Here is a 72,089-nt window from a genome sequence, read left to right as displayed (position 1 = left end):
TCACTGTTACTTCCAACCCCATCTTATCTAGTGGATCATATGGATCCAGTGGCAGAGCAGTTTCGACCTCAGGCTCTCCCTGATGCAGAGCACTCATGCTCTGGGATGCACACAGAACTGTCCACCTTACAAGGTATCAGATATTTGGTAGGGAAGCCATTTCCCTTAAGGCTCTGTAGCCTGCCTCTAAATTTCATGCAGCACAACTGAACATATTAACTTTTTATTAGTGGAGGAAGTCCGAGATTCAACAATGTGCCCTTTACCTAATAGTGGTATGCTTATAATAAATGCTGCTGATAACTGGACCTTTAAAATCGTCACTAACATAAGAGGACTCTGAGTGTTCATGGGGTTTATCTTACACCCTCCAGTATGCATTTGCTTTATTAAGACATTTAGATCACTTGCCGTACACTGACTATTAGGTCTTACCTGCTTGTGTCAGTATGCTATCTTGTCCTGTTGACTCCTTCATGGCAGAGCTCAGAAGAGTTAACAGAGTAATCAGGCAAAATAGAAAATGTATATAACTGTAACTCTTTCCCATGGAAAGAAGATATGCTTTTGGTCTTCCTTATTAATGCAGATTGAGAAGAAAATATTCATATTATCACTGGCACATACCAATTACCAGAGGCCAGGTTAATCTAATCCTGCAAAGATACCATATTTAGAAGAGTGGCTGTAATTGGGACAAAGATATGGTTAAATATATACCAGCGCACTGTCGTCTGCCCTGTCATGGATCTTCTGGTTTCTGCAGAGGACTGACAAGGTGAGTTGAAGGCAGACATAGTAAGACCACCCCCACGGCATTCTTCAAATGTGTGATGGTGGCGCAATTCCTCATGGAGGCAGTAATGATTCTGCTTCTGATTTGCTTCCTTGACCAGAAGTGAGGGAGCAGTTTCAGGCGTTCCCACTTAACCCTTTCTATCACAAAAGTCACTCCAGCTTTCAGGGAACCAATATGAGGCTTTTGTCAGATGCTAAATACGTGTAATCCATCCAAAATTGCTATGGAGACATGATTTTGTTAGGAAAAAACCAAGTACCTCTGTTCATGGCTTTCTATGGCTCCACTGAGTATTACAGTCTGTTACAGACACTTTGAAAATCATTAGAAGCACTCACATATGATGACCAAGTTATTAATTGTACTCATGCCTGAATGCGTTAGAAAAAACTTTGCTCTGAGGCTTCCTCAAAACTTAGAGCCTGATACAGGGGTCAGACTAGCGCAACCAAATTTGTTATGCACTTCCCCAATATCTAAAAAAGCTTGCAGAGCATTTCCCATTTTTCTTAATAGTAGTGTGTGCAAGGCACAAGAGTGTGGCCTTTATTTTGCAGGGGGTATATTGATATACTTTCAATCAAATGTACCACCAGAAACTTCACTAAGACTAGAGATCTTACATTTTTGTAGACTTTATCTCTCATTCCACGGTACGAACACCTCTCACCAGACCCTCTTGGTTGAGTGCTGCTTCCTCATCCCCATACTCGTCAGCTTATTGATATCAACATGCAAGACCAGTATGATGTCCTGGAGGATGGTGAGCAAGTCGAGCTTCTTGCAGACTGATTTGTAACATAGAGATGGAGAAAGAAATTAGCCTCATGCAAGACTCCTTTCCACTTGTGGTATATAATTCTTATAAAGACAAAGAAGAGAAATATCTGGCAAATCAACAACTACTCAAGAGAATGGGAGATTCTGGTTTGTTCTTGGAAAGAGACCATATGTGGGTCAATGGCATCAATTGAAGTCCCTAACTGACTGTAATTCTCTAAGATTAATTTATCTTTACAAGCAGGTGAGTTGAATGTGGATACTATAGGATTCACCATAATATATTTTCAAATCATTGAGGATGGCATTAATCTCTGTGATTCTCCTTGAAGATGTGATTTCCTTTTATATTTTTAGAAGGCTCTGCAGCTCCAGGGTGTTTGCCTTGCCTTCCTATTATAATGGTTTATTTAAAAAAATTTTTTTGTCGCGATCCAATGCTAGGATTTCTTCTGCGCTGTGAATATCTCTTCAAACCATACATTGGGTCTAAATTAAGTAGCCTCAAAGCAACAATCGCACTGATCATCCAAAAGCTATAACATGCCCTTTGACCAGAGGGCCATGGTGAAATTCCTCCTCAGGAATTAACTTCAGTTCAGGGTCAGTGTACACTAATCCCCCAAATGTGTAGGATATTTGTCCTTTCTACTGTTCAGTTTCTGCACTAAACACCAGGAAATTGGCATTCTGCTTACTCAAAGTACTCCATATCTTCTAGATCAACTGCAGTCATATAGTGCTAAGTACGAGACTATTACTTCCTGTTACCCAGCTCAATCTGGCCTCCAGTTAATTTTCACGTTTCGTATTGCTGTTATACGTAAGAGGAAGAGATTTAATTTTATTCTAGAGTCCTACATGACTAACCAGCCGGCCTTCAATCCCAATGCGTGGATACTGCTATGGCTGCACTACCTATGTGGAAACCGTACCCAGAGAGCCACTAAGAGTTTATGCTGCTATTGGCCTCTGCTCCCCAGCAGTCTGACAGATCCATTCTACAGTAAAAACAGATTTACCCTTGGGCTGGAGGCTTGGAATTGGGTAGCTATCCAAAAGGAATTTACCTTGTTTTTTTCAGGCAGAATGCATCGATATTCCTTTTGCTATTTAAAAAACTAGTAAATAGATAATAGTGTGATATAGGTGCTAAGTTTTACATGTGAAATTAAAGAGTTGATAAATATATAGGCCGTGTTTGTTGAATCTTCGTTATGATTGTTGTTTAGTACAGTTGAGTTATTGTGTATTGTTTAGGAATGTGGGGTAATACTTCCAATTCTCAAATTTGCCTTTCCTTTCAGGCACTTGAGAGTCCACATCTAGCCCCTTTGAGTTGAGAGGGACCGCTGGTTCTGGCCAGTGGGCTCTGAGTGATACCTGACATTTCCTGAAGCACTTCACTGTAGGAACTGCTTGGCCTGCTGGGGACAGCCCTTGAAGCCTCATGTTGAAGTGGTGGCATTTTAAGAAAGTAGAGGCTCCACCAGCCTAGGGGCCTGTGTCATGAGCAGTAGCCCTGCACTGCCTAGGACATGTGCACACGAGCCAGCAATGAAAGTTTCTGACATTCTGTAGTTTGTTTTAGCACAGTGTAGCCTAGACCACCCTAGTTAGTTGAGGTTAACTGGTAGCTATTCATAGAAAATCATGCTAGATAAATTAAGTAAAATCAAATCTACAGGAAGGATGTCAGGGATTAAATGGAATGATGGGAGGTTGGGAAACAGGCTTAAGAAGGAGATGCAGGAACTTCCAGGGGATCAGGCATATAGAAGAAATAATTCTCCAATAATAGTAGCAATCTGGATACGTATTGCATTATAATAGACAACTGTTTCTTTATGTCTTGAATTCTTTCTTCACAATCCTTTTCCAGGATCTGGGGATGAAATATCACGTTACTTTGTCTTCCTCTGCTTATTAAAGGGATTGGGATTTATGCTCCCAACAAGATTATAAAAATTGAGAAGAAGCAGGTGATTCTACAAAGGGAAATAGGATGTTGTAAAGAAGAAAGAGCTGACAGATGTTCTTGGGGTGAAATCTAACAGAAGCCCATGCTATACAGTCTGCATTTGGCAGCTGGGCATGGATGACTCTGACGCCATCAGAACAGAGCCGTGCACATATGGCATTAGACATGAACTCGCTAAACTCAATGTAAAGAGACTTTTACAATATAGTTAAAAGTTTTTTTCTTTAGTAGAAAACATTGTCAAAATATTTATGTAATTTGTTAAAAGTTATTAATTAGATTAGCAGAACAATAAGCATGCTTCTTTTGAGGAAGATTAGCCCTGAGCTAACATCTGCTGCCAATCCTCCTCTTTTGGCGGAGGAAGACTGGCCCTGAGCTAACAACCATGACCATCTTCCTCCACTCTCTATGTGGGACACCTACAAGCCAAGTGGTGCCATGTCTGCACCCTGGATCCGAACCGGTGAACCCCGGGCCACAGAAGCGGAATCTGCAAACTTAACCGCTGCACCACCAGGCCGGGCCCAACAGTAAGTATTTTAAGATGATTTCTTTTAAAAAAGATTCAGATTTTGTATGTTTATTTTCTCCCCAAGATTTCTTATAATTCCAAGCATTTATATTCTTTATTGGTGAATTGAATAAAACTTAAACATTCCTCTCAGAATTTATTGGCACAAAATATCACAGTGGCATATTTTGGTAAAGTCTAAATATTGAATGCCAAAATCATTGAAATATTTTCTTAGTTATTTCCTCCATATTATATTTTTGTATGACTGGGGATCTTGTTTAATCATTAACTAAAGAGGTAATGAAGTTGACGACCATATTTTTGCGTATTTCTTTTATTTTTATATGCCTGATGTTTTCAAAGACTTCCATAGGAAAAGCTGAAACACTGAAAATGAATAATGAATTTCTAAAAGCTCTTCTTTATATTATATTGACTATATTTGATATCAAAAATATAATACAAACTACTTCATAAATCTTTAAGTATATTACATGAGAAATAAAGTAACTTAGCTGAGTAGATTAAAAGTGATTTAAAAGTTATCTGAATGGACAGGTTACTGTTTTTCACAATGTATGTAGAATTTTATTTTGTACCATGGAGCAAGTGAATCTGTCACTACCCTCATTCTGATGCAATTTCTAAAATCATTGATCCTTACCGAAATGTTGCCGAAATTGAAGAATTTGCAGATAAGTAATAATATTTCTTATTTTCTTTATATGGTCTAATTTTAAAAATATTATTCATTTGAAGTGGAAAATGATTAATTTATAAACCATTATGCAAATAAGATGACAAATCCTTAGAAAAATTGCATTCTAGCTCAAGTTTCTGGAGGTAGCCAATAAATAAAAAGTAAAAACTTGAGGTTGCATTAATGAATGTTTGGACTCCTGGAGAAAAATGTATTGAACATGTCTTCAGAATTGTCCTGCTGCATGTTGATCTGGCATCTAGAAAACTACAGACAAAGTTTACAGTATTAATAAGAATTTAGTGACAACCAGTGATAATTTTAGGGAGATTAAAACACAAGTTCCTTGGGAGTCTATGAAACTTCGGAAAAATTTATCTTGTCTTTGACTTACAATACTCATTAGGTAACCTGTGTGCCTGACTCTCTTATGGAAAGACATTCAGCATCATCTTCCTTTGTTTATGATAGACAAATATACAATGGGCTGATTTTGATAGAGGTATATATATTTTTAAAACTATCATTTAGCTTTATTTTGCATTCTATTAAATATATTTCTTGAAAATATAGAATATTGCACTATTGTTATTTTCTACTTATTAATTTTGTTCCAAGAAGTGTTGGTCTTATCCATAATATTGCATTGGGGTTATGATTTGTAGCTCAAAATTTATTGCCCATATAGTAAGTTACCAAGCCCAAAGGGTTATTTTCACTTTCGAATTATTAGAAATCTCCTGAAATATGTTTTTTAAAAGTATGCAACATGTTGTTTTCCCACCCATTATCTAGTTTTAACAGCCCCACTCCCTTCAAATTTCACTTTTACTTGTTTTTGGTCAGGTTAAAATTATATCTTCAGTATATTCTTGGATGTTTTATATAAACTCAATCTTGTAACATTTTCTCATTTTTTATTTTCCAAATCTGTCATTTGCCATTCTTTGTGTAGTTCTTTTATTTGTGTAGTTATACTCAAACACATATATGCACGTGATAACACATACTCACTAGATACACAAACATGATATAAACTGCTATGGTTTCTACCTAAATATTCATTCTCTAAGATTGAATATTTGGTTCCTTCTAACTGTATTGTCTTTTTTTCCAGATATAATATGCAACGCTGGGCAATAGCCAGTGATTAGCTGAAACTGCTTTCTAAACTGGGCCTAGTTAATTTTCAAAAAACATGTAACATCTTCCAAGCAGAAATGCTCAAATTATATTGCATTTTATACTCTGTGAAAGATTGTCACTAACCATCTTCAATGTGGTATTTTTAGCTGGATGTAGTAATAAGGTAATATGATGTTTTTAAACTTCTGTTATATTTTTAGTATTCCTCCATTGAATAACGTGTTCCTATTCCTCAGGTAAATCTATATTTACTCTCACCATTATGACCACTTAGCTTCACGTCCTTTCTGTTGAAACGATTCAGCAAATATCGATTGAGTGAATACTCTGAAAAACGTGTTCTTCTAGATGCTAGTAAGATGGACAATACTTATACACATAAGCTTATGTAGAAAGGAGATAAGTGCTGTGGAAATAAATAGAGAAGATTAAGGGGTATTAGAAAGCCAGTATGTGGCATGCAATTTTAATTGAGGTGGTCAGGGTTGGACTCATGGAAAAGTAAAATGTGAGCAAGGACGCGAAGTGAGGGAGTTAAGTCTTGAAGCTGCATGGAGGAGAGCTTTTTACTCAGAGGCAATAGAAACTGTGAAGATCCTGAGAGAGAAAGTGCTGAGTGGGTTTGAGGAATATCAAAGAAACCAGCCGGGCTGGAAAAGGATAAGTGATGGGCAGCATGGTAATGATGAGATAAGAAATGCCATTAAAGATAATGCCTTTGACTTTCACTACAAGCAAAGGGGGTAAAGAGCATTGAAGGTTTTGAATAGTTGAGTGTCTTGATCTGATTAATGTTTTAAAAGCATACACTTAGCTTCCCTATAAAAAGTAAATTATAGTGGGAAATACCCTAATTATTTCATGACATTTCTCCCTTCTTTCCATTCTCATCAGCATTTGTTTGTTAGGTTTCCCATCAACATTCCCAAGGATTAGTTTGATACTTTACTGTCTCCTTCTCCCGCGCTTTAAAATTCTTCCTACAAACCACTAATAAAGTAGTGTTTTTCTGTTACAAATTTGATGATGTCATCTATCTTGATTCCACAAGGCTTTCATGACGAACTTCAAATTTTTGACTGGCACAAAAATCCGTTAGGACTGAACTTGTGTGTTTGTAGCACATTTTTTGCCATTTTCCATACACACTCCTGTTGACTGTTGCCTGGATGTCAGATGCTGTTGTAAACCTCCGTACTTGGCCAGATGCTTTCCCATTTGTCAGGATATGACACTCTCATTTCTCCTCTCTCATTGATTCTACACTGAGAGAACTGATATATATCTGTGAATGCTATGAGGTATTTGTAAAGACTTTCCACACCCAACAGTCTAAGTTTGCTTGAACTACCATATGAGTCTATCCAAGTCTCCATCCTGGCATGAATTACACAGGATTTTAATTACAAATTGTTTTATCATTTCTCTCCCTCACTGAACTGTGAAGAAAGGAACGTTTCATCTTAATAGTCCCAGTATCTTTTCATATTTTTCTCATTTAAGTGTGGAGGACTGGAGTTGGCTACTCCAAGATATGTCTCTTTGGACTGAGGATTATTTGGGGCTGGTTACTTTTAAAAACTGCAGACAGGAAAGAAACTCTGAAAAGTAGAGTTTACTTACCCTTTGTTAAGAGACATTTACACTTACAAAGCAAATCTCCATCTGTAAAGGCATCTCCTTCTCAGCACCAGGAAGAAGGGGGGCTGACCTTATCTCTAGAAACTCTTATCAATGCCAAAGCTAAGGACTTAAATCTGCATAATAACCTTACATTTGTTTACTGTCCTTTTCTGGCAATCTTCCATAACTACTCCCCCTACCCCAACATCCTCCTTTGTCTTTAGCTGAGGTGGTATTGAAGGTGAAAGCCTCTACCATTTTGGTGAGTTGCTCAATTTGCCTGAGCCTTTCCTATGTATGCAAGTTATAAAGCTTTGCTTAATTTTCTCCTGTTATTCTGTCTCATATGAATTTAATTTGTTGTCTGGCCAGAAGGACCCTGAGTCGGTAGAGGAAATGTCTTCCTCCCTTACATAACCCTAATTAAAAAATTTGTAGTTTTTCATATCCAAAGTTTGTGATGTTTCCATCATGAGATATTTCATTTCATCTCCTTTACATAGTTTGACAATAACCTTGGGCATGCTACATGATACTACACTTCTGGTCATCAGTTTAGCTCCCTGACTTTTGACCTGTTCTCACCTTCTCTTAAGTTATTTTTATTTTTATTGACTATTATAAAAATGTCATTTTTCATTCTGGTATTTAAAATCATCCCCTTGAACTAATCCACATGGTCAAAATTCTTGATATTTTCTCCTATCCAAGAAAAAGGATATCAAGCATCTAACTCAAACTTTGTTGAATTAATGCAGAAGTCAATTAATAAATTAATATTCCTCTGGGAAAAGATAGATAATTTTCCCTTCTTCCTTCTAGGTTCTTGGCTGAGACTTTCCTGTCATAAAACACAGATTAACAGGAGAACAACAAACAGAAGTTTAATAACATGTATACCTCCTGTATACATGGGAAATACCCAGGAGAACTGAGTCACTCCTGAAACGGCCCAAGCCACCACCTTGAATATCATCTCTAGCTACGGACAAAAGAAGGTGTTGGGGGGTGGGGAGATAGTTATGGGAAAATGTCAGGCAAAGCACAGTAAACAAAAGTATGATTGTTATGCAAATTGAAGTCTCTGCCTTCTCCGCTGGTAAGAGTTTCTAGAGATTTAGTCTTTCTTCTCTTCCTGGTGACACTCATACAAATAGAGATTTACCTTACAAATGGAAACGTCTCATATAAAAGGGTAACTTCTACTCAGTTTTCATAGCTTCTCCTATGTCTGCTCTTTCTTAAAAATAATCAGCCTAAAGTAATTCTTAGGCCAAAGAAGAATATTTTGCGGTGACAAATTCTGCTCCCCTTCACTCTAAATTCTGATTATTATCTTTATTGAATGTCTTACGTACTACATTTCTCCATTAACCTTTCTTTAAATTGTTTGTCTTTTGAATTCTCTTTGTAACCACAGGACCAGGAACAGAATTTGCCACACTAAAATATGCCTGTTTGGCATAAGGGCTATTTTGAGCTGATGATTATTTAAAAAACAGCAGACACAGGGAAAACTCTGAAAACCTAGCAGAAATTACCCTTTTGTAAAGGAAGTTTACATTAATAAGAGAAATCCACATTTCTAAGGGTGCTTCTTGCTTTGTTCCTGGAAGGGGAAGATGACTCTAAATCTGTAGAAACTCTTATCAGTGGAAAAGTCAATGATTTAAATCTGCATAACAATCCTTGCTTACTGTACTTTACCCAGTAACCTCCCGTAACTGACCCCAATTTAACAACAGGATGTTAAAGCTATTTTTCAAGGGCAGTGAGCCAGCCAGGAGCATGCACAGAAGAGAAATTTTTGATCTGCCAATTGAAACTCATTCTGCCAGTGCTTCTGCGTACAAGCTGGCCCTCCCTGATCCCTTAAACTCTGCTGCATACCTTGGATAGGCAAGACAGATTTGAGAGCCTGGTCTCCTGTCTCCTTGCTGATGATTAGTCTCACAATAAAGCCTTTCTTCCCTCAAAGACCAGTGTGCCATAGTGTCGGGTTCTGTGTGCATCAGTGGCCAGACCTTTCTTGGTAACATCTTCACTATATGACAAAAATTTCACTATATTCTTTCAGGAAATCTTTCTTTTCCAGGGCTCTCTTAAAAGATTTTATTCTCCATAAAAATGCTAAAGAGAAAAATAGATATATTTCAAGAAATTTCATCTTCTCCTTGTATAGAGATTTTATATTGAATTTTCAGAACATACAAAACAATTTGTGTCACTAAGTGGGTCATTTAGTGTACAAACTTCCAGAGTCACTTCACCTAAAATCTTATTATTACTGCCCAATGGGGGTTGTCTGCCCCCTGCAAGACATGCCAATAGTCAAGAGGCAAGGTGGCAGGAAAAAAGGACTTTATATTACAGCTTGCTAGCAAGAGGGAAGATGGCCAACTAATGTCAGAAAGAACCATCTGAAGGGGGGCAAAGAATCTGGAAGCAGTTATATAGGCCAGTGGGTTATGGGGGAAAAGATTAGGAAATGTTGAACCCCTGGGTGTTGCAGACTGGGAGTTGCCACATTAGATCTTTCACTTGTCGTGGATATCAGCATAGAATCTCTGTCCAGAGGCCATCACATTCCTAGAGAACTCAAAAGAATAAGTTATCAGGGCCGGCCCAGTGGCACAGTGGTTAAGTTCGCATGTTCCACTTTGGTGACCCGGGGTTCCCTAGTTCAGCTCCTGGGTGCGGACATGGCACCACTTGGTAAACCATGCTGTGGCAGGCGTCCCACATATAAAGTAGAGGAAGACGGGTAGAGATGTTAGCTCAGGGCCAGTCTTCCTCAGCAAAAAGAGGAATATTGGCAGCAGACGTTGGCTCAGGGCTAATCTTCCTCCAAAAAAAAAAAGTTATCTTACTGCAGATGGGAGGGTCCATAAAATCTACAGGGCCTGCAAATCCCCAGGAGATAGACCCTTACTTATTTAGGCAAACTAAAGCAAAGATTCAAAGGGGCTGATGAGTAAGGGTTCGTTATCAGAAGCCATTCAAAGTTTCATTATGGTGTCTTTTCTATAATATGGCTTCCTTTATGTCAACCTTGTGTTGAGCTTGTATCACTATTTGGTTCTCCTGTAATTCCAGTTATAAGCACAGTCCATGTCTTTGTTTTCAATGCTCCTAGAAATTACTACTTTAACAAGTATTTAGTTTTGAGTTTAACTAGTATGCTATCCTGTCTTTCTGCGGTAGTGAATTTAACACACACACACACACACACACACACACAGTATTTAAGAGAATCATTATCTCTCCTTGACGTTCAAATTATTTCTTAAAGCTAAACTAGTGCTTTGATCTCCTTATTTTCCTGCTCCTTTCCTGTCAAAGAATCTGTTTCTACTTTGGTTATATCTATAGTCAAAATTCACATGGACTGTTCCCAGATGCCACTTTACCATGTGAAGTTGGACTAATTATTACCATTTTCATAATTAATATAGCAATGTACATTATGCTGGGCTGCATTTTCATTCTTTTTGTAAAAGCCCATTTTGAAGAGATTTATAGTTTCATACTAGAAGTGAATTTATTTCCACAGATGCAAGAGTTCTGCTGCTGCTTTTGACAGTAAATACAGATGACTCTCATCTAACTCGCTAACCAAATGCAAGCTTGCTTATATGTCATAAATGACATTACTGTTCAAAGATGAAAGCAGAATTGATGGTTGGGTGCTAAGTGATGAGGTGCATAATCCACTTACCAAGAAAGATATTTAAATTTGAAACACATTAAATGGATTTTACTTCAAAAGCCATCAATTGGGTATGTATTAATTCAATTTTTGGAGCATTACTTCTGAAACTAACAGTTATTTTTTTCAAAACAATAAGCTTTAACACTGTGTTATTATTTAAACAGCCAAAAGTGGGTTATTGAAGTTTCATGAAGTGTCCTTGAAAATTAGAAAAAAGGGAAACTAATTATAATTCCAACCTTGGTGTTATAAATAAACTAAGTTTTTAAATATGCAAAACGTATAATCAATATGATAATCAATTACTCTATTGTACTGTAATAAAGAGCTATTTTAAGTACCTTTTAAGGATTGTAGAGTATCTTTGCTCATATTAAATTACCTTACATCTTTGTGGGAAAAAAAAAAAAACATGTCAATGGCAAAAAGCGATACACTCTTTTTTCCCACAGGTCGATGGGTGGTCTGGGTGGTTCTGAACTGGTACAGGCTTGCTGATCTCAGTTGACTTGTGCAGTTAGTTGATGGGCTGGCTGGTCCAAGCTAACCCTTCTGGGGCTAGGTCTTGGCTATGTAATATGTGGACTCTCAAACTCCAGCAAGCTAGGACAGACTGGTCCTTATGGTGAAAAACATAATGGGAAAACAAAAGGTCTCATTATCATAGCATAAAAATCTTTATGAGTCTAGGACAAAACACAATTGGTTAAATTTTTAATTTATTTTAATGTAAAGCAGATAGGATTTTTCATGATGTAGAAGTTAGACGATTGAGAAAAATAAAGATGAATCCCAAGTTTTGGCTTGAACAAGTGGGTGAGTAAGGTTACCATTTAGCAACTTGTGGAGGAGTGGGAGAGGAGCAGGTTGGTGATGAGGTGGTAATGGTGAAAACGAGATTTCTATTTTACACATGTTAAATTGAAAATTCATGGTAGACATATGAGTGGAGATATTAATTGGCTAGTTCATTATATGAGTCAGGAAATCAGACAAGATCAGACTTGGGAGAATTGATTTGAGAATCATTAGTGCATATTCATATTTAGTAAAAACTAAAAGTGAAAATAATCACTATTTTGGCCAATTACTTTAGATTTGTAAAATGAGAAATTTGTAAAAACCCAATAGGTAAAAGTCAGGTGTCATTATACCCTTTTTATCATTAGATTTTTGGAGAACAAACCTATTTACAGCACACTACAGATTAAAAAATGAGTAGCAAAAAACTGTAAAGCTCCATGTTAAATTAACACAAAAATCATTTTGCAATTGAATTAAATTGGATTGGATCTATATAAAGTTAATATACAGAGTTTATGTTTAAAAAAACTTTGAAATATATATGGAATCTTAGTGAAAAGCAAAAAATGGTTTTCTAGTCAGCCTAAGTGGACTTCTAGCTTAGAATTAATAGAGTCATCACAAATAATATAATGCTTAAAATAATCACGCATAAATAGCATTAAATGACATCCTCAGACTAGTAAAAATAAGATTCTGGTTCACATCAACATCTGTCAACAGCCTCTTTCTTAGAGGCATTGTGGTATACTGAGAAAAAGAATTCTGGAGTGGAGACAGGTGAATATATTTTCTAACTATGACTTGACAACTTTGAGCGGGTCACTGAACTTTCTGAGCATCAGTTTATGTATGCACATCTTCTAACATTGGGTAAAACAATAGCTGTTAAACCTGCTAGTTTTTATGGGTTTTTTTTTTTTGTATGATCAGCTTATATTTTGTTCCTCTAAATGTTAACACAAAAACAACCAGGAAACAAAAAAAGAATGTCTAAAAAACAAATTTCTGTCCCATTTGAATTGGAATGCAGCAACATTGGGTCAACCAGATAGACAACAATTTGTTCAGGTGTTGGGGAAGCTCAATGGCACAAGTTCATGTATACTTGGTGCTCCTTGATTTGGGCTGTGTCTTGAAATTAGAGTCTACGGGATAGTTCTTCTGTTTTGTAAGAATGAGGAAGAAACCTAACTACAATAAACACTGAGAAAAATAAAAAAATTTAAAAAATGTTCTGAAACATTACCCAAAAGGATATAGAGACCTGGCTCACTAGATGTATAAAGGTGACCCTCAGCTAATGAGAGCTATAGTCAAGGAATCATTTCTAGGTAACTGCAGCTGGAAAGACACAATGATCTTTTCCACCATGTTTACATAAGTAAATATAATCCCTATCAGTGGGAAGTGAAAAACAGTTTGGGCAAGGAGGTGGACTGAATTAAAGAAACATATGGGCATATTTGTACTGATGTATTGCCTTCATGCAGATGGTCTAGGATGAATCATGACAACACATTTGTAGGGTACCCTTGAAGTCTTAGAGTTTTTTCCCACTTTGATAATTAATTGTTCATCTCTTTCATGGAAAAGAAATGAATATGAATATCCCCACAATGATTCCATTAATAGCTTTGTAAATCCTTATAATATTTCTATATTTATCTGAATTGCCATTGTCTGAAAGTTGATGTCAACAAAAATATTCTTAATAAATGAAATTTAAAGTTGAAATTTTAACTATTGTAGAAATATTATTTTTAAAGCAAATGATAAACATGCACACAATATTAAACATAAATGATAGCAAATACATATACATTATAAATATATATATAATTTTCCATCTAACTTTACATGAACTGACAGCAACATGTTAACTTTTTTTTTGGTATAATAATATAGATACTGTTATTGGTATTTTGGTCTGGGTATTTGGTATTTTCTTTTCAAGAAAAGAAAACCTAGATGCAATGTAAAATCCTGAGAGAAGATAGATGTTTCATTATCTAACTTTTACTAAAGGTTTTCTTCTAAAATCATTTAAGAAGAATGTTATTGTGCTGGTTTTCACCAAAAACATATAGTATATTATTTTGAAGGTAATAGACAGCTTGTATAAGTAAATTAGTATTCATGTATGTATGAATACTACGTATGTATGTACATGTATGAAGAGATTCTCTTGATAGATTGCTTTAGTGCATACCTTTGTATTACTGATTCTTTTGCAAATTGAGACACGAAATTCCGATGACTTTCTCACACTTCTATGAGGGAAAAAAATCACTGGACATTATTTATCTTAAGAGATTTTCCTAAATACTTTCTGTTTAATATTGCTTTGGATGATTCTGTCATATATTGAGGTTCCAAAAAAATTTCTGAGTTAATTTTTGATTGCAATCTAATAATCTCATATAAGCATGCATTTGTAACAGTAATTATATTGGAAAGCTTTTTGCAACACATGGTCTTATAGATTCTGATGGAATAAAAGAACTAATTCTTACTAAATCATTTAAAGAAAGATTAATTATAAAAAAATGTAGAAAACCTAAAATGTGTCAAATAGCTGAGATACCAGTTTCTTTCCAGAAAAGACCATCAAGGCAAGAGAGATTGTGTTAGTTCAGAAATACCTAACTAATCACTCTTGTTTGGCATCCAGCTACACATAGAGAACAGCACAAAGCAGAGAACCAGAAAGGCCAAATAATGTCTAAGCTTAAACTAATGAAGCACACAATTAAGCCTTTCTCCCTAGAAGGGATTAAAATTGTTGGTTGCACAACTAATAACGATGCAAGAGGGAAAAAAAGAATTAGTTTTAAGATAATCAATGATAGCACTTTTGGATATTCTGAAGTGTGATTATAAGAACTATTTGCTATCCATTATTTCCCTTAATTTATATTTTCAAATTAAGTAATGTCATTATATATAACCAACCTATATGCACACTCACACACACACACACATATTTCTGTTGTCTACCTGCATCTCTGTTTTAATTTCCCGTAAGCGATTCAAACATGCCATGTTCAAATGGACCTTTTTATCCATATCGCTTGTCGTTTATATGTATTCTTTATCTTAGAGAAGGGCCTCAACACCTACTCAGCTGTCAGAATCATCATACTTGAAGTCTTCTGACCTTCATACGTGTTATGGGCTGAATTATGTCGCCGAAAATTCATATCTTAAAGCCATAGATCCTCCAGGTCCCAGAGTGTTACTGTATTTGGAGATAGTGCCTTTAAAGAGGTAATTACCTTTAAATGAAGCCCTTCAAGTGGGCCCAAATCCAAACTGACTGGTGTCCCTATAAGAAGAGGAAATTTGAACACACAAAGAGACACCAGGGTCACACATGCGCAGAGGAAAAACCATGTAATAACACCTTGAGAAGACAGCCACCTGCAAGCCAAGGAGAGAGGCCTCAGGAGACACCCAAACTGCCAACATCTTGATCCTGGCCGGCTAGCCTCCAGAACTGTGAGAAAATAAATTTCTGTTATTGAAGTCACCCAGTCTGTGGGATTTTGCTATGGCAGCCCAAGCAAACTAGTAAAATAGAGTACTCTTATACCTAATGTTAAATCAGTACATTGAGTTAAGACTGCTTTTTCATCCCTTTTAAAGCCATCCCTTGTTTTGTAAGTGCCACAGTCACTGTCCTATTATATGCCCACCTCAATGGACATCTGGGTCACAAACGTCATTTATTGGCTTTCTAGCCTCTAGTCTTGACCCCCATATGGGACATTGCTGTCAAAGTTATCTTTCTATGGTACATGTTCACTCATTCATTCATAATCACAATGTTTCAATGATTCCTCATCTATTGTGAAAACTGTCTTCGCACAACAGGAGAACTCTTCCCACTTATTGCCAGTCATGCGGCACATCTCGCCTTGAGCTTAAGTTTCAAATATAACCATCAGATCATACAAATCATTCGAGACACTTATTAAAAACAGAATTCCCATGCCTCTTCTCTGGAGACTCTGCTTCATTAAGTCTGTGTTGTATCTTGGGATTCTGTATTATTAACAAACTTCCCAGGTGGTTCTTATTAGCAGCTGAGTTTATAAGCCATAACGGATAAAATATTCTTGGAGTCCTTTCCCAAGACACGTACTTCACTGAGACTTATGTTACTTTTACATTTTCTAAATTTAATTCATCCTTATTGAGGAGTAAAATATTTCCTCATTTCAAACTAAAGAGAGCTTAATACAGTTACTTAGATCCTACACGGACATCCTTATTAAGGAAGGAGCAAAGTTGAGCATCAAAATTGCTAAACGTTATATTTGATGTATAAATGCCTCTTATAATTTGATTTGGAGGGATGTGGTCAGTAAGGACCAGTTAACAAGGGCATTGCACAGAGATGGAAAAGAGGAGAGGGTATTCTCTGGAAAGAATCTATTACAATAGCCAAATTTCCTCAAAGATCAAATAAGTGTCAAAAACTGTTAAGCATGAGCAGTACTTTCTCCAGTTAAAACTGAAACATGGGGGCTCCCCAGTGGAATAGAGGTTAAGTTCACACACTCTACTTCTGTGGCCTGGAGTTCACCGGTTCAGATCCCAGATATAGACCTGCACACTGCCGATCAAGCCATGCTGTGGTGGCCTCCCACACACAAAATAGAGGAAGACTGGCACAGATGTTAGCTCAGTGACAATCTTCCTCAAGCAAAGAGAGGAAGATTGGTAAAAATTATCCTCACCAATAAAAAAAGAAAAAAGCCCATGAAATATGGCCAAAGGGAAGATGTATGTCTGCGTGTCTGTGTGTGTGTGTGTCACTTGCATAAACTTGGAACTGAGATGTTTCTCTGATTTTGTAAAATCAGATTAGTTACATTCTAAGTAGATATCTCTCATGGTTATTATTTTGTGAAATTTGTTTTAAATCTGTTAGTAAATGATAAACTCTCATTTATGAGAGTGCTTGTTATTTTAGCTTAGCTTAAAAAAATTCACTGTAAAAAGCATAGTGTAGGCAGGGTCTGTCTCCTAAACAGTACCCTCCTCTCACAGGAAAAAAAAAAAATGGTTTCATCTTGCCTCCTCATATCAAATCTTAAAAAGTCATTCTCACAGCCAAATGTTAGCAAAGTATAAAGAAAGATAAAAATTATATTAATTTCTAAGCAATGTCCCAGGAATCAAAATTTGCTATTCAAGAAACTTAAACTGGAAGATATATCCTCACAACTACAGAGAACAATAAGAGAAATATGAACCATGTTTGCAGTGTTACACTTGCTGTAGTCTCTTCCAGTGATGTGCCATAAGAAAGAAGCACCTCAGCCTGGCCCAGAATAGGCATGTGGAGACAATGATGTGGCCCTGTTGCCTGCTACCAATGTCGGTCCAAAAGGAAGACTGGAAATAGTCTGTAGCCTGAAATCTAGAAACTGAAGGTCAGAGATCGGAGGCTGGAGATCAGCCTAACGCAGTTCATTTGAAGCCAACCTGCAGATCATAGAGTGATCAGTATCACTCTACTTGATGTAAGCCACTGAATTTAGGGCTCTCAATTTTGCCACAGCTCTTATTGTAGAAATAACCCACTCATATACACCCTCTCTCTTTCTGTCTCTCTTTCTGTCCCTCTCTAGCTGTTAATGCTTAGTCTCTTTAGACTTGTAATTTTAATCAATAAGGATATAAGTGTGTTGGCTGGAAAGAGTACTTACAAACCATGCTCAGTTGAACTTTAGGAGAATCTTTTGGAAAAAAGAAAATCCAATGAATGTTGCGGAACTGTAAATTACAAATACACACATGTATGTGTTTGTGTTTATATGTGTGGGGTTGTACAGAAAACATATAAATATATTTTAAATAGATATAAACAGAATTTGTTGGAGTACATTTTTGTATATTTTATTTTGGCAAAAGGAAAAGTTTAAATACGCACTGAATTTGTTTCAATTTAGAATGGTTACAAAAATAAATTAGGTGGCCGGCCCATGGTCGAGTGATTAAGTTCGCAAGGTCCACTTCGGCAACCCAGGGTTTTCCCATTTCGGATCCTGGGTCTGGATATGGCATCACTCATTAGGCCATGTCGAGGCAATGTCCCACATACCACAACCAGAAGGACCCACAACTAAAGTATACAACTATGTACTGCGGGGATTTGGGCAGAAAAAGCAGAAAAAAAAAGAAGATCGGCAACAGTTGTCAGCTCAGGTGCCAATCTTTAAACAAAAAAAAGAAAAATAAATTAGAGGTTTTGTATTGTTTGCTGTTGTTTGATTTTCTTTTGGCAGACATCAACATACGGCTAAAGAAAATGCCATGAGGTTAGCCTTACCTTTTGTTTTTTAATGAGAAAGTCAGTCATGCCAGTAATCAAATTGTAAAGTTTTTGAGAAAGTCATAAAAATCCAGTGACTCCTTTTTAAAGTATCAGCCGGTGAGAAGCAGATTTCCTTTAAATGCATCAGGCCAGTAGAAGAGAATAAAACTCAGCTTGGGGCTTGGACTGCTCTAGCGCACATCATGTTTGTTGGTATAATACTTGTCCCTTTGATTTCCTCAGTTACACAGTCATGGTGCCCACTGCACTCAGATGTGACCACTTGTATCACCTCTGTTGTAGGAGATGCAATTCCCATGAGAAAACGCACACACCTGTAAAACCTTCTGCCTTGGTCCCAAGTTCAGAAATTAGAGAGAATTGGGGATTGTGCTTCTGTCATCTTTTCCTTCTTAGCTCTTTATACACAATAAATAACCCTGATATTAAAGAAAGCTGAGTGAAATAGGACCATATGTGAGGTTTGCAAAGGATTTGCTTAAATTATGCCGATTTCCTTAGCTAACACAGCAGATGTTTGCATGCTAAAGCAACTGTTTTCACATTTCATTGTACCTGATTTTTCAGAACAATTTTGTTTACTTTTTTTCCCTAGCTCTATTGAAGTATGATTGACAAATAAAAACGATAAATATATTTAGGTTGTACAACATGATTTTTTAAGGTATACAACATGATTATGATTAATATATGCATACACTGTGAAATGATGATGACAGTCAAGTTTATTAACACATTCGTCTCCTCACATAGTTACCTTGTGTGTGTGTGTGTGTGTGTGTGTGTGTGTGTGATGAGAACACTTAAGATCTACTCTCTTAGCAAATTGCAAGTATACAATATAATATTGTTAGCTATAATCACCACATTGTCCATTAGAGCCCCAGAACTTACTCGTCTTACAACTGGAAATTTGTACCCTTTGACCAATCTCTCCCCATTTTCCCACTCCTCAGCTCCTGACAACCAGCATTTTCTCTCTGTTGTTGGTTGATACCTGCATGTGAGAGTAAAATATACAGATTTAATTTTTTGTTTACACACTTAAAAATTTCCATTTTGTATTTCAAATATTTTATAAGTGTGTCTTATCTACTAAGAAATACAGGGGCCAGCCCCATGACCAAGTGGTTAAATTCACATGCTCCACTTTGGCAGCCCAGGGTTTGCCGGTTCAGATCCTGGGTGTGGACCAACACACCACTCATCAAGCCATGCTGTGGCAGCCTCCCACATAGCAGAATTAGAATGATTTACAACTAGGATGTACAACTATGTATTGAGGCTTTGGGAAGGAGAAAAAAGGAGGAAGATTGACAAGAGATGTTAGCTCAGGGTGAATCTTCCTCACCAAAAACCATGCCCTAAAAAAAAAAGAAATACACAATTAGGTTAAAAATGTACACAAATAAGCACCTAATGGATATTCTTCAATGAAAACTGTGTCTAGAAAAAATTTAAAGGTAATTGATACAATATCTCTATACAAGAACACACAAATTCATTTGTACAACTAGAGCTCTTCAAATACCTTGGCCTGACTGATACTCTTAAATGTAATAAAGCCAAATTGTTTCAAAGTATACTAAGGATTCTTAAAAATAATGCTTAACTTTATTCACTTTATGGTGAATTTAATATCCTCTAGACATAAATTATAAAATAGTATAAATCACTTTTTACCTGAGGATGATGTAAGCACAGTGCATTTTTTAACTGCATTATTTCAACACTCTTTGGGCCTACAAAGAGAATAAGGATCCTTTTGTGTAAATAGGATTTTCAAGAGAAATTTTTCTTTTTATGTTTTGTCTTGATAGCTGCCAAAACAGAATTTTCCCCCTTGTTTGAGTAGATATTTGTATTACAAACTATGAGACAATAAGAAATTCACCCAATTCTTTGGTACTCACTTATTTCATCATTTACAAAATGATGCTACAACATGACCTCTAAGATCTTTCCTGATCTTAAAATTTTCCTAAGAATTTGACAATGAGAAATTTTTATAACTTCATCAAAATTGCAAGTTTGGAAGAATAATTCTAGGAGTCTATTTCAGGACTGACATATTCAAATAACAGTGTTAATCATTTGATTTATATTAAGAATCAGAATATGTAACCCAGTTCATATCCTAAGAATTATTAAATATGTGCACATGATAATAACAAATGGCCATTTCAATAATTACACCAGCACTTTTCTGTTTACCAAAGATTTTGCTAAGTGAGTATAGCATGGAGAGAAAGATCTGTGCCTTGGTAATCAAGATTCTATTTTAACAGATAAGATAATAACAAATAATGTTCATTGACCAAATGGATGCGTAAGGGTGAAAAGATTTTACCTTCATCCCTTCTGGGTTCTTTCGCTGGTCTAACAACTAAATTGATACTGTGAAAAATAACATGAGGGGAGTCATTCTAAAATAGAGTTGGAGCAGGCATTTCAGAGGACTCACCTTACACATCTTGTTTCCTTTATCTTCCAAACTGGACCAAACCACTAACATTCCAAGAAGTCAGTAAGGACAAGAACATCCTGTTTATAAGGACTGATGATACTGGACTTTGATGAGGACCAAATCACTAACCAATGTCTGAAGTACGAAGCTAGCCGTTCACTTGATGACCAAATCTCAAGCCAATCTATTAAGCACAAACCTAGCCTTACCTCATCTAGCACCAATGAACTCTTCTTTAATGCAACTTACCTCACCTTCTCCCCTTTTCCCATGAAAAACCTGAGGCTTTATCCCATAATTGGGAAACTATTTGGGTTTCCACCTGAATCTGTGCCCCTGAATTGCAATTCTTTGACTCCACATAAACACTTCGCCTCTTAAACTGGTTTCCATTTTTGTAGGTTGGCAATGTAAAACAGACTAACAGGAGTGGAAAACAAAATTACATAGGGGAGCCCTGTTAAGAGATGAAGACTCAAAAAGCAGCCAAGTAATTGAAGCTTGGGTACCATCCTGAGCAAAGGAAAGGGTTAGGGGTCTGGGCATAGAAAGGGGAGGAAGGCCATTCACAGGAAGGCAGAGAAGATGTTTGGAAAACACGGGTTGCCTTGTCACACAGGTAAGTTTCTCAGATGAAAAGTGCTCTCTAGTAATAGCTCTCTTCCTGGTACAGGCCCTCTTTCCAATGTAAATTTAAGCAGTTGAGGGGGAGGTAAAAAGCTTTTCCAGAATCTGCTGGGATTTTGATTGCCTTTAGCTCAAAATAATCCTCATGCCAAAGTGGCACATTTCGGGGTGGCAAAACCAGCTTCTCAGATGCATATATTAATATTATTTTACGTTTCTAAATATCACTTTGATTTGGGGAATTATTTCTTTTTTATTAGCTGACTATATATTAGCTAGCATAATTTTGTTTTCTAGCAAGTTTGCCTTCATCATTCAAAATCCTATGCATAAAGTTCCTGAATTCATTTTGTCTTGCACTGTTTGATATATTATTTTGTTTCTTGGACTGTTTCTAACATCTTAAAAATGAAAGCAACCAATCACATAAAGACAACCTTCATCAAAATGCCACACTTACAGACTCTGGTGACTGATGATACTGAGAAAGCAAACCAGGATTGCTCATGAATGCAAAACTGTCAGTACTTTCAGTTCTTATACCTTCTACTCTTAATTTATTTCCTTATTTAATGTTAACATTGGTGTTTGTATAATTTCTTTCATCATATACACCAATATATAACCCTGCCATGGTGGTATATGATGGTATTCATAACTTTTATGTAACCATATTACATGTATTATGAACTCAGTTGTCTAATGGTAACCCTACAACACTCAATACGGTTGCATTTTCCCTACTTCCAGGAGAGTAACATGGCACTGTTTGCAGAAATGCTGGAATGAATGAGTGGTCTGGAAAAAGAGTAATTAAGGAAAAATATAACGGTGACAATCTCCATGTGCTTCAAACTATAGGAAGATATTTAGAAGATTAAAATATGAAAGAACAAAGAAGGTGTATTTTTTGGTGAGAGTATAAATATGGTGTTTGAAGATAAGGAAGTGATTAAATGATGTTTAGAAAACATCTTCATTTTGGCCCTTCCACCTCTACCTGTTGAATGTTTCTTCTGTAGGGGAGGAAGAGCTATTCCTCTGCTCTCTAGTTTCTTCTAGCTGGTCTAAGAATTAAATTGACATGAGACAGAATGACAAGACAAAATCAAACAAAATTAATAAGATTTATACATGGAAGAAACCCAGGAAAACCGAGTAACTCACCAAAACAGCAGAAGTCACTACCTTGAATACCATCTTCAGCTAAGGACAAAGGAAGATGTTGAGGGTAGTGATCTGGGACTTCAAAAGGGAGGAAGGCAACTTACATGGAGAAGGAAAAGCAAATGTTTGATAAACAAATGTTGACCATGCCTCACAAAGACAATAATAGATGGAGAGGACTTTGATTAAAAGGCCCTTGCTGGGTTTTTCCCTGTCTACCACACCTACTTCATATTATACTGTAGTTATCTATGGTCATAGCTCCTTCCTTGAACAGACCTTCTCCCTTAAACTCTTCTAGGAAGTTAGGGGCAAGGTCAAGGTTTCTGTCAGAGCCTTTTGTTCTTAAAAATATCAATCCAAAGAGACACATTTTGGGGTAGCAAATTCTGATCCCCCACACCTCTTTTGTGGCTACACAGCTTCTCACTGTAATCAAAATTTAGCAAGGTATGATTTGGATTTTAAATAATGCAAACGTATAAGAATTTTTTCTCACAATTTTACAAACATACTTATTGTAATTATTGACCTTATCTACAACCACATTCAGACCATTAGCTTCCTTTAAATATTTGATATTTTAAGCAAACTTTGATAGAAATTACTATAAACTAATATCTTAGAGAGTTTAAATGGGAATATTTTCAAATTTGTTTCTATTAGCTATTCAAACAGACATAAAATACAAATACATTCAATATGTCTCTCTTTTTTAAAAAATAAAATTTGTTTATCTTGATTGTGAAAAGGTAGCTTTATTTTAAGTTTTGTATAAACATTTTTGATCAGGAATTTAGCTGTTGGCTCATGACTTTTGAAGAGGTGCAGAATTTGCCACCCCAAAATATGCCTCTGGGCGTAAGGCTTATCTTGAGCTGTTATTTTTAAGAGTTAGCAGACACAGGAGAAGCTCTGAAGACCATGTAGAAGTTAACTTTTTGTAAGAGACATTTGCATTAATAAGGAAAATCTCCATTTTTAAGGGCTTCTCCTTCTCTAAACAAGGAAGAGAAGGATGATTCTAAACTCTGGAAACACTTATCAATGGAGAAGTCAAGGAAAGGACTTAAATCTGCAAAACAACCATACCTCTTTTTACTGTGCTTTTCCTGGTCACCTTTCATAACTGGACTCCTGCCCCCTAGAATCTTCTTTTGTCTTTAGTTGGGGTTGGTATTTAAAGGGATGACTTGGGCGATTTCAGGGAGTTGCTGTTCTCCTTGGTGTCTCTCATGGGTGGAGGAAGTACACATGCTATTAAACTTGTGTTAGTTTTCTCCCGTCAATCTGTCTTTTATTAGAGGAGTACCTCAGCCAAGAACCTAGAAGGGTAGAAGGAAAATTATTTTGCCTCCTCCACACTTTCAATAGCCAGTTCCTTAGTGTTGTTATCAGAAGCATCAGCAAGCACTTCATCTTATATTTTGAGGAGAGAAAAGGAGTGTAATGGAAAAGAAATGTCGAGGAAAAACAACAATAACAACAAAACAAGATCTAGAGTGAGAAGACTTGGTTGAATGGCAGACTAGCCACTTGCTGATGTGGTTTTGTCTCTTGAACCTAAGCTTTCTTATCAGTAAAATGTCAATGGTTATAAGATCTTCTCTGACTATGAATATACATCAATATATAGGATGTAATATCCACTTTGTTGATTGTTTCAAAAGCAATATGTCTCAGAAATAAATATTTCTGAAATGATTTTAAAATATGATTACCTTGCTGATTTTTATTCTTTGTGTGTATTTCATTATAGAGCCTCTGAACGCACTCATGTCTTATTAAATTTCAAAGAAGATCTTCATCTCCAATTCCATTTTACAAGAAAGGATGTAAAATTTCTATTCAATTAATTATGTCAACTTAATCTCAATAAGCCTTTATTCAGCTCAAGGAGACAAACTGTGTCTGCAGTCTTTTTCGTACAAATGAGCACATTTACTGTTTCTTCAATTTTCCCCCTGCTGTTTCTTTTCAATAAAGTTAAATGTCCCCAGTCAATCACAGTTAAATAATTTCCTCCTAAAGTAGTCAGTATCAATCAATTATGATAAATTAAGACTTGCAAGGGATAAACCAAGGATTGATACAAGGGCAAAATTCAAACAAAAGAAAACTTAAATGGAAAGGAAGTAGTTACAAGCAGCAGAAAGAAACCCCTTATTATTAAAAACACACACACACAATCCTTTATTATAAAAAATCATTGCAATTATATATATGTGTATATACATATAGTTATATACATTTATATGCACATATAACATATATATGCTAATGCAAATACATATAATTATTTTTCATTCTTTAAAATATTTCCAGCTTGCTACTCTAGTATAATTTGAAAATCAATAGGATGTAAGCTCGATTTCTTTTTATTTCCTATGAAATGTATCCACTTACTGCAACTACTTTCATCTGTTCTTGTGTCATCCTCTTATACATTTTACAAATAACCTTAGCACTTGGACTAATTTCTTATAGTTTCTTTTCAGCAAGAAATCAATTATCAAAACATATTGCACTTTTATGCAAAGGATTTCAATTCTACTGCCAAACATTTTTTTACAGTCAAATAAGTAGTATAATCTTTCTTTTCTCCAACGTGAGAAAAAAATTACCAAATGAGTAAGTCAATTAGTTGCATATATAATGTGTTTTCTTAAATGCATTTTACAAATTCTTTTACTTCCATGTACAAATGATGCAGAAATATAGTTGAATGATAGAAAAGTCAAATATAATGATAACTGATGGATTTCACACTGTGAGTAGTGATGAAGCGTTAGTGTTAATATGGGGAAGTGATTTCTAAAAGTGCGTAATTGGCCTTTGTCTTAAATTTGGTCCACTGATTCTATGAGTTTATCAGATGTACTGATAGGTACTGATGACATGATGAAACCTGCAAACAGATAATCTGTACAACATGATTCTGATACCAAATCTTATGGCCAGATATATGGAATAAATTTTAGTGTCTGAAGTTTTTTAAAGAAACAATTTTGTAAGTAGAGAAGAGATTATCTGTGATTTAGTAATGAGCTAAGAAAGACTGAGAGGTTTTAGTAAACACTATGCTAAGTACGAGTTATCAATGTGCTGTGGCTACACAAATATAATTTCTATCTCTTTTAGTAGTAGCTAAAATGTATTTTAATTATGCCAACAATTTATATTTTAATGTTTATATTTTAAAGAGACTGAATTTTCTCTCTCTTTTTTGAAATAATCTTCCTCAAAACACTCTTAGAAATCATTAACACCCTTTTAAAGACGAGTGAACCTCATCTCGGTAAATTTATGCTTCTTCCTTTTGATCTCACAGCTAATAATCTTCTTCCCCCCCATGCAATTTATATCGCATATAATGCCATAAAGCTTCATTTAATTCTGCATGCCATGATTTAGGAAGTTCACAAAGAATTGGAAGGCATTTAGAGGAGAGCGACTGGGTCAAGCAGGAAGGCAGGAACACTGGTGAGCTTTAAAGTGGAGAAGAGTTAACCTGAGCAGGGGCTTCTTAACTTCCTTGCCCTTATGCAGCAGCGCAGCTTTGTTACTTGCTCTCTCCTCCCTGCATCTCCTTATTGCCCTGGATTATTGCACTCTCCTCGCTATGCCAATGTCGTTCTGAATATTTCTCCTCTTTCACCTTATGTCTTCCTGTTCTGCTACACATATGGACAGGCTACACAGGATGATTCTAATGAATCCTAAACCTTGGACTGCTAAATTCCCCAAAGCCTTCTTTGTCAATAGAGCAGCACTTCCTACTATCTGAGGACATTGATCTTCTCTTTCCTGAAGAATTTGTAATAGGCTCCCCCAAGATATCTGCTTGTAAAGAACTGCTGATGCTTCTGAAGACCTACTCCTACCACCTGTCTTTGTTCCTGGACCTATAAAAATATTTAGGTCTCAGCTAGACACGTATGGTAAAGTACAAAGGATAACTAGTGAAGAGTTGCTACACATGGGAAAAAACTGCAAGATTTTGCCTATTTATATTGACCAAAATCTAGAGAATATATATGGGAAAAGAGTCTAAAGACTTTGAATTATGATGGAAAGAATATGACATTGTTTGAGACCAACTTTATTGATATGGATTCACTAATCAGATTCAGAGTTCATTTTATTAACTTGATGGCTGGAAGTAGCTCTAAAATTTTGATTTCTTGGTTGATTGAAGCTTGGACCCAAAAAGTAACTTAAATTAAACAAAGTTGGAATATCAGAATTTCCTTGATATATCGTGGAGGAAAGCATCCACAGGTCCAGGCTGCTGTGCAAGCTGCTCTTCTACTTGGCAGTATGACCCAGCAGATCAGTTGGTGCCTGATGTGTCTGTGGCAAATAGGGATGTTTATGGAGACTTTGGCAGGCTTCTAATGAAGAATCACAGTAAAACGTTTAGGATTTTGGAGCAATTACTCTTTGAGACTCAAGTTTCAGTAGTAGAGACTGAATGCTTAAATATATGCCAAAAATTTACCATGTGACTGGAGCTGCACACATAAAATGTGTGTTGTTAGACCTACCAAACCATAATGTGAGCACCCTTTGCAGCATACCATCATCAAATGGAACTGGAATATATGAGATTGGTCACCTTTGACCTCATGGAGAATTCACCAGTTGACTGAAGCAATTTAATGTAGAATGAAAAGTATTTTCAACAAATGGTGCTGAGACAATTAGGTATCCACATACAAAAACTTACACCCATATCTCATCATAACAAATATTGACTCAAAATGGATCATAAAGATAAAAATATAAGATTTTTAGAAGAAAAATTAAGATAGGTATTCCCGACCTTAGAATAAGTAAAGAGTTCTTAGATACAACACCAAAAGTATGATTCATAAAGAAGAGCACAATAAATTGGTTTGATCAAAACTTTCAACAGGCACCAATAAGAACATGAAAAACAAGCCAGAGACTGGGAGAAACTATTTGTCTTAGTCTGTTTGTGCTGCTGTAAACAAAAACCATAGACTGGGTGGCTTATAAACCACAGAAATTTATTTCTCACAGTTCTGAAGGCTGAGTGGTCCAAGGTCAAGGCACAGGCAGATTTGGTATATGGTGAGGGCCTGGTTCCTGGTTCCAAGATGGCTGTCTTTTCACTGTATCTTCACGTGGTGAAAGGAGCAAGGGAACTCTTTGGGGTTTCTTTTATAAGGGCACTAATCTCATTCATGAAGCCTCCATCCTCATGACCAAATCCCAAAGGCCCCACCTCCGAATACCACCACATTGGGCATTAGAATTTAACAAATAAATTTTGGGGGGTGGTGAGAGGTGGGAACATTCAGTCTATAGCATGGGTATCTTAGGTTCCTGAGATGTTTCTGGATGTAAAAGATGTCAACAAGATATCAGTAGAAGGAGAATATTGGCATCGTCTTCCACAATGAAGCCTTGACAAAAGTTTCTTAAGAAACACAACTCAAATTATTTATTGGAATAGTGACAACTTCCCAAATAACTTTCACTTTCATGTATGAAAGAAATCACTTTTACGTTTATTTTTATAGGGTCCATATGCGACCTGAACCCAAAGTAAATATCAACAAAAATTGTTCATACTTTTCTGGACTTATTATAAAAGGCAAAATAATAGTTGCCTTGTAAAAATGCACGAACACAATAAACTTTTGTGAGGCACAAACTGGAATTATCTTGACATGATACAAACTACATGAAGAGAAAGTTATCTAAGAATACAAGATTAACAATTCACACATAAACAAGTTTTTTTTATAGTGTAGCCTGACATTAGCAGGTGATGTTCTCCTATGTTTGATTTACCCACTAACATAGTATAAGAAAGACGAAATATAATAATGGTTAAACAGGGACACTTCTAACCAAAAATATTTTAAGCTAATCTTTTTCTTCTTGATAAACCAATCTGAAAGGTTTCAGATATTTCAAATGTGGCTATTTGCTCCAATTGACTAAAAAAACTTTGCTACTTCCTACAACCCTTTCCATCCTTTCAAGGTGAAAGACTTAGTGGATACTGGACCTATTTTAGGCTCCGTATCTGCTTTAGAAGTGAGGCAATTTAACAATCACTCTTGATTGGCTTCTCTATGACAGAACTCAGAGTGAAATCAATGCTGAACGACCAGAGAACTTATACCAAGCTGGCAACAGTAATCTAGTGGGCTGAGATGGGGACAGCATGAGTTCTTTCAGCCCTGTCCTTGCCAGCTGTGTGGAAGCACACTTCCTGTGGTTTGCTGTTATCCCCAAAGACTTTTAAAAGTGTGGATATAGGATTATAATGAGTTAAAAGCTTCTATTTGAACTTATTTCTTGGAAACTGGTCTACACTAAATCTGGGTCACATTTCTTTCCAGCTTTCAAAGGCTCAAAAGAAGCAAAATTATTTTATTTTATTTATACCGTATTGTCAATGCTTAAGATGGCTTGCATTCTCAAATTGGTCATATTTAAGCATTGTTCTGCATATGATTAAAGAATCACTTTTATCATAGAAGATAAAATATGTTGAGGCTATTGACAGAATCTCATTTCATGATCTATTTGCTTGAAATCCCAAATATCTCCCCCATGACTCATGCCTAACAGAGGTATGTAACAGCAAAATGAAAGAGAGGAAGCAGAGCGGCTACACTGATAAATTGATATACTTTATAGCTTCATTTGCCTAATAGAGTATTGATATATGCCCTAATGTATGTATGATATTTCTCAGCTATACGTATTATCAATATTTTTTACTCATTATAAGGAAAAGACTCACATTGAATGATATAATGCAGGTCATTCCAATAATACGTATTTTGTGTTAACCACCCCAGTATGTCCACAAATAATTGCATACAGCTATCATTAATAAATTCACACTTTTGCACATCTTTCAGTGGGAAAATAGAACAAATTAGGAAATAAACATAAGCATAATTTGCTTTAAGAAAGCTTAGCAAGAAAGGAAAAATCCTCTGGAATATACATATTTAATTATGATAAACTTCACAATCAAGTGAAGTTTCTAGTGATAGATTTGGTATTTGAATCATGTAATTTATTTTAATGAGAAATGATACTGAGGTGGTTCTTAGATCTACATCCCCTGCCAAAAAAACCCAATGCAATAGTACTACACTCACCCAAAGCTAATCCATTACGTGCTCCTTTGGGAAATCCATATTACACTATTTATTGTAACAGAGTCACAGTTAAAGATGAGACTGAAGCAAAATCCTTCTTAAAAACAGTCCACTGTTGAATTTTCATTTTTTAAATCATTGTAATCAACAGTCACTAGAATTCCACCTGAGGAATTGACTTGATGAAAATTAGAATTTGAATTTCCTTTGTAATTTCTCTTCCCCCATGAAACCAATTAAAGTGGTTAATTGTTTGTGTCTTCACCTAATTAGAGTCAAAGAGATAGACTGTAGAAAGATAAGAAGATAGCATCAGCATTACCCCACTTTAGGATACTCTGACATTAACATCAACCGCTTATTTCTATCATGCTTCCACCAAATAAAGGTCCACATGGAGCTAACTCATTTCATGACAAGGGTCATGACTGATAACACTATTTTATGACACAAATCACAACAGGTGATAAAAAACATTTCGGGAAAAAGCATGGTCATTTGTACAGTGGAAAGTTTTCAGCAATTTTGTTTACTATAATTTGATCAAAGTGCATCAGAGACACCGACCTCGCTCTTGAAATAATAGTGGAAAGAGTTATTAATATATGTAAACAATTTATATTGATTGTATATATAAAACTATATATGTACATATATAGTGAAATATTCATATTTTAAATTTAAAAGAGATATTAAAATATCAAATATAGGAGAAACAGCTATCTTTGTTTCCTAGGATTATCATAACAAATTATTTGCAAACTCAGTGGCTTAAAACAACAGAAATTAGTGTTTTCGCCATTCTGGAGGCCAGAAAGCTGCAGTGAAGCCATTGATAGTATTAGTTCTTTCCAGAGCCTCTGCCAGAGAATCTGTTCCATACCTCACTCCTAGTTTCTGGTGGCTGCCAGAATGTGGTGGCTTATAGACATATCACTCCAATCTCTGCCTCTGTCTTCACATGACTTTTCTCTCCGTATGTCCTTGTGTCTTCTTTTCTGTATTTTGTAAAGACACTATCATTGGATTTAGGATCTAGAGATCCTTGACATAATTAAATCTGCAAATGCCCTATTTTCAAACAAGGTCATGTATATGGGTACCAAGCATTAGGACTTGGGTATATTGTTATGGGGCCGCTATTGAACCGCTATAGCAGCACATAGGGCAAAATCAGTCTTTATAACAAAAACAGTAAAATAAATTCTCAGGATGGACAAACAGTACTGAACGTTTATATCTAAATTCCTTATACCCAGAGAAATGCCTGCATAATTTTAGAGCTACATCAAAGAAGATTTTGTTGTTACTCTTTATGATCTTGAATTCATCTCCAGAATTTCATAAGGCTTATTTTATTAGTATGGTTAATATTCCTGTTTTTATCATTGTTCATTACTGCCTTGTCATTAGACAAGACTATAATATGAAATCATTACTCGTGTAGTGTTTAATGCATGACTGGGACTATGCTAAGAGATATAACCGTATAAAGTAGATACTATTTTAAATGACTTTGTTCCAGACATTAGTGTTCAAGAACAGAGAGGGATAGTAACTTGTCCAAAGTTGGACAGTTATTAATAGTGAACCAGAATTTAATTCGAGGTCTGAGATGAGAGTAATCACTATGCTGTATTAGGAGCATTTTTATGTTCACTGTTTCGGGGCCATAAATCTTATTGTTTTGACTGGATTTTATGGCCTAGAAGAACAAAATAAACATTAAATACACTTTTTAAATATTTCTTTCTACCTCTAGGGGAAAAAAAGTATTGGGCATAATTAAAACCTCTAAATAACATTTATTGTCATATAACCAATCTGTCTGAAGAATTTTCTTTAGTTCTCCAAAATCCTTATGGATGCTGGTGGCAAACAATATTTAGAAAGAAATTTATTAATTTATATGGCTATGCATACATAAATGGTAGGGTTAGGTAAAAGAAAAAATATAAAAGACAAAATTCCGGGCTTGGATCTGATCCTCGATACCACAAATCCCTGGGACCTTTGGGGTCCGTGAACTCTAGTGGAGTTCCACTGTTCTGCATTCAGTAGTTCTTGGCTTGCTAAGGGAGAATTGGAGAAGAGGATATAACCAGAAGTCTTTGAAGCTGAATTGAGTTATCCTGGACTTTTACAATCAATGAGCAAATCTGTAAGGTATGAATTAGAAAAGATGTGAATATAATTGTAGTATTCACTATAAGAATGTTGTTACATTATTCTCTATATTTAATTGTGTCTCATTTATGAGGAAGCAAGAGAACAGAATCTTAGTCCTATTATCCTATTGTCCCATTATCAAAAATTTTTATATCGATTTAACAATGGATAACTTATATATTATATTTTCTTTCCTTCTTAGAACTTCAACTCCAAATTTCTGTTTTTGTTTACGAATATTGCCTCCAGATTCATCATGCTTTCTACCTTTCATTGCTGTTTATGCTGTTTTTTTTAATCTGTTCAGGCACATTTTTTTCTTTGCCTTATTTTCAGGATCAGCTTTAGACCCAGGCAAGAGGGTCACGTGTCCTGCACCTTAAAGGGCCTCGTTGGGACCAACTCCTCTGTTCCAGAGGCAGGATGTGCAGAACGTAGAGGACGTGAACACCCATGGTTCAAATTCCCCATTTAATCCACATTCCAGGTACCCAGAACTGTGCGATTTCTTTCCCAAATAATCTTAAATCCATTTACAGAGCCTCTGCAGCTTTTTCCTGAGTCCCTCTTATGGAATGAACATTTTGCAAACAGTGTGTGTGTCATGAGACCCAAGGAGGTGACAAGGAGCAGGTCCTTGCAGAGGGATGGACACAAACTGGACATGAGGTTGAGGACGTTCTCGCAGGTATGTATGAGAATGGAGACAAGAGTAGGAATAGAAAGAAACTTGTTGGCCAAGGGTCTGGCATCTGACTCCCTTAGTGCTGCCATATTTAGAGGTGGAATTCTGAGCAGTCCACCTCAATTAGTCCAGCGTGCTAATTGAATGTGTTCTTTGTTTAGTTTATAACTTTTAAATATTAATGCATAAGTATATTGGCTTACATTTATTCTTTTGTCCTAGTCTCCACAAATGTTAGGGAAAAGCATACTTATTCTTGTGTGCATATTTTTGTAAACTTCCCTACTCCTTTATGGGACAAGTAAATTTATAAATAACCAAGACCACAAAGTTATTCTGAGGAATGTCTTGGTCTCTTTTAGGAATAAAACCTTGGAACAGATTGCTTACCAAGTGTAGGGAGGAAGAAATATTCCTCTAGCTTTCTAGGTTCTTCTGGCTGGTCTAAGAATTAAATTGACATGAGATGGAATAACAGGAGGAAATCAAAGAAATTTAATAACATAAAATACATGGGAGGAACTCAGGAAAACTGAGTAACTTGCCAAAATGGTTGATGCCACCACCTCAAATATCATCTTCAGCTAAGACAAAGGAGAATATTGGAGATAGAGGTTTGGGATTTCAAAGAGGAAGAAGGCAATTCACATGGAGATGGAAAAGCAAATATTTGCCATGTCTTGCAAAGACAATGATATATGGAGAGGACTTCGATCAAATGGGCTTTGCTAGGTTCCTCTTGTCTACCACATCTAACTCATATTATACTATAGTTATCTATGGTATAAGCTCCTTCCTACAATCTTAAATTCTTTTAGGTAGTTGGGGGAAGTCAAAGTTTCTTCCTTTTTTTTTTTTTTTGAGGAAGATTAGCCTTGAGTTAACATCCGCTGCCAATCCTCCTCTTTTTGCTGAGGAAGACTGGCCCGGACCTAACATTTGTGTCCATCTTCCTCTACTTTATATGTGGGACACCTGCCATAGCATGGCTTGATAAGCAGTGCATAGGTCCACGTCCGGCATCTGAACCAGCTAACCCCAGGCCCTTGAAGCTGAGCATGCTATCTTAACCATTACACCACTAGGCCGGGCTCTAAAGTTTATGTCTGAGTCTTTTGTTCTTAAAAATAATCAAGACAAAGAGAAACATTTTAGGGTAGCAAATTCTGCTCCCCCATAAAAATAATCAAGACAAAGAGACACATTTTAGGGTAGCAAATTCTTCTCCCCCAAGTGATACACCATAAATTAATTTTAGTTTTCAATCATTCATTTCTTAGTAATTATTTGATTTCCAATCTTCAAGAACAGGAATTATTATGAATCTATTTATGTATGTGTATTCCTATCTAATTTGCATTTATCATCTTTTTATCATAACTTTATAAATAAATTGGTAACAATAAATGACAACAAAATATCTTCCTTATCCTTCTGAGATTTGTGTAGGTCTAGAATATTGCTTTATTAATATTTCCCTTAATTAGAGTCATACCTGTATTTTTTTTAATGCAATAAACTGAAAAGCCTACCATAGAACAAGGAGGAATTGATGGTCTTGTTCCAGAGCTGAGAGCTGCCTGCTTCTTTTCCCTAAGGCAGTGCCCTGAAATGCTCTGGCACTGGGGACAAGTTCCGTTTCCTTCTCTCCCACTTGAAGGAGATGTTTTAGGATTGTGCACTTTCTCCCCATCCCACAGAGTAGTGCCACTGTTGAGATCTACATTTTTTTTAAAAAAAGGAATTGATGGCGAGTTTTAAAACTCTCTCACTCAGTTGGAAATAAAATGGACAAACACAAAATTTAGTAGTTAGATGACCTCTTGCCATCACCAAGTGTTATACTTTGTGAGAGGGTTTTCCTGCAATTTTAATATTGCAAACATTGGCAATTCCATATTACAAGGGCTGCTGTTTTCTCTGTTACTGTTTTCCAAATGGATTTTTCTACTTTGTAGAGAAGACGTTTTCAGAACCATCACTTATTTTGAACGTCAAAATAATAGACTTTTCATCAAGAGGGTGGTAATTCTTACGTATTGTCTCTTCATGTGTTATAACTGAATGATTATCCTGAACCAGAATAGTTTCATAAAATACTCATATAATATTTCCAAATTAATAGCCAAAATATATTTTACAGACTATAAATTTTATTGAACATTCTTCTTTTTCTTGACATTTAATAATCTACCCGAAATGGGGAAGTTTTCAAAACCAGACATTCTCTAAAAAAAAAAAAAAACAAAGATCTTAGGTTTCCTGGATTTGTGGAAGACTCTTAAGCTTTTACTTGGAAAAGAATATTAGTCTTAAAATTTCTTTTCTCAGAGAGTTGTTTGTAAATAAAAAAATAGAGCAAAATTTAGACAGATTATACCTTACTCCATCATTAATTCTAAAATCATGCCAGAAAATACACATTGTATAATCATTTGTTGAAAAATCAGGTAGAAAATGTACTATAAGTACTACATATATATATATATAAGTACAATATATAAAAGAAAGAGGGAAGGTCGCCAAACAACTCTCTAAATTATTCAATGATTTTGTCTTCATTTTTCTGCTACAGGAAGATTACAATGCCATGCTATGCCTGACCAGATTGATTTGAACATTAATACATTGAAATCAAAGATCATCTGGTATAAGACTTTATAATACAAATGAAGAGAGAAGCTGGTGTGTTAAGCTGAATAGAATCCACTTGCATTTAAAACACTTTAGAAGTACGTGTGTGTAGATAGATACACATAAATGCACTATGCAGGATATGTATGCATATACACTTATAAAATTATAATAGAGTCATAGAGTGTCACTATTGAAAAGAATTGTGAAGGTAAGGCAAGCTGTTCATCCTTTAGTATTTGAATGTGACTCCCACTATTCCTGTTCTTTTTGCACATATTTTATAACTCTATATTAGCTACATTTCTATATTAGTTATATTATCAACATGGAAATAAGTACAATGTTTTAAAATTTATCACCAATTAGAGGCTAGCCTGGTGGCACAGTGGTTAAGTTTGCATGTTCCACTTCCGTGGCCTGGGGTTTGCTGGTTCGGACCCTGGTTGTGGACATACTGGTTTTCAAGCCATGCTGTGGTAGGTGTCCCACATATAAAGCAGAGGAAGATGGGCACAGATGTTAGCTCAGGGCCAGGCTTCCTCAGCAAAAAGAGGAGGAATAGCAGCAAATGTTAGCTCAGGGCTAATCTTCCTCAAAAAAGTTTATCACCAGTTAATAAACATTTTACTAAATTTGCTACTGAGTTTTATGAAACATAAAACAAAATGTAATGTTTTAACAAACTTCAACATTATATGAAAACATCACATGTAATATGACAATTATATATATAGCCTCACTTTTAAGTTTTAGTAACTTTAGTGCAATTATTTACAGTATACATATCATGAGCTCTGTAAACTTATTTGTATTATGTACATTCAATTAATTCATTTATTCATTTAGCTATATATTTGATGTGACTTTTGCTAAAGTTTCAAACATGTTGCTATGGAGAGATATATATGCATGAGTATGTGTTTGTATATGCATGTATATATATTTAAATTAAAAATTTACATTGAAAGTCACATATAAATACAGCTAATAAGGATGTGGCTAAGATTTAGATAAGAGTTGTAAGGAAATTTGGTAAAATTCTTAGATAAAATTCTTAATTTTGGAGATGATTAAACAATTCCATGTTGAGTATCAGTACTCATCTTTTATAAAGTTCATTTATCACATTTACCAAACTGACAAAATTAGGACATTATAGCTTATATAAAAAATTATTATCTCGACTAAAATAATAAGGGTATTTAAGATTCATATGTAATGAATTGTGCTACAGCAACTTCAAAAAGGAATTATTATCAAATAGTAGTCACTACTCAGGATATGTTTAGATATGTAATGAAATGCTGGATGTATAAAAGAAAGCTCTTCAGGGTAGTGCTCTCCTTCTGAGTGGAATCTGGCAAAAAAAAAAAAAAACGGTTAAATTTTCTGTCTCAGATAATGTATGTCAAATTATTGGATCGTGAGAAGAAAAACCACATATGTTTTGAAACTAGGACTTTACAGCATTATGAATCACTCTCTTTTGTTACAATTTAGTTTCAATATAAAAGGAAAGCTTTTCAGGACTCAAACCTTGAACAAAATTTTATACAAAAATTACCCACACAATTGATTGCACCAAAAAAAAAAATCTCTAAAGTCAAATTTACCAGCTAAAACTGTGAAATAGAATTTGTTATAATATTTGCTTTTACTATGTATTTATGAATTTGTTTCTGCTCCATTTTTCTTCCAGAAACAATTTAATGTAATATTTAGTGATACATAATATGTTAGAATTAATCAAAAAAGGAAGAGTAAAACAAGGCAGCATATTAAAAGGTTTGAAGAATAGAATAATGTTATAAATTGCATCTTTAAGGGGGTTACACACTTGCTAAGGATGAGCTTTAATGCCATCCTCAGCTTTCTAGCAACAAGACAGAAATGAGAAACCTGGTCTGTGTAACAATATACGGAGTCCATAAGATCAAAGCAAATCTATTTGCTCAGGAGAAATACAAGCAATTGTAACAAAAAAAAAAAAAACAAGAAAGAAGTCTCTTCAAAGGAAATATCCCCTATTACATCCTAACTATAAATAACATGACTAGTGGTTTCTTTTAACGACAATGGATTTACACAAATGCATAATTCAATAGCTATGATTATTAGGGGAGGAATCGGAAAAATATGGCATGATGCAATTACTTTCGTGAATGTCTGAACTATTGAACAGTAGATTTCAGATTATGTGGAAGAACTGATAAGCAGAACAGCCTTGAAGAAATGCTCCACAAATAGGCTTCTCTCAGAAGGGCCTTCGATAGATAGATACGGGGCAGGAGGGAATTTGAGATTGTATTCCCTCGCAAGTAATTGGAATAAAGCAATTCTATGCTGTCAGATAAATATTGACCTATATGTGCTAGCAGACAGTCAAGCTCGGAATAGAGTTGACCTTCTCTTGTGGAAATTGAATAGTCTAGCCAGGATGTGCGCCTGAATGAAAGGCTATCTGATGCTGGTTCAGTCAGTACTTGAATTCGTGCCTGTAGGCAGGGTAAGGATCTCCTGAACAGAGCTTCTAATCCACCACGTTGTGCAGAAAGATGGGAAACTGAGTACTCAAAACTCTTTTACGTAGAGGCTACTCACAACTCTTTTAACTAGATATGTTTTAAGTATAATCACATAGCTACTTCAGCCATTAACGATAAAATAAAATAAAACAAAAGTATCCATAGAGCACTTAGCATTGAAAAATCTTTTTTCTGATAATAAAACTTTTTTACCTAATGTGAAAAATTGCACATATTATGTCAAGGAATAGCTGGAGATTTAATTGCCATAATTGACCATTATGTGGAAATGATAAAAACATTCAGTCTATGGCAATATTTAAACAGCATGTCTTATAACTGACATATATTTTATAGCATACTCAGACATTGCAGAATATACATTATATTGGAGGTCAGATTAAATATTTACCAAAATTGGAAAATATGCCTTCCTATAAGCAAGACTAAAACACTATTTAAAGGATTGAAAACTTTACAAAATATCATCTCTAATCACAGCAGAATTAAGACGCATGATAGAATCAATGCTGGACAATGAACATTACGTTTCTAAATAAACACTAGGTTAAAGAAAAAAATCTCAAGGACATTTATGAAACATATTAAATAAGTAGCAGTAAAAATACACACATTAAAGTTTGTAAAACACACAAAGTCTCAACCAGTGAAAACTTAAGTCTCTGAAAATATTAATAGAATGATAAATTCCAAAAAAGATAGTGGAAGAAATGGAAAACACACGTAAGTCTGATGAAAAGTATCAATCTATACATTCAAGAATCTCAATGAACTCTTACAACTCAAAAACAAGGAGAAACCACCAATTCACAAAACTTGGTGAAAGATTAGATAATTCTTCAAAGAAGATCTATAAATGGTCAACGTGCACAATGAAAGATGCTCAACATCATTAGTCTTTACGGAAATGCAAATCAAAGCCACAATGAGATACCTTCCACCCACTAGAATGATCATAATAGAAAAAACTGAAAAACAGAAAGGAAAATAGCAAATGTTGACAATATGAAAAGTTGGAACCTCTCGCTTTGCTAATAAGAATATAAAAAAATATAGCAGAGCCCCTGTGAACCATAGATTGGCAGATCCTCAATAAAGTTAATATAGAATTACCACATGGCATAGCAATTTCATTCTTGGTATACACTCAAAAGGATTGGTCAAACAGAAACGTGTACAGGAATATTTATAGCAGCACAATTCACAATACGTAAAGGTAGAAACAACCTAAATGTCCATCAATTGATGAATAGATAAACCGAATGTGCTATAGTTATACGATCCAGTATCTTTCCGCTCTGAAAAAGGAATTAAATACTTACACATGCTACAGCATGGATGATCTTTAAGAAATTACGGTAAGTGAAATATGTTAGGCACAAAAGTTGACAATTTGTATGTTGAATCATTTTATATGCAATATTCACAGGCAAATCCATAGAGACAGAAAGCAGATTAGCTGCTGCCAGAGGCTAGAGAGGAGCAAATGGGGAGAGACTGTTTAATAGATTATAGAGTTTCCTTTTGGGGTGATTAAAAGTTCTAAGACAAGGGGCTGGCCTAGTGGCATAGTGATTAAGTTCGAGGGCTCTGCTTTGGCGGCCTGGGGTTTGCAGGCCCTGATTCCGGGTGTGGACCTAGCATTAGTTGTCAAGCCATGCTGTGGTGGCATCCCACATAAACTAGAGGAAGACTGGCACAGATATTAGCTCAGTGACAATCTTCCTCACACACATAAAAAAGTTCTAAAATGAGATAGTATTGATGGTTATGAAATATCAAGAATGTACTTCATGCCACTGAATTATACACTTTAAAATGGTTTAAATGGTATATTTTATGTTATGGATAGTTTACCACACACACACGAAAAATCTGCATACTCATGTATTTATATTAAAAATTTTCTCTTAAAGAAAATCCAGCTCCTGATGGATGCAGTAGTGAATTTTCAAGACATTTAAAGAATAAATTATACTAATCTTACATAAATACTTCCATTGAATAGAAAAATAGGGTCATCTTCCTAACTTATATTTTAGGCTAAAATAACTGATATTAAAAATTACAAGGATATTACAAGAAGATAAAATTTGAAGCAAAATACTTGTACAAGAAATATCAGCAATTCAAATAAAATAATACATAAAAATTGTAATACTGAAAGACCAATTTACATTTATTCCAAGAAATCAAGTTGGGTTTAGTTTTAAAATAACCACATTAACAATAACAACAAAAACATGGGTGAGGGCGTACAATGATCATATCAACAGGTGAAGAAAAATCACTTGATAAAGCTTAAAAGCGATTCATGACTTAAAGAAAACTTTTAGTTTTCCAGTAAAGAAAGGATAGGAAAAAGAAGGAATAGAAGGAGTAGTGTCCTAATCAGATAAAGGGTTGCCTACCAGTAGCCTATAGGAAACACCATAAATAATGGTAAAACTTGGAAGCCTTTCTCCTGAGAGAAAGGGTCTTGATGGAGGGGAAGGGAGAGGACAGGCTGGCATGTGCTGAGCATCAGGTGCCACTCAGAGAATGGCAGAATCAGGCCTGCAGCTCAGCATTGGTGACCACCCTTCCCAGAGGAAGCCCCATCTTGGGGATCTTGGGAATTCCATGGGTGGGTGACAAGGGAGTCCTAGGATGAAAACACCTGGGTGCCCCAGGTGCCCATCCCTTCATCCCAGACTCCTCCGAAAGCAGTCTGGGTCACATTACCCTATCAGGCAAACCCAATGCTCCAAGTATGCTTCACCCTACCCTTACCTCCAAAAACACAATTTACATTTATTCCAGGAAATTAAGTTGGGTTTACAATTTTTTTTTTTTTTTGAGGAAGATTAGCCCTGAGCTAACTACTGCCAGTCCTCCTCTTTTTTGCTGAGGAAGCCTGGCCCTGAGCTAACATCCTTGCCCAACTTCCTCTACTTTATACATGGGACGCCTACCACAGCATGGTGTGCCAAGAGGTGCCATGTCCGCACCCGGGATCCGAACCGGTGAACCCCCGGCCACCAAGAAGTGGAATGTGAGTGCGAGCTTAACTGCTGCACCACTGGGCCAACCCTGGGTTTACAATTTGAAAATAAACACATTAATAACAAGTGCTGAGAAGACAATCAAACCTGACTATCTAGAGGAAGTAAATTTTTGTGTGTCATGTATTTTTATTAAACCATAGAAAACTCCCTTGTACAGTCAGGTGTCACTTACCAATGTGGGATATGCTCTAAGAAACACATCGTTAGGCAATTTTGTCTTTGTGCGAACATCATAGAGTGTACTCACACAAACCTGGATAGGATAGCCTACTGCACACCCAGGCCACATGGTATAGTCCATTGCTCCTAGGCTACAAACCTGTACATCACGTTACTGTAGTGAATACTGTAGGCAATCGTAACACAATGGTCAGTATTTGTGTATCTAAACATAGAGAAGGTACAGTAAAATACAGTATAAAAGATAAAAAATGCTACACCTCTATAGGTGTACCTATAGTATGTACATGGAAAGTGTATAGGGCACTTTCCATGAATGGAGTTTGCAGGATGGAAGTGGCTCTGGGTGAGTCAGTGAGTGAGTGGTGAGTGATGTGAAGGACATTACTGTCCACTACTGTAGACACTTAGGTTACACTAAATTTATCAAAAATTATTTTTCTTTCTTCAATAATAAATTAACCGAAGCTGACTGTAACTTTTTTAATTATAAATTTTTTATCTCTTTTTAATAACATAGTTTTAAATACAAACATATTGTATAGCTGTGCAAAAATATCTTCTTTCTTTATATCTTTATTCAACAAGTTTTTTTTTATTTTTAAAATTTTTATTTATTTTATCTTTTTAGACTTTTTTGTTGAAAACTAAGACACAAACACACACTTTAGCCTAGGTATACACAGGGTCAGGATCATCAATACTACTGTTTTCTGCCTCTACATCTTGTCCCACTGGAAGGTCTTCAGGGGCAATAACATGCATGGAGCTGTCATCTCCTATGATAACAATGCCTTCTGCTGGAACACCTCCTGAAGGACCAGCCTGAGGCTCTTCTTGAGGAGATGTCACTCTTTTCAGAAATATGTCCATGGTGGTTTGCTTGGTTTGTTTCTTTTTTTCATCATAGATTTGCTTACAAGCAGGTAATGCACCATGAACATTCCTCTCTATTAATGAAAACCTTTTGGTGTTGGGGTTTACGTTTTCAAACTTTTTAGGAAGTTTGTTGAGGTCTGCAGAGGCTTCTGCTAAACTCTTCACTGTGAACTTTCTTGGAGGTTCTCCTTTATCTTCTCCTGCAGTTTGCTTTTCTCTTGCCACTTCTTCAGCTGTGCATTCCTGTTCCAGTTCCGATAACTCCTCATTAGCTAATTCCTCAGGGACCGCCAGGCTAAAGTTCTTTGCCATCTCCACCACAGCCTTGTTGATTTTTGCAACCCCCTTTTCTTGGCAAATCCTTTCAAGCCGTGGACAAACCTCTTGACTATCTTCTTCCAGACGCCATTTATACACTCCTTGGTGACATCACCCCAAGCCCAAACAAGGTTCTTGATGCAATCATAGATGTTATAATCCTTCCAGATTGCATCAGTGTCTTCAGTTGCAACAGTAGCCTGAGCAAGGGTCCTCCGCAGGTAGTGGGCATTAAAAGCTGCTGTAACTCCTTGGTCCATTGGTTGGATCAAAGAGGTGATGTTTGGAGGGAGAGATACCACTTTGATATTGGGATGAAGGTTATCAATAAAAGGAGAATGTCCAGGAGTGTGATCAACAATAAGCAAAACCTTAGGTTGTTACTCTCCAAATAGTACTTCTCCATTTCCTTGGCACAGTAATTCAGGAAGCCATCTTGGAAGAGGAGCTGAGTCATCTCTGGTTACTTTTTGTTCTTCTCCTATGACAGGCTTTTAGAGTACTGAAAATGCTGAATTTCAGGAAACGATCTTGTTCCATAAGACTGATTAAGCTTCCGTTCTATCACAGCGAATGTGCATAATGGTGTGGAATATATTTCAGAGCAAGTTAAATATTAAGACACACAATATGACAACAATGTCCTACATTTTTTTCTACCATCTAAATTTGAAATTTTATCTTAATATTACACTTTGTAAAAGGGTGAAGACTGAGGGATCTGGTGATACTGAAAATACACGACAATCATCAGAACCACATTCTCATTCCAGAATGAGACCAGGATACTCTCTATTACTGCATAGCCATGTCTCTTCACAATTATACTGGAGAACTTATTCAAGGTAATAAAGAAATAACAATATAAGTTTTAAGAAATGGATTAAAAAATAAAATTGTCATTATTTGCAGAGAATATGATTGTGTGCTGAGAAAACCCAAAAATGTTCAGATAAACTCTTTCAATTGATGAAGGAATTCAGCATCCTACAAAGTCAATATACAAACACCAGTTGTTTGTCCACATGAAAGCAACAGTCAGAAAATTAAAAATTTAAAAATGATACCATTCACAATGTTTTACACAAAATTAAATAAATATAACATTGTAAGACATCGACACAGACACACACAAATTATTGAGAAACTTAAGATCTGTATAAATATAGGAATATACTGTGCTCATATATTGTAAGATTGAATAATGTAACATATGTTAATTGTTGCTATACTCATGCTAGATACAAATTAAATCCAATCACTGTCATAGCAGATTTGTGTGTGTATTTTAATTGATCGCCTGATTTTAAAATAATATATGTAAAAAAAGTTAAGAATAGAAAAACCACTTGAGAAAGAACAAATTTAGAAGAATAGCATGATGAGATATGAAGAATTATTGTCAAGCTAATATCAATTTGACAACATCATTTAGGCACAAGGATAAAATCAGTGAAACACAACAGAGAATTCTGAAATATTTCATTCACATGTGTTCACTTAATTTGGACAGGCAACATCAAAATATATTCAGGGAAGTATAGCTTTTTTCAATAAATAATGTGAAATCAACTGAATACATAAGTGGAAAAAAGATGAAAACTGACCTCTACCGCAAATCACAACCGACAAGCCAAGAGGAAAATGTGAGGAAAAAAAGGAAAGATTTGAATGAAGACTCACGATGATATTCAAATAATCAATAAGGAAATGGTAAATCGCTCATCTTAATTTATATATAGGGTGAAGTAAATTAAAGCCAAAATGAAATACTCCTACCAGAATGGCTAAAATTTAAAAAGATGGAAATTCAGAATTTTTATTGAGGCAGTAGAATAACAGGAAGTATTATACACAGGAGATGATAGCCTGCATTGGTAAAGACACTTCAGAAACGTCTTTGGCCATATATATTAAAGTTGAGCACAAATACACTCTGAGGCCTAGCAGTTTCACTTTTAGAAATATACTCAACAGAAATTATGCATATATATATATTTAAAGACACATATTAATGTCCCTGGCATTATTATTTTTAATAAACAAAACTTAGAAGAAACTAAATTCTTATCATTAGATTTATAGATAAAGTGTTGTACAGCCAAACAATTGATACTCAGCAATAAAAATGAGCTAATGAAAAAGAATTTCAGGGGCTGGCCTGGTGCCCCAGTGGTTAAGTGCACACTTCGGCGGCCTGAGTTTCGCTGGTTTGGATCCCGTGTGCAGACATAGCACTGCTTGGCAAGTCCTGAGCCAACATCTGCTGCCAATCCTCCTTTTTTGCTGAGGAAGACTGGCCCTGAGCTAACATCTGTGCCCATCCTCCTCTACTTTATATGTGGGATGCCTGCCTCAGCATGGCTTGCTAATCCATGCCATGTCCACACCTGGGACCTGAACCCCCGAACCCCAGGCAGCCGAAGTGGAACATGAGAACTTAACTCCACCACCAGGCCAGCCCCTAATGATAACAATTTTAATCACTCTCAATTCTATGATATGCTCATTACATAATTAAAAATGAAATAGAATATAAGTTCAGTAAAATTAGGCATATATGTTGAAGGTATGTTTAATTACATCATATCTATATACGAAAAGAAAGATATTATGAACTCATTCCATTTCAGCTTTAAATAAAAGAGCTAATGTAGGGGGCTGGCCCAGTGGCGCAGCAATTAAGTTCGCAGTTTCCACTTCTGGGGTCGCTGGTTCGGATCTCGGGTGTGGATGTGGCACCGCATGGCAAAAGCCTTGCTGTGGTAGGTGTCTCACATATAAAGTAGAGGAAGATGGTCATGGATGTTAGCTTGGGGGCCAGTCTTCCTCAGCAAAAAGAGGAGGGTGGGCAGTAGTTAGCTCAGGGTTAATCTTGCTCAAAAAAAAAAAAAGAGCTAACGTTAATTACGTGAAACAACTCATTAAAGTGCCCTTAGACTTGTCAGAAATAAATACAGATGGTCCATGATTTATGATGGTTTGACTTATGATTTTTCAACTTTACAATGGTGCAAAAATGATACACCTTCAGTGGAAACTGTACTTCCAATTTTGAATTTTGATCTTTTCCCAGGATGGCAATATGATCCTGTTTCCTGATGCTGGACAGGGGCATCCAGCCACAGCTCCCAGTCAGCCACGTGATCATGAAAGTGAACAACTGATACACCTACAACCATCTGTATCCATCCAACCATTCGGTTTTTCCCTTTCAGTACACTATTCATAAATTACATGAGATAGTCAACACTTCATTATAAAATAGGCTTTGGCTAGATGATTTTGCCCAACTGTTGGGTAATGTAAGTGTTCTGAGTACCTTTAAGGTAGGCTAGGCTAAGCTATGATGTTTGGTAGATTGGGGATATTGAACATATTTTTGACCTATGATATTTTCAATGTATGATGGTTTATCAGTACGTAACCCCATCATAGGTAGAGGAAGCTCTGTATTACTTCCTTCTCAACTGCCAGCGTACTCAAATTCTCAAAAATGATATCATCCATCTTTAAGAAAACTAAAATTACCTGTGTTTTAATTATTGTATATGTAGCCAACCTTTGTGAATCTCCCTTTTTTCATGTTGACAGGAGTGGACATTTTATAGACAAGTATATTTCTTGGAGAATTGAAAATATTTTGAAATGGAAAATTTCAATCATCCATGAAATTAAACAGTGCTTTAAGAAGGAAAAAAGCTTTTCAATTACGGATTCTGTCCTCCCATCTTAGGTTCTCTATTTAAATTTCCATGTCAAAGTAAATACTGTCTTATTCCAAAACAAACTCTTAGGAAGTTTTTGTCTCGTGCAAATTCCCCTTTTACTCTACCAGTCTCAATATGTAGTGCCTGTGGGTTAACTGTCCTGGTGGGACTTCCTTGCCGTGTAATTCTGCTGGTTTGTTTGCTTGCTTGCTTGTTCGTACCATATTTTATGATCCTGTTGGCCTCCTAACAGTCTGTTTGACTTTATATTTTAATTTTTTATTCTCATTTAATATTTAGCAGGTGTTTATGGAAGGAAAGGAGGGAGAGAGGAAGGGAAAATGGAAGGAAGGAAGGGAGGGAGGGAGGGAGGAACAGAGGGAGATAGCAATGAAACAAAGAAGGGATTAGGAGAATCCTAATAAATAGTGATAGAAAACGGTATCACCTAGTGTCCTGTCTCCCCTCTTGTCCCTGAGGTAACTGTAGCATTCATTTGGCATTTTCTGAGCATTAGATTTTGTTGCTGCTGTTGCTGTTTGTTGTTTTTGTTTCACTTAAACGTTGTATTAATATTAATTATGAAGAGATGATAGGGGCTAAAATAAACATAAGGTGGAAAATCTGGATAGAACCAGTCTTCAAGTTTCAGTATAAAAAAATACGTGATGGACTAAAAACGGAACTAGGTCTGATCCTCCCCAGCTACTCATTAAATTTCCTTCAATCTTGTCTAGTAAGGATAAATCCACCCAATTCTTTTATTCACCTTTTAAGCTCATGTCTTGTGCTCCAGGATCCCACAAGAATTTTCTTGTGCTGTAAAACACATTAGGAAAGTTGTAAGTACAGATAATATTGCTTTAGTTACACAAAGTAGTCAGATAAAATATATGTCGTAGAAAATTTTACATGGTCTGGTCTCAATCCCAATATATCTTTCTTTGCAGGGAAAAACTTGTCTGATGTATTTGCCTGTCAGAGTAAGGCAGAAATTTCTGAAAATTTCTTTCAATTAGAATTTTACATATTCAAAACATGAATGACATATCTGCAAACACTCTCTCGTAACCCATTTGTGAAACCAAATTTTATAAAGAAATTTGTTGTTATATGTTGTTTTCAATCCAAAATGTGCAGAGCTGTAAATTAAAGTAATGCCTAAATCTTGATCAAATTTTCAGGAAGACTACACTAAAATTAGGAATTGAATTCCCAAAATCAGGGGTAAGATCTCTTACCAGATATCAGACAGAATTAGAATTAGTAGATTTTATAGTGACTCAGCATAAAGATAGGGGATAGAATTACGAATACTGTGCCAGTAAGAAACTTGATCTAAGCAAATTCAGATTAGAAACATATGTAAGTGATGTTTAATTGTTTAAGAGCAATGGTAATGACATGTGCAAAGAGTGAGAGGTGAAAGAGAACATCATACACTGGGGACCCTATCAGCGGTTCATGCGGTTGAAGTTCAGAGTTGAAAAGGGAGACAGGTTAGAGTTTAGATGAAGACATAAACAGGCCTTAAATTAGGGAGTTTTGGTGCCAGCCCAGGGGCATAAGTGGTTAAGTTTACACGCTCCGCTTCAGTGGTCTGGGCTTTGCCTGTTTGGATCCCAGATGTGGACCTAAACACCATTCACCAAGCCATGCTGTGGAGACATCTCACATACAAAATGGAGAAGACTAGCACAGCTCAGGGACAATCCTCCTCAAGTAAAAAAGAGGAAGATTGGCAACAGATATTAGCTCAGGGCCAATCTACCTCACCAAAACAAAAAAAAATTATATGGAGTTTAAATTTTGTTCAAAAGAGTTTCAAGAGTAGTGAAATGAAATTTTTTCGTGTGATCACTTGTCTAAGAAATACATGAGGGACCTGCCTGGTGGCACAGCGGTTAAGTTCACACATTCCACTTCGGCAGCCTGGGGTTCGCCAGTTCAGATTTCAGGTGCAGACCTACACACCACTTGGCGAGTCATGCTGTGGCAGGCATCCCACACATAAGGTAGAGGAAGAGGGGCACAGACGTTAACTCAGGGCCAGTCTTCCTCAGCAAAAAGAGGAGCACTGGCGGTGGATGTTAGCTCGGGGCTAATCTTCCTCAAAAAAAAAAAAAAGGAAAAAAGAAATACATGAGAGAACAAAATGAAACCTAAAAAAGATACGTTTCTGAATATTTAACTAGGAAATATGTTATGTTAGAACTTTGAGACTATGCTTTAATGAATTTTGTTTGGTTTGCCTTACAAAATCACATATGGCAAAGAAGCTGTATTTTTAACTGATGTTCTTTAATAACAATAGATAGAATACTTAAAACAATAGTAATAAAAACTGGTATGTTGAAGGTTAATATAGAGACCAAGTTTTTGCTTTCCGTAAGTTCATGGGCACATCTTTTTTAAAGATCCTGTAAACTGATTAAATGAGAATTTTATGAGATAAAGGATACTGTTTGTGAAAGAATGTCTGTTTAAGTTATAGAGCACTATTTCCATTTAGCTATCTATTTTTATTTTTATCATTACTGTCATGGTCTAATGAACTGAATATGCCTCTAACGTACTAACGTATTTATACTGCTCTAATGGAATACCATGAGCAGAGGCAAAAGTCTCCATTTTCATGAAAATGTATAGTATTGTTTCCACACTTCATGTTTCCAGGCTGAATGCACCTATAATTGTGTACTGTTTCTTTCATTCATATACTTTTTTGATAATTACAAATTAGATTATGTAACTAAAAGTTTGGTAACAGACATGGATTAGTTTCCAAAAATATGTCTCATTTTGGCTGTGCACACACACATACACACAATGAAAATGGAAATTTAATGATAGTAGCTGAATAATTTAGGAAAATGTATATCAGTTTTAGTAATAAGATGTGTTAATTTGGGGTACATAATAAAGACAGAATTAATTCCTTTAAATAACCATGTTTTTATTTATTTTTAAAAAGATATCTGACTTTTAAAGAAATGAATGTTAATTATCCATTTTTTCAGAATTATACTAAAGTAAAAATGTATACTTTTAAAATCAAATATTTTCTCCGCTCACTCTAAACCTAATTTCATCATGCAATATTAGCCAGTCATACATTATTTTAACAATCTATGCACATTTGGGGAAATTATTAACATAAGGGGCCATATATTACACTTTACCATGCCTTTCATTAACCTTCATTAACCTGTATCTTATGTGTCTTGAATACTTATGTTTTAGAAAGCACCTAAATATTATTGGTGGTTCCTGTATATAATTTTATGCACTCTGAATAAATCCTATTTTATTAGTTGCCTACTGCTGCTGTAACAAGGTAGAACAAACTTTGTGGCTTAAAACAACCTAAACTGGTTATCTTAATGCTCTGGAGGTCAGAAGTCTGAAACAAATCTAACTGGGCTAAATTCAAGGGTTAGAGAGGGCCACATTCCCTCTGAAGGCTTGAGGGGAAAACCTTTTTTGTTCATATTCCAGATACTAGGGGCCAATGACATTTTGTGGGTTGTGGTCCCATGCCTCCATCTTCAAAGCCAACAAAGTCAGACCAAGTCCTTCTCATGCTGCCGTCTCTCTGACTCTCTTTCTTCTGCCTCCCTTCTGCACTCATAAGGATGCTTGGTATTACATTGTACCATTTAGATAATCCTGGATAATCCCATCATTTCAAGGTCAGTGATTAGCAACCATAATTCCATCTGCAACCTTAATTCTCTTGTCTGGTAACCTAACACATTCACTGGTTCCAGAGATTAAGATATGGAGCTTATTGTGAAGGGGGCAGGGCATTATTCTGTCTACCAAGCCCAGCTATGCCTGAAGGAGAATCATTGGTAGCAGAGTAAGTGTGAATAAATATGTCCTCCAAATAATCATTAATCAATAAACAATTCAGTTTTACTAGTGACAAAACTTCATGGAGTGCCAAAATAATATGTCAAGTTTTATTACACTTAGTTATATACTACTTACTATAAGTTTATGCTTAAAAAAGATTTGTACAATTTTTAGACTCATTATAAAGTATAGAATTGCAGTGTCTAAGCATGAAATGGCAACAAATTTTTAGATGAAATTTCTTATGTGATTTTATCAATGTTTCAATTTAGCTATGGACTAAAATAATTTTAATTATTGTTTTTGGGTGTCCAGTAAGGAAATAAAATTTAAAAGATGATCAGTCTATGTATCTACCTGTCTGTCTGTCTGTCTATCTGAACTCTATCCATCTACATATACATGCACAAACATTTTAAAATCTTTACTATCTCTGGATTAATCATACATTAATGCCAAGTATAAAAATTTGATAAAGTCAGGATAATTTAGTTCAATGTAAAAGTATTTATCAAAGAAACTATTCGTGTCAGTCTATGCACAATAAGGAAATAACCCTTGTTCAAACTACTTGTTCTATAGTACGGGAGTAGTGGTTAATGCAAACGTTGCAAGAATTGAAGTATAGTTTAGAGAAGTCATGTGTGAAGGAAATGTATCAAGTCACGCATCAAGGAAAATTGAGGACGCAGCAGCCGCCAGGTCATAGAACCAGACTCTGAAAACATCAGCTTGAAGTACCACTTTTCAGAAAATGATACAATTCTCAAGAATTTTTGAGAAGCTCCCACCAAGTGTTTCAGTCTCCAACAGGAAAATGGGAGGTGCTCAAACATACCCTGCGATTTGTTTGTGAAGCTTAAATATGCCCCCGTATCTAGCAACAACTACTTCTGAGAATAACAGCTTTGCCTTGTCTACCTTCCTAATCCCCCATGAGTTTCTCTTCTCATCGCCGGACTCTAACCTGGAAAGAGAGGCATACAAATTCTGGAAAATGGAATTTCCATATCCTCCTTGGGAATGCAAAGATTGCTTAAAAACCTGATGATAGTGCCAAGTAGAAAACAGACAATCCAAAGCATGGTTATACTTTAGGGCCTGTGCAAGGTGCTACGAACCTAAGAGCAATGAAGACAAAACTACCCCTTCACTGAGTATTTCCTTCTTCTTCCTCCTCCTCCTCCATCTCCTTCCCCTTCTCCAGCTTTTCTTCTTCCTCTTCCTCTATCACTAGTTCTTTCTTTCTCTCTGTCTGTCCCCCTCTCTCTCTATGGCCCCCCGTCAACAAAACTACTTACTTTCCAATGAGGAATAAATGAGTAATTATAAATTTTTACAGATAGGATTATTTTACAGGTAAAGTGACTCCAAAGAAGGGCACCCAATCAAACAATTTGGGACCAGTAGTATCTCACTAGGGGTGGTGAGATAGCAAAGATGTTAAGATGCAGAGTCCAAATAATGAGTTGCTTTATATGAATAGAACTTAGACTTCAAAAATATAACAATATTAATGCCTTAGAAAAATCATGTTGAGATGAATTTGAAGAACACGTTAGAGGTGGCAAGTTGAAGATAGGACTCCAGTAGTGGACTGGGTGATATGATCATTAATTAAACAAAGGGTTAACAGAGAGAATCAGTACTTTTTCTTAACTCTTATAAATTAAACGAATATATTTTAGTAATTAATTAGATCAAGGGAATAAAGAGCCATTAGATAATTTAAGTTCACTAACTTAGGAAATTTGACGAGCTGTGATGTCGTTTAAGAAGATTAAAAAAATAGCAACAGCAAATATGAGAGAATAGATGCTGAACTGAGTTTCGTACATAGTTCTTTAGAAGCTGTTGGGACCTTCACCTAGAGTTTTAATGTGTGATTGGATCTAATATCTGTAAATGTCAATAAAGTTCTGGACTGGAGATATATGAACAAATGCACCCTCACACTCACACAAGCACACAGATACACAAATAAGAGAGAAAAGACTTGATATGTCTCAACATTGATGTAAAGAGTTAAGCAAATTTTTTTAATATACAAAAGAATGTATAATCAATTGATTTATAAGAGTAGATAAAAGGAAATGCAAAGCAGATAAATTGAGACTGGATGTAGATGCAGTTAATGACATGTCATGTTGTCCAGAAAAAAAGGGGAAATAGTGGGTGTGATATTGAAACATCTGTGATTTGAGTTAAATGTTTATGGAATTTCCATGTCATACTCTGCGACTGAGCTCAGTAATGAGGATAGAGTTGTGAAGACCATGGATGAGATCATAAAATATTTTGTAATGCTTCACAAAAGGAGATAGATTTGAATGTATCAGCATTTGTTATAATCGTAATTCTTCTACACTACAGCTAATTCAGAAATTATTTTCCAGAAATAAAGAGAAAATGAATTATGTAGAAGTAGATTGCTTTACAAGTGCAACTTATTTAACCCTGTTTGTATCATCGTCTCCAGTAGGTGTCTTTGTAGTTGCTCTTCCTAAAGAGGCTTTGAATCAGCTATATTACTTACTTTGGCCATGTTAGTGGCCATGACATTATCAATGATTTGAAAAGCACTTGCACTTGTTTGCAGTCTGCCATTGACACGAGAAAAACATGGCTGGGAAAGCTATCTGGGGGAAGAAAGATATGAAATATATGGAGTAGAAATTAACCACTCCAGCTGAGTTTGGCCTAGATCAGCCTACGCACAGCTTTTGATATTGTATAATTATATAACTATTTTCAGTCATACCTTGCTTAACAATGGGGATACATTCTGAGAAATGCATTGTTAGGTGATTTTGTCATTGTGTGACCATCATAAACTGTACTTGCACAAACCTACATGGTATAGCCTATTACACACCTAGGCTACATAGTACTAATCTTACGGGACCACCGTCAGATATGTGGTTCACTGTTGACCGACACGTTATTATGTGGCGCATGACTGTACTTACCTGTTACACTGTTGATGAAAACATGGGTTGATTCTAGATTTGGATGGTTACAAATAATGCACATAAAAACAGAATATATTTTAGTTCATGTGTGTATGTTCTTAGAATGAGTCTTTTAGTCTGAATGTCTATCAGGTTTTATTTGCATTAATACATTTTTTTTGCCTTCATTATATATCATTTCAACTGAATACAGAAATCTAAATTAGCTATACTGCTTTTTCAGCACTTTAGAGCTATTTCTCAGTCTTCTAGGTCTCATCTATTTTTTTTTTTTAATTCGTTTGCCAGTCTTATTATTGACTTTAAAAGCAATCCGTTGTGGTTTTCACTAACTGCTTTTGAGATTTACTTTTGTCTTTGGTATTCTACAGAAATAATATTTCTAGTTAAGATTTCTTTGGACTCCATCTTCTGACCAGCAGGTAGCGCTTCTTAAATCTGAGAAGTAATTTGATTCATCCCTTTTGAAATGTTTCAGCCAGTATTTTTTCAATTACTGCTTTATCTTCATTCTCTCTCTCTTGTCCTTTGGAGATGGCAATAACGTATAGATCAAAATTTTCACAATATTCCATATGTCTCTCACTTTCTTTTCTGTATTTCCTATCCTTTTCTGGCTGTCTATGTTTCAGTGTGGATGTTTTCTACTAATATACCATCCAGGTGACTAATGTCTTTGGCTGTATTTTATTCGGTATACTGAATTCTTAATTTTAATCATTATAAATTTCAAATCTAAAATTTCCATTTCATAATTTCACTTATATATTTTGATAGTTTATTGATAATTTCCTTTTTATCATATGTTTTTTGAGCATATGGATCACTGTAATTCAAAGTTTACGACATCAGTATCTGAAATAGAGTGATTCTGTGTTTGCTTTCTACTTTTTGTCTTTGTCTTTTTAATTTTTCTCATTTAGTTTTATTTCCCAGCATTTTTGTTAAATTTTGTGCTATGTACAAAAACATTGTAGAAGCTCCATGTGGGTTTATCTCTTTCTAGAAGAAAGTCACTGCCATTTTCTGTTGACAAACATTCTCTCCTTGACCAGGTTTCTCTGAGCACTTTGCTCGACTAGTGCCAACCTTGGCCTTCCTCTCTGTTCTTGCAAAGTCCAGTTTTAGAAAGAATCCTGTCAGGTAGGTTGATCAGAATCCCTCACCCTCAGTATCTGATCACCCTCAATATCTGATCAAGTTCCTCATCTTTCACCACACCCCAGACAATATCTAGTCATCCTGGCCTCCCTTCAGCGACAATCCTGTCAAGTCAGTTTAGCTAGAATCATCCCTTATGCCTGATATTCTCTCTGAGGAATTTTCCATCCAGTGATCCTCTCCTCACTCTGCTATTTGGCTATACCATTCTTTAACAACTCTCTGAATAATGTTTTCTTTAACACTGGCAGTAGCTTACGATATAATAGAATAATGCAGTTCACTTTAGTCTAATCATGGTTTGGGATGTCTTAGAGATGGGTTTCAAGCTTCACGGAGGTTGTTCTAAGTCTAATGTGTCCTTAGTTTTAGGTTTTATCCTTTCAGGCATCTCAACCACAAGTCTGGAGTACATACCATGGTCCCTCTTCACTGTTTGTTCTTGAATTCCAGTTTTTGTTTCCCAGTACAATTAGACTGTTCAAGATTTGTGTTCATTTTTTACTCTGCATACCGTTTTCTAATTGGCTTATTTGTCTTTTGTCCTGCACAGAATAAGATCTGGAAAATGCTTTAAGTGGAAAAGCAGCAAAGAATGTTTGGCTCACATTTCTGCCAATGTCTTTTTTCGGATTGGATCATTTTATTGGCTGTCATCAGAGAACTGAAGTGCAGTTTCCCTCTTCCCTTACTCATGAGGTCACAGATGGCTCTGAACTGCTGCTTTGTTCCCAGCTTCTGAGCCTCATATATCTATGAATCAGCTAATGCAACAAGGGGGAAAAGTGATCACATAGACTCTTTTCCCTTCTCTCTTGGATCACATGCTAAATTCTTGCTTCCTCCATGCTCTTCCATGACTTCAAACAGCTGTTGCCCGCATTTTATCCTGTTTCTATAATCAGTTTGGAGAGTTGTTCTGATATAAGCTAATCTGTCATAACCGGAAGTGGAAGTTAAATAATTTTTTTAGACTAATGACCATTAAAGTTTACTTGGATCTTTACATGATCAACTCTTTTTTCATCCATGAAGTTTCAACTCAAATATCATGTCCTCAAACAAACATTCTCTGACATTACTATCAAAAATTGCCACTTGTTCCAAGTCTCTATTATATCTCATATCCTTATTTTATAGCCAGTATCTTACCTACCACTCTATAAAATAAGTGTGTGTGTGTGTGTCTGCTTTTCTTCAAAGTTTATTTGATTCCACAGTGGATATCTTGAAAAAGAGTGGAATTGTTTGCCTTGATGATCTCAGTATTCTCTGCATTTATAAAGAACATACAGAAAAAAATGCTAAATATCTATTTGTGAATTATTATCTCCTTACTTGTTAACTAACAAAAGTATGAGTTAATGAATGGATGTATATATGTATATGATTATTGTATCATTTTCATTATGTATATGTATTAAATGGCACCAAAACAAAAAAACCAGTGACTATTGCCCACTAATATTCTTAACTAAGCATTCTGACTCGAGTCCAGGAGGAATATCAAAGGCAAATACAAAAGAGAAAATAATAAAAGAGAACTTGTCATACTAGATACAAGAAATGCTATGAAGGTATAATTGAATCTTGTGATTTTTTTTTTAAAGATTTTATTCTTCCTTTTTCTCCCCAATGCCCCCCAGTACATAGCTGTATATTCTTCGTTGTGGGTCCTTCTAGTTGTGGCATGTGGGACACTGCCTCAGCGTGGTCTGATGAGCAGTGCCATGTCCGCACCCAGGATTCGAACCAACGAAACACTGGGCCGCCTGCAGCGGAGCGCGCGAACTTAACCACTCGGCCACGGGGCCAGCCCCTGAATCTTGTGATTTTTAAGGCTAGAATTATAGACCATGCAACAGCTTTGAAAGACAAAAGGCATGTTTACTATGTATTGAATTTTAACATACATCAAGGGTGACATCTCAAATTTGCAGACTGAAAGAATGAGCTATGCATTAAACTTTGCTTAGAAAGTTGTCTTTACATTCAGAAAAAGAATGTAGCTGTGTTCTCCTCTCATGAACTAATAACTACCAGTTGAATTAAAAAGAGAAGTATGACCAAATTATCACACATTCAAAGAACTTTTAAATATTAGAAGAAATTTTAGCAGAATTTTTTATAATAAAAAGAAAGTATTATTAAGAGAAATATTTTTGTTAGATTGTTTAGAATACTTTTAAATGCAAGTAAACAGAAACATAAGCTTTAATTCTTCAGAAATCAGTGATAAATTTTTATCACAAAATGATGCCTCTGAAGGAAGCAGTTATTAGAGTTATTTCAGAAACCACCAAAACATCTCTGGTTTTTGTGACATTTTCTTCATGCCTCTTGCAAAATGGTTGTTAGCTGCTACAGGAGCAGATATCACATCCTTATTCACAGCTCCAGAAAAGCAATTAAAGCCATCTGGCTTCATTGTCTTTAAAATAGGGAGCAGAGGGTCAGGCCAGGGGGTGCAGTGGTTAAGTTTACACGTTCTGCTTTGGCGGCCCAGGGTTTGCCAGTTCAGATCCTGGGTGCAGACCTATTCCCTGCTTGGCAAGCCATGCTGAGGCAGGCATCCCACATATAAATTAGAGAAGGATGGGCATGGATGTTAGCTCAGGGCCAGGCTTCTTCAGCGAAAAGAGGAGGATTGGCAGCAGATGTTAGCTCAGGGTTAATCTTCCTAAAAACAAATAAATAAATAAGAAGCAGAAAGAGAGAAGGTAGTTGAAAATAGTGGGATCTAACTTATTATGGGAGACACAAAGTTGAAAATTCTAATGAAAATGTAGAAAAGACATAGTAAATTAAGTCAAAAAATGAAAAAATAGAATAAAGTTTGCAAGGGACTTAAAAGAAAAAGTGGAGATAATCAGAACTAATAAAATTTCCCATGAACTTGTTTGATATAGATAAAATAACAAATAAAAATTCCCCCAAGTCTATAAGCAGGAAATCTACAGAATCTCTTTGAAGTGCCAGTAAAAAATGAAAGATGCTCATCATCATTGGTAAACAAACGGTGCAACTCAAATCAAGAACGAAATCTCACTTTTTCTCATAACCTTGGCAAAAAATAACAAGAGTTAGCAAATAGAAGATTTGACTCAGGGCATCCAGGTTCCTAATTCCAGCCTCTTCACCATTTCATGACACTGTCCCTTTAACATAAAAATAGACACCCCCAACATGGTATGTAAACAAAACTATCCTTGCTGTATTTTTTAATGAAAAATTGCAGGGGCTGCCTCATGGCCGAGTGGTTAAAGTTCCACACACTCTACTTTGGCGGCCTGGGTTTGCACGTTCAGATCTCCAGAACAGACCTACACCACTCATCAGCCATGCTGTGACAGTGTCCCACACATGAAAAATAGAGGAGGATTGGCACAGATGTTAGCTAAGGGTGAATCTTCCTCAGCCAAAAAAAAAAAAAGAGAAAAGAAAAATTGTAAACAATGTTGTGTCTACTAATGTGAAAACAATTAATTATTGCTCATTTTACTCTAGAAAACAAGTTATTTTTAAAAATTAAGTAGAAGAAAGGCAAGTGACAAAAAAGTATTCATGATATTGTGACATAATAAGAAATACATATTTGGTTTTATTCCCCATTTCTGGCACAGAACTCCTAAAGCCCATGGAATTTCATACGTGAGGAGAGGAGCATAGGTGTCTTTTGTTGTTAATGAGGTGGTTTGGGGACCACACCGAAGGATGGTGGTTGGTTGCCAGAAGATTCAACCACATGATTAGAGGGCTGGAACTTTTAAGCCCATCCCCGACCTGCAGGGAGGGGAGAGCGTTTGCAGGTTGAATTGGTTGCCAATGACTAATGATTTAATCAATTATGAGTATGTAATAAAGCCTCCATAAAAATCCAAAAGGACAAGGTTCAGAGAGCTAGGGGTTGGCAAACACGTGGAAATGCAGGGACAATGGCCTGACTGGAGAAGGCATGGAAGCTCTGTGCCCCTTCCCAGGTCACTTGCCCTATGCATCTGTCCCCTCTGGCTGTTCATGAGTCATGTCTTTTCATAATAAAATGGTAATCTAGTAAGTAAAATGTTTCTCTGAGTTAATTGAGGCACCCTAGCAAATTAACAAAACCTGAGGAGGGGGTCATGGTAAGCTCTTATTTAAAGCCAGAAGTATCTTACTTGGTCAAAAGTACAAGTAATAACCTGGGCTTGTGACTGGCATCTGAAGTGGTGCAGGGGGCATTTTTGTGGGCCCAAACTCTTAAACTTTGGAATCTGATTCTATCACTGGGTAGATAGTGTCAGAATTGAGTTACATTTGTGAGCATCCTTCTGGTGTCCAAGAATTGCCTGTTGGTGCAGGTCTCCTCCTCCCACCAAACATACACACGCTGGAATTGGTTCCAGGAACACAAAAGAGTAGGATACCATAAATATGAAAAATACAAACAAAACATAAACGGAGCAAAGAAAGTCTCGAAACATTAAAAGTAATTTCTTTTGGGAAAAACTGAAATTGGTTAGATTTTCATGTTTACTTATAATTCTGTATTTTAATAAAGAAGTAATAGAAATTTGTGTATATAGTGTTTTGCTTATATATACAATGTTAACTACCACTAGAAGATATTAAAATACAAACTCTTAAATACGATGGAAAATGGGGAGTAGGGATAAGACTTGTGAGGGGAAAGGAGTAGTAGAAGTGGTAGGATGGTTCCTTCTCGTTTCATAATTACATTATTTCTTTTTAAGTACTGATGGCATTTTTATAATATTAAAAATAACACTTGCAGAGCAATGTGAATGTACTTAGTGCTACTGAAGTATGCATATAAAAGATTAAAACGGTAAAGTTTTATGTTATGCATAGATTACCACAATAAAAAAATAAAAAGCAGAAATTAATAAAATAGGAAATACAGAAGAAATTATCAAAATAAAAGCTAGCGTAGATAACAACAAAAACACTTAGAGGAAATCTAATAAAGAAAATAGCCTATGAGATTTACAAAAGTCAAAGTGAGCATGTTCTTATAATTTCAATGTTGATGTCTGTTGTTCAAACTTCTTTCTCATTGCTCATCTGTATGGGGTACATTTGAAAATCTCAAGAGAACTGGGAGATATAAAAGAAAGGAAATATGACTTCACACCCATAAAGAGGGCTATTATTATTTTAAAAAAAGTGTTGGCAAGGATGTGAAGAAATCAGAACCCTACTGCACTGCTGGTGGGAATTTAAAATGGTTCAGCTGCTGTGAGAAACAATGTTGGTTCTCCCCCAAATCAAAATAGAACCACCATATGATCCAACCATTCCACTTCTGTGTATATACCCAAAAGAATTGACAGTAGAGTCTTGAAAAGCTGTTTGTACACTCAGGTTTATAACAGTATTATTCACAATAGCCAAAAGCAACCCAAGTGTTCATTTAGAGATGAACAGATAAACAAAATGTGGTATATATATATATATATATATATATATATATACACAATGGAATATTACTTAACTTTAAAAAGGAAAGAAAGAAATTCCGATACATGCTCCAACATGGATGAAACTTAAAGATGTTATATTAAGTGAAATAAACCAGTCACAAAAGGACAGATGATGTATGATTCCGTTTATATGAGATACCTACAGTAGTCAAATTCATAGAAACAGAAAGTGGCTGCCAGCAACTTGGAAGAGGGGAAAATGGGGAGCTATTGTTTAATGTGTATGAGTTTCAGTTTTGCAAGATGAAAAGACTTCTGAGATGGATGGTGGTAATGCACAATAATGTGAATACACTTGATACCGCTGAACTGTACACTTAAAAGGATTAAGGGATACACTTTAGGTTATATGTATTTTACCACAATTAAAAAAATAAAAACAATTGATTAAAATAATGACATGGATATCATAATCCTTTTTCAATAAGATTGTTTCCATCCATCCATCCATCCATCCACTCCTCTGTATATGCGCATCAACAGAAGTCTAGAAAAATGTTATCTAATTTTATGAGCTATATATGGACAGCATGAGTTTAGATATTATTTTCACATTTTTTTGTGTGTTTTTTCTTCTTCTTTATGCTTTGCCATATTGTTTAAAATCTCCTTGATAGGGGCCAGCCCTGTGGTACAGCTGTTAAGTTCACACGTCCCACTTGGGTGGCCTGGGGTTCGCCAGTTGGGATCCCGGGTGTGGACATGGCACCACTTGGCACGCCATGCTGCGATAGGTGTCCCACATATAAAGTAGAGGAAGATGGGCATGATGTTAGCTCAGGGCCAGTGTTCCTCAGCAAAAAGAGGAGGACTGGCAGTAGTTAGCTCAGGGCTAATCTTCCTCAAAAAAAGAAAAAAAAAAGAACAAATAAACTCCCTGATAAGTATAAGTAATTTAAGAAAATAAACTATGTAAACATTAGAAAAACATAAATAAGTTATCCCAATAGGCAGCATTGAAAATAGACCAATAACCATCAATGAAAATAAAACAATGCTCAAGAAAACAATAACGATAACATATATTTAAATATTGCTTTTTTTGTTCATTGTTCATCCCTTCTCAACTTGGGTTTTGTCTCTCCTCTCAAAATAGTTAATGATAAAAATATGCCAAATTCCTGGAACTTTGGCTGTAAGAGCAAAATGTTCAATATAATTTCAATCTACGTACTTAGATACATTAAATTTGATTAAATGCTTTGTATAATTTCATCACAAATTATCTTCTTTTATTATTTTGCTTCTCCATTTCTACGATCTGGGATGGGTATTTACCGTTTCTTTCCTACTCTAACCAATATCTAACCATCTTTCAATAGAGAAAAAACTAAAAGTCCCTAATAAAACTGAATGGCACTTCATTGCCTCCAGTATAGAAGCTAAAGTGCTCTTCTTCATCAGCAAGACTCACTATCATGTTGCTCTTTCGCATTTGTCAAAACATATTTTGATTCATCTCAAAATGTTATTTAACTCCAGTCAATATTGCTTTTAAACAATGCTTCAGATATCATGTTCATTTAATTACTCTTTTTTGTCCCCAAGCTACAATTTACCTCTGTTCCACCTTCCGTTCTTCTTCTGTTCCAATATTGAATGCCATGGTCAAGACCTAAACTTAAATAAGGCTTTCTCTGTCTACTGTGAAAAGTTCTTCCAGCGTTATATGTATTCCAGTGGTTACATATTTTTCACTAGGGTAGTATTTAATACAAGGTCTGCTTAATACTTAACTCTTCTTTACAATTCTGTCCTTAATTTTGATTCTCCAACTAGATTTCAAACTAATTGAGAGCAAAGGTTGTGATGTATTCTTCTTCATTTTTTCATAGTAAATAGCACAGTTTTGATACATAACAGGCGTTTATTACTTGATTGATTCATTTAAAAATACTTCTTTTTAAAGGCAAATCATTATCTCTAATTTACCTTTTGTGTAAATTAATTCCATCTACCTCAGGAGCCAGATTGAAGTAAGCTTCTACCATTAAAATATCTGTTGCACTTTAAGTCTTGAAAGTATTACTAAAAGGAGAAAAAAATGATCTTCAATTCCAGACAATATTTTGACTTTAAATGACGAAAATTAAATTCTAATAAATCAAACAGGTAAGTTGACATGTTTATTAAAGGTAGAAGAGTAAAGGAGACCATTATCTTTTAATACCACTTAACAAATACTTATTGGATATCTACCACATGCTAAGAAATCTATTGAATGTTAGAGATATTAAATGTTAGAGATATATTAAAAGTTAAGCATGGCCACTGGTCCATCTATATAGAGCTTACTATAAAGTGGAGGGGTCTACAGGCAATTTCAATGAAGTGCGACTAGCTCTATCTTATAGTAAGTACGAGACATTACAGATACAGAGGGCACTTCCCAGAAGTATGATCTAAGTGGATAGCTTTAAGTGTCCACATAGAGAGGGAACGTGAAAAGTGAAGAAGAGCACTTTTTAGGACTCGAACAAAGTATTAAATGACTGCAGGATAAATTGTTTGGCTAGGGAGAGAGTGAGGAGATAGATGGCAAGAGATCAGGCTGTCTTATTAAAAATACATGTAAAATAAATCTTCCACTATTGTAGTCCATGACACATAATCTCTTCTCTGGTCTGTTGCAGGAGCTTCCTACCTGGGTTCCTGACTTCTGTGCTTTCCCCTACACAGCAGAAGGTATGAGCTTTTAAAAAAATATAAAATATATGATACGCTGATAGTTAGCTTCTTAAAGCCATCCAATACCTTACATTTTTATCAATACAAAAGGCTGTTTAGACCCTGTCTCCCATGCAAACTTCATCTCTTTTCACTGCTTTACTTATTGTATTTCAGCCACAGTCATCTTTCAATTTCTCAAATCAACATGTTAGCTCTTTTTTATGTGACTTCAAATTTACTTTTCCTCTATCCTAACTCCTCTCTTCTATCCTCTTCTTTTCATTGACACCTCTTAATCCTTTCATTCTCAGCTTCAATATTTTACTTTCAATAAGGTCTTACCTGGAAGCCTAGTGTAATTTACCTTACTTATTTTGATCATCACTAGATGATCAGCACATAGGATTATGACTGGCTCATAGTAGGTACTCAATAAATATTTGTTGAAATGAATGACTACAGGAAAGCCAAATAAAAAATGGAGAGATGTAATCTTAGCTGGCTGTCTTATGTAAATAAATTGGAGAATGTTGGCTTGAAAACCAAAAAAGTAAAGAGGAGACAAAGAAATCCCATTTAGCGAGGAGAAGATAATGATGGCAAAGTCTAGGAAAATGGAGCATGATGGTAAAATACATGGTTTGAGGAGGTATTATAGACATGTAATTAATGGGACTTCAGTGAGGCATAAATAAGAGAGTTATGGAAGATACCTAATTTTCTGCCTTGGAAAACAAGACAAGTTGTGTCATTTTTTATGAGAAAATAAACACAAAAAACAAGCAAATTTTAATAGAAAAATGTGAACAGCACAATTTTAGTTTTTTCTTGGACATATAAGTGAAAATGTACAGATAACAGGAATATATGAGGAAATGAAGCTCAGGAGAACAATCTAAATTGGAGATTTAGTGACGTCAGTCATCTTCTCTTATGGCTGATAACTGGAAACTTGCTGTTGACTGAGCTCACTTGGAGAGAGTATAGGGGAGAAAGAAAATAAGATTCCTAAGACATTTAAATGTAAAACAAAGAAAAAGTAGAGACTGCAAAGGAGAGTAGTTTGGATAAAACTCAGGGAGTTTGATATCATGAAATGCAAGAGAGAGAATGCTTGAAGTAGGAGGATGTGGCCAAGAGATTCAAATAATGCAGAGTGCCCATTTAGATAGAGTTCATTAAATTCTTCACGAAGATGATTCGCAAGACAGTTTTATTTCAATCTAGGGGCAGACGCTAAAAATGCAGAGTTTAAGGCTGAATGGGATTAGGAAACAATAGGATAAAGACTTTTTTTCAATAGGTCTACCGATAAAGGGGAAAAGAAAAAAACAGTAGTAGAGAGAGGAGATTTTATCTACAAAGTATCTTTTGAAGATAAAAAGACTAGTGTATTATTAACTCTTTATGGGACGGATCTAATTAGGAAAGAGACATAGAAGAAAGTTATCACGAAAAAAGGGACATCCCACACCTGAGAAGGCAGGAATATTTGAGAATCATAATCCAGATGGATGGGTTAGGTTTAGGATCTAGGAGAGACAGCAGGGCTTCAGGAAAATGTATAAGCCTGGTGGAAAGAAAATAGTTCCACTCTTATCTAGTGTCTTATTTTCTCTGAAAAGTGCAAGTTAAGGTCACTTCTTAGAGTGAGACAAAGTTGACAAATCTTATCAAAGATTACAGAAGACTGAAGTTTTGAAATGACTACATGACACTCCACTGGTTGAGTGAAATTATTAGATTGATGATTGTTATTTGCAATGTATTTAATTAAACTCTTCTTTATATTCCCATCGACTTCAAAACATTTAAAATGCTTCCATTTTGTCAATTTGCATGAACTGGAATAATTAAATATTGTAGAACAAAAGAGATGATAATATCACACATGTATCTTACTCTTTACTCGATATCCATTTGAAAAATCCTGTGGGCTTGTCTAAAACAGCATTTCTCAAATGGGAAGCATGTTGTAGTAGGAGGACAGGTCATATTCAGATGATCAGGTTGGAAGAAGCAGATTTTTGCATTGAGGTGAAGCTAACATGTAACTTGAATAAATACGTTGAGGTGAAATTCATTGGCCCTATTTCTCCCCTATACAATTAATTTTTTAACGTAAAGCATGTTAAAACTGTTGCCTTAAATAGTTCCACGTTATTTTAATACCACAGTTATATTTTTCTAACTGCCTTAAAAGAGAATTTAATATGTTCAATTCTGAAACACAAAAAGCAGACTTTGAAAACATTCCAACCTTATAATGCTAATAAGACAGCTTATTCACTGCTATGTCAAGATAGAGATCTATCATTGCTAGAGATCTGTTCTTATCTTAATGGATAAATGAGCAACTATTGCATTCAAAGAAAGTGGTTTCATTATAGAATACAAAAATAAGCAAATAAATCCAAATTCTTACATATCAGCTTTTTATAGTTAGTGCAAGAAACTCTAATGGGAAAAATACATCAAAATATGTTGTATTGCTTTTGCTATTATGTTTCTATATCAACCTCTAGAGAAAGTATTATTATTAATAGTAGTTATTGCTCTTGAAACTATATTGCCTTTCCAATAAAATATAATCCAGAAGTCTTGAACTTTATAAAAATAGCCTGGAAACAGTTGTAATAATAGCAAAGGTAACTATGGTTTTCTATCCAAAAATCATAAAAGTAATTACAGGAGTTGCTGCCCATGGTAAATCCCCTGGATGATTTTATGTAATAATATGTTTTTCTTTTCTAAACTATGGAATGATTTTACTTTTTCCATTTGAGAAGGAGTTGTGAACTAGCTCTTGGTTTTAACAGAACAGGACCAATTTCTTGAAATATTTTTAAAAGAGGGAATCTCTATACGCACAGATAATGGCTTATAGTATATATTTTGATGACTATTTAAAAATATGCACTACAGATTTCTCCAGGTGTTCAATGGTAGAGAATGACATTGGAAAGCAGAGAAAGCACTTTATTCACCAATTATATGAATTAGTGGAATGTAGCTTAAATAAATGTATATTAGCTTCATGAATGAAAATTTTTGTAAAGTTGATGATTTTTATTTTTTGTTGTTGTTGAGGAAGATTCTGCCCCGAGCTAACATCTGTTGCCAGTCCTCCTCTTTCTGCTTGAGGAAGATTGTCCCTGAGCTAACATCTGCATGAATCTTCCTCTATTTTGTATATGGGACACCATCACAGTATGGCTTGATGAGTGGTATGTAGGTCTTTGCCCAGAATCCAAACCTGCAAACCTTGGACCATGAAAGCAGAGAACAGAAACTTAACCACTACGCCACTGGGCCAGCCCCTGATTTTTCAGTTTTTGACTAGCTTGTTTACGGTAACAATCAGTTAAGGTCTACTTGGGACTGGAATTCTGTATCTTGCTAGTTTAGAGAAAATATGTGGAAGATGTTTGAAATTATTCAGTGATATAAGAAATATTTATGATTTTTATACATTTATCTACAAATAACATAATTATAGGTATTATATGGTGAAATTTACTTGTAAATATCTGCATTTTCTATAAAGAAAACAATAAACAATTAAGCAATGTGGCTAAGCAGTTTCTATTTTAGCCCATGATGACTTCCACTGATTTCTCTCAAATAAATTTGACCATCTATTTTGATGTCATAGAACATTCTTGACTCCAGTGTATTTTGTACAGGGACAGTTATGCCCTTGAGTCAGGAAATATATTATTCTTATCAGATCATCCTAAGTCACTACTCAAAATTATCCCTGTAAAATCCTACCAGTGGTTTCTATAGAGGTAGGTGGACCTCTTTTCTATATGCTCTGAAAAGTGCCTACTGTTGTTTGTTTACTCATTTCACAATTTTTCCTGTATCTGGGCTGAGCCTACTTCTTTAACTCTACCATTATGTGCTCTATAGTATGAGGGCAAAGAAAGAGATTCTCAACATGTTTCCCCAGAAAGAATCCTTTACTGAATAAAGCTGAAGATATAAACAATTCCTTAGATAGAAGTGGAGATACAATGACACTTCACATATAAAACAGTGAATTTTCTTCTTCACAATAGCAGCTAACGAAATACCTGTTTGACCGAAGAAAACCAAGAAGCTGGAATCTGGTTAGGAGGAAATACTTAGGTGTGTGTAGAAGAGGCAATTTACATCATGAGAAAACAGCTTTTTTTTTTTAATTCACAATTTTGTTTTACTGATCCTTTGGATTTTCCCCAATATATACCATATTTCAGTAATGTAGAACAGGGTTGTAATTGAACCTATAAATTTAACACTTGCAAAAATTAGGTCAAAAGAATTAAGCTAGATTAAAAATGATCCATTCATCTAAAGGTGAGGGAAAGGAGGTGAGTAGCTTTTGTATTCTTTTATACTGCTTAGCCTAAAGATGATAGTAAATTACACCTTGACAGCTGTGAATATTAGTAGAACTATTGCATTTTGTGTGGAAAAAAATATATTTGGTAGAATTATCACATAAAAAACATTTGGTTTACTACATCTCAAGCCCTTCTACCAATATTTTCTATATAATCAGTTTACACAGTATTTAGGATTGATGGGCTAGAATACAATTTTTTGTATTTTACTTGTGGTTTAAGAGTCATATATCTAGGACCTACTGTTCTAGGCTGTTGACGATGCACTGAATCTAAAGCTGTGAGTATATCTCTATCTGTCTAAATATCTCCTTGACCTCACTGAGCTTTTAGACAAGCAGGAGGGAAAGAGGGGAAAAAGTTAGTACTAGAAAATATTCTACATGCTACAGCTACATAAGGGAACAGCTGGGATTAAGTATGAAGGAATTTATAGGCATCCAGTATCATTTAGATGGAAATTTTAAAATGGGGAACTGGTCTAAATTATTTAAAATTTGAGCAAATTGTCAACATTTTAAAATTGGTATTAGAGAGGAACGTCTGTATTCCTTTTTCTCTGATAATACTTTGATCCAAGTGAGCACAACCTCGTTCAACAACCTCAGAGAAATTCGATATGCAAAAAAATAGCTGGGTGTAAAAATAGGAAGAGTGATAGTAAAGGCACAATAGAATATGGGAGGTGTACTTTCCATGAACAAATCTTGCAGTTTTAAGCTTATTAGAAACAAAAAAAGATGGCTAAATACATCAGCTAAACTGTGGCTTCTCATAAGCCAAAATGTTCAGAGTATCAGAGAAATGTAACAAGGCTGGAATGTTGGATTACCTTAAAGACAGAACAATTTCAAAGGAGAAGAACTACCAGAAAGGAGAAATAAGAAGAGGATGTCCATACTGTCACCAGCCGTGGACTCTAGTCTGCTTCTCTTGTCTTGTCTAAACTTTAACCTTTTGTGTTTGACCGAATTCTCTTGTCTTCTTGAAAGGTGCAGATATTCCTTCCTCTAAAAACTTTGGGATCTCGAGATTATGCAGTTTCAGCTATGTTCCAGGAAGAAGCTCTAAGTGATAACCACCCTGGACCCAACTGCTCTGAACTGGACAAGACTAGCCCAGACCACAAGCACAAGAATAACACCTGTGCAAACAGACAGAGAGTTGTACTAAGGTAACCAGACTTCATTAACATCCTAAATTTTCCTCCTCTAGGAGGGGTGAAGTAGCCATTTTTAGATCATGTGATGCATGTAAAAGTATGATTTAAAACGACTCATGTGCAAGCTTATGCTCACCCCTTCACGCGATGATGAAATATCCCCTTTGAATATTAATTCCCTATCCCAAATAAAGGTACCTACCTCCCCATGCTCAGGGAGCCATAGCTTTGTGAAACTATTCTCTATGGTCTCCATCTTCTTTGCTGCATGCTGCAAATAAAATTTCTACTTTGTGTGACAACTACTTTGGTATAGTTTGATTAATTCACCAGGAAGAGGACTCACATTTGTCCAGTAGAAACACTAATTTGTGCTCCCATTTAGATTGGAAAGACTATTCAACCAGCAAGCCAGTAGAATAAAGTGTGATTGTTTTGTTTGTGGTTAATCATTGGTCTATATGGATGTTGGCTTATGTAATAATGAGTAAAATTTATCGAGATGCAGCAAACAAATCAATGATGGTGGTAGAGGAGTCTCCAAAACAATTGAAAAGAAACAATCATAAAACATAAGTGATCAAAATATTTCTGAGTGGAAAAATTTTGGTATTTTGGGATTGAAAGGAATTTTCTAAAGTGAGACCTTGTTTTGGCCAAAGACTGCCCCTCCTTCTCCCAGGTAGAACCTGAATAAAAGGCTTGCACATGATTAGCTTATTTCCAAAGTGTTATTAGGGAGCAGAAATGAGGAATACCGAAGTGAGAGAGCAAAAATAAAAAGATAAATTCAACAATACGTTATGGAGGATGGTTTATGAAGTTGGTCTCCGATTTGAGAACTGATGTTTAATCCTGTGAGATATTCTGTGGAGGCTTCCAAAACGAATCTCAGAACTGGGCACAAGGGTGGGGCTCTTAAAAAGGAACCCTTGTGCATTGCCCAGCATCCTTCATTGGTCAAGCAAGGCATTTACAGGGTTCATGTGTGAATGGCAGTTTTGCCACATGGAAAATCCCTAAGACTGGAAGCAAGAGGTACTAAGGCCAGACTCTGGCAGGGTGAACCTATGAAATAGGTGAAATTTGATCTGAACCAGTCAATTCAACATTGGTTGATGGGCCTGAGAGGATTTAAGTGGTAAATTAATACCTTTGGTATCCAAAAGTAGTCTAATACAGTCTTGGACATAATCAGGGAAAATGGTTGAACTGTAAGAATGACAAATATATCCTGTAAGTCTTCATTGAAGAGGAGATTTTCTTCTGTCAATTCAAACTTTGTCTGCCTCAGACTCCTAAACAATAATAAATACTACAAGAATGAGAAGAGTTTTCACTATGTTTTATTTGGAAAATGTTATCACTCAATAATTTTATTCCCAGGAAATCAGTAAATATTGTTTTTGTTATAGTAGCTGTTCTTTGTTGTTCTTATAATGAGAATAGAAAGACATTCTTGCATGTGAAAAGGTTCAGATAGCATTAGAGCCGTAAACGTGTCTGGAAAAGATAATCATCTAAAGTGATTTTCCAGACAAGGAAAGTAAAATACGAAAAGGAACTAAAACAATGTGCAAGAGAAGTTGTAAAAGAACAGGACTCAACATTGTAAAGATTGATCAAGAAGTCTATAAAATCTCACCTACTCATTTTATCTGCATAGAATACTACACTCCCGCTCCTTATTTTCTATCACAGTCTCTAAGTTCATTTCCTTCCTAAAGCTTACTATTTTTAAATATTTATTTGCATGATAGATGAATTATTCTTGGTCTCCACTAAAATGCAAGGACCATGAGCACCAAAAGCATATCTTTTGTTTACCGTTCTACAGTCAAGATCATGTTCATTGTGTCAAATTATATGCACCCAGTATATATGTATTGAATTAATTAAGATATTAATTTCCAGATAATGGCAGAGCAGAGTGAAATTGTACTCCCAAGGAGCATAAATAAATGCTTCATAAACTCAGATTCTTTGAAGTTACTTGATTGGTTTTAGAAATTCAAGCACATTTTGAATTTTATTGCCCACTATATCCATGTTTGTACTGATTAATCAAAATAATGGCTTAATTTGCTTATCTGGAATAACATTCTCACTCTAGAGAGACGGTAAATGTTTACTAATCAAGAATTCAGCCCCTCCAATGCTGCATGCCTCTATTTATTAAAAACAAAAACACAAGTCTAAATAGAATATATACTTAATAGTTTAGTAGACAAATTGATAATTTTGAATAACTGATATGTTTTTAGCAAGACTTTCAAATGGCATTTTGGAATTTGATAATCAAGATTTGAAGGTCCATCTTCCCCTCTCCTGCGGAATATAACGTCTGCTGTCTCATACTTGAGTATCATGAAGCCCTAATTCCTTGCTTGACCATAAGACAATTTTAAAAATAAATTTTGTTTTTATCAATGTATAAAAGAAACCTGCATTTTGAATTGTTGTATTTAGGACATAAAGTGTGGGAGTCACTTAGTTTCTAGCTGGTGAGCATTTTCCTCCTTTCTTTCTCGGTATCACCAGTGAGTAGGCTCTTAGCAAAGCCTAAATTAAATTCTGAACGTTAGAATACTTCCACATACTACTCCTAAAAGTGTCTGAAGTACCCAACTATGCAAATAATACATTGATAATTATAATGTAGACTATTGCATAATCTCAACCAAAGATGTACCTTGCCACTCCCATGTAACACACCAGCCCTTCCAAACACACCGTGTGCTGTTATAATGCTGTTTAAACAAGCCACTATTTTCCCACTTCATACGCTTCATAATAACAGGCATTAGTCTTCTTAAACAGCTTTCCTTATTCCTGCTGTCGCCTTACTCCCTTAAAAACATGAGATTCTTCCTCAGTTTTTCTTCTTTTTGAAGGTCAATTTTTCAAGAACAGGTCTTGCTTTTCAATGACTTTCATTTTATTATTTTTTAAAGAACATCAGGTATCTAATAATTATATCTTCAAGGTCATTATCTTGAGGCATTGGTCCTGACTGGTCTTGACATCCATTTCCTTGACATCAGTCTCCTTGACATTGGTCTTGGCAATAATTTTTTGGACTTGGCTCTAAAAGCAAAGGCAACAAAAGCAAAAGCAAAAATAATTACATCAAACTCAAAAGCTTCTTCAGAGCAAAGCAAATCATCAACAAAATGAAAAGCCAACCTACTGAATGGAGATGTTTGCAAATCATATATCTGATAAGAGGTTAATATCCAAAAAAATATAAAAAACATATACAACTCAATAGCAAAAAAAACCAATACAGTTGAAAAATGGGCAGAGGACCTGAGTAGACATTTCTCCAAAGAAGACATAGAGATGGCCAACAGACTCATGAAAAGATGCTCAACATCACTAATTCTCAGGGAAATGCAAATCAAAACCACAATGAGATATCACCTCACAACTCCTAGAATGGCTATTATCAACAAGACAGGAAATAAGAAGTGTTGGATACCATGTGGAGAAGAGGAAAGCCTTGTGCAGTGTTGCTGGGAATGTAAATTGGTCCAGCCACTATGGAAAACAGTATGGAGGCTCCTCAAAAAAATTAAAAACAAAGCTACCAGATGATCTATCAATTCCATGTCTGACTATTTACCCAAAGAAAATGAAAACACTAATTCGGAAAGTTATATGCATCCCCATGTTCATTGCAGCATTATTTATAATAGCCAAGATATTGAAATGACCCAAGTGTCCATTGATGAATGAATGGATAAAGAAAATGTGGAATATATATACAAAAGAATACTATTCAGCCACACAAAAAAAGTGAAATATTGCCACTTATGCCAACATGGATGGACCTTGAGGGCATTATGCTAAGTAAGATACGTCAGACAGAGAAAGACAAATATTATATGATCTCACTTACACGTGAAATCTAAAAAATGAAACAAACAAACAAATAAAAACAAGCTCAAATATACAAAGAACAGATATGTATTTGCTAGAGGTTGGGTAGGGTTCAGGGGTGGGCAAAATGGGTGAAGGTACAAATTTCTAGTTATAAAATAAATCATAGAGATGTAAAGTACAGCATGGTGACTATAGTTAATCATACTGTACTGCATATTTGAAAGTTGCTAAGAGAGTAGATCTTAAAAGTCTTCATCACGGGAAAAAGAAAATTGTTTTGTAACTACATATGGTGATGAATGGTAACTAGACTTATTTATGGAGATCTTTCTGCAATGTATACAAATATGGAATCATGTTGTACACCTGAAACTAATATGATATATGTCAATTATGTCTCAATTTAAAAAAAAGTAGTTTTCATTACATTACCATTTGTGCATATGGTATTACGTATGGTATGTCAGTGTATTTTTTCTTGGTATAATCAGTTTATTATGATTTCTAATT

The sequence above is a fragment of the Equus asinus genome, chromosome 10 (assembly GCF_041296235.1).
Source record: "Equus asinus isolate D_3611 breed Donkey chromosome 10, EquAss-T2T_v2, whole genome shotgun sequence".
Taxonomy (NCBI): Eukaryota; Metazoa; Chordata; class Mammalia; order Perissodactyla; family Equidae; genus Equus; species Equus asinus.
Note: the sequence above shows the minus strand (reverse complement) of the source record.